The sequence below is a fragment of the Dermacentor andersoni genome, chromosome 1, assembly GCF_023375885.2.
Source record: "Dermacentor andersoni chromosome 1, qqDerAnde1_hic_scaffold, whole genome shotgun sequence".
In the NCBI taxonomy this organism is placed as follows: domain Eukaryota; kingdom Metazoa; phylum Arthropoda; class Arachnida; order Ixodida; family Ixodidae; genus Dermacentor; species Dermacentor andersoni.
The window spans coordinates 171,253,637-171,325,725 of NC_092814.1; the positions used below are offsets into that span (position 1 = coordinate 171,253,637).

The 72,089-nt window shown below is 45.9% G+C and overlaps 1 protein-coding gene across 1 annotated transcript; it reads left to right on the forward strand.

Annotated features, from left to right (window-relative positions):
* Window positions 1-23,657: 23,657 nt before the first annotated feature.
* LOC129380867 (protein argonaute-2-like) lies at window positions 23,658-26,354 on the forward strand. Its single transcript, XM_055063031.1, has one exon. The coding sequence runs from the start codon at window positions 23,658-23,660 to the stop codon at window positions 26,352-26,354; it is 2,697 nt and encodes an 898-aa protein (XP_054919006.1).
* Window positions 26,355-72,089: the final 45,735 nt, after the last annotated feature.

Sequence of the window (72,089 nt, forward strand, 5' to 3'; positions counted from 1 at the left end):
TAAAAAAGAAAAAGGGCCACCTTTTTTCACTGTTTATCTAGAGGGGACATTTTTTATTTTATTTTCAATGACAACTTTCTTCGATTGCAATATCGCCAGTTTCCTTCGGTGTATATTTTTTCACATAAGGGTGCACTGGTCTTTTTCGGAGTTTATTGTTTCGGAGTTTATTGCAGAAAAATTAGCTTTTTCTTCTTTTTTTTTTCGTGAATTTCCGAGGTACAATATGTTAGGGCACTGTGTAAGGGCCGTCCTTTACAGTTTTTATCGGTGTAAGATTACCGTAGTTATAAAAAGAAAATGTCAGCATAGTGGGTTTCGTGTGGTGCTGTGATGAAGCATGTATGCAATGCGTTTTCTTTCGAGGCATGCAGAACTTTTGGCGATCGTCTTAAGTTTGCCCAAGTTATTCCTCTCAGTCGCATCAGTAAGTTATTGTCACAGGTCCTCATTCCACATGCAGTGCGCTTACTATGTCCCCGAATCCGGCCCTTTTCAGCACATTTCATATATTAGTGCCGCCTCATTTACGTTTACTAAATTTACTGTTTGAACCAGGCCACCGCTGAAGTGATCTTGACGAAATGGATGATTCGCTTGCAGTTACGCTTCTTTGAATGGTTCGGTGGTCCCGGTGCTTGCGACTACCACTTATGTCACGGCACCAATTTTCCTAGAACCTAGTCCTTGCAAGCCTACCGCTCGAAGAATTCACAGGTTTTTTTGCATGTAACAGGCAGCGCTGTAACCAACCCGTCAAATTTCGCTAACCAGACAGCGCTGTCGCATGACACCGCTAATCTTTACTTGCACAGGTCACAAGGGGGAGCCGATAGATTACTTAATTTTTATTCTTCCGGTGTTTTTTCAGGAGGCTCCACTTCGTAACCTTGAGCTCATTGTCATCATCATCGCTTGCAGGTTCTTGTCGGGCAGCTCGGTAAAAGTGCACGGTGGTACACGGTTTCAATGCAAAGAGCACAAAAAAAAAAAAAACAGCTCAACATTGGCTTCGAAGCCAGTGGTTGTCGTGAGGGAGGTAGGTGGACGGGCTCGTACGCATCGCATCGCGTCACAAGCCGCATTTTTGCTGCTGCTGTGGCAAGCGCGCCCTGAGCCGCACTTCTCAGGGTGCGCAATCACTTGCCTCTATAGCGCGGACCGCACGGCTCAGGATGGGCTGCCGATATACTAGCGTCACTCAACATCTCTGCATGCAAAGCTGCAGAGCAACATTCGCGGTGACATGGCTAAACAACGAGCATCGGAGGGCGTGCGCGTGCGCATAACATTAACGTATTAGCCACAAGGTGAATCGATGCATAATCTAGGAAGGCTATAATTAGCGTGCTTTTGCGACGCCTATTCATCGCCTAAAGCTCTTGCCGTTCTTCTCCTCCAAACGAGTGCATGCGGCTTCGTGGCGCGGCATGGCTGCCGTTCGTTCAGAGGCGAACAGCTGTAAAGCAGCAGCGTGGTTCTGCCGAGGTCCTCGAGTGCGTCTGGGTCCGGTCATGGCGGCAGCGGCCAGCAAAAACAAGCAGCGGCCGCGCCGCAAGAGAAACAAACGGCAGCGGCCCCCGCAGCTGTGCGCGCGCCGCGACGGCCAGCTGCGGCCGCATCTGTCCTCCGCGCCTTCGGTCCGCTACGAGCTGATACTGTAGCCGAAGGCTTGGCGCTGAAAAAGCAAACAACGATGCCAAAGGCGCCGAGCGGAAGACCGCAGCTGAACTGACCGTGGGACGAGAGCCGCGGCTGCAACGAGCGGCCGCACTCGCGGGGGGAGACGATTCGGGCGCCGCTTGCTTTAGGACAGGTGCGTGCGGGCCGAGCCGGTGAAAGCCGCCTGCCACCGGCATGACGTAATGTGGCGGGCTATGAGAATGACGAGACGACGAGCCCTCGTTGGCATTCTAACCTCGTGCTGGCGCAGCGAGGAAAATAATTCAAAGAAAGAAAAATGCGCGAATGTAACGAGACAGAAACAGCGTCGTCAACGGCTTATTAAAGTGAACCCTTTTCAAGTGATTCCCGGGGATCTCCAAGTATGACGGTCGATTCATGCAGATTCATGTGATCCAGATAATGTTTTTTGGAGGTCTTACTCGCCTCCTTTCGCAAGCCAATTGTGCCAGTCGTGAATAGCTGTCGTTAGGAGCGAAATGGCGGTGGTATCTCTTCGCCCGCTGTTGACACAGCATTGACAGTATTCTCATCGGTGATGCCCAAGTGATGAGCGTGAGGTGTGCCCCACTGCCGCTTACGGCCACTGTTTGGCGACACTATTCCGTTTCGGCTTCTCCGCCTCGATCTAAAGGTCACAAATGGGTGGCTCTTTCGTGCACGCTGAAGTGAACGCTAAGTGCGCTTCAGGTGCGAGTCTCCTATATACAGGCGCGAGAACCAATTTAAGAGGAACCTCAATGGCACATCTTAAATGCGCCCAGATTTAAGAAAAAGAATAAAAATAGAAGATTGTGTAGAATCCGTGGCGTGGAATGAAAATTAAAAGAAAACAATCACAAGACGGTTGTGCGCAACACGGTTCTCTGTTGTACGTAATATGAATGTTTAAGCGTAAGCTTTGCTGGTGGAGACTACACTCTAAAATATTCCACCCTTAATCTCACGCTAAACTTCAAGTTTAAGCGTGACGCGCATGTAAATGAGGCGCCGATGACGTTTCAAGCAGCACGTGACCGAAAATAAGCGTGACATTCCTTCATGTAAGCGTGAGGACAAGACTGCCTGCCATGGTTCTGTCTTGTGCGAGCATGAGCGATCTGTGTATGCGTGAAAAACGCAAATCACATGCTTAACCTCCCGCGGAGCGCTCGCGCGGGAACTTTCCATCACGCTTATAGATATCCAAATACGGGATCCGTGATATATCACGTGATCTGCGCGGTGTGTGGGTGAGGGAGAATGACGCTCTGCGTCTTCTCACTGCCCTGCGGGGAAGGCGAAACTTTTCTTGAGGAGGCTGAAGGAGACCGCGGTGTTTTCAAGACTGCGCTCGGCCATTTTTGGTGTTGATTTTTCGGCCCACTGCCCCGATCGACTCTCGTTCACTGCAGCACAGAGCTTCCGGTCTAATTGTCAGAGTTGGCGTGTATCGACATGTTCACTTCTACAGACATTCATGGCGTACAACGCGGGTGGTGTATGCATATATTGTGCACTGTGCAAAGTTTACGAGAGAGAATCCACCGCGTGCTGACGGCTCCAGAGCAGCATTTTCATATGGATAAAGGATATGTCGCGGTCCCTCGCCTGCTATTCATGGACGATTGAAATATAGAGGAAAGAACATTAGTTATGGCTCGTGTTTTTTTAAATAGCGGCTAACTGCCAATTTGTCATGATTTCGGGCATGTGCTTGTACGGTGTGTGGTGCAAAATTTGCCATAATGGTAGATTTATTGGAAAGCGAGAACCTTTTACGCGAGCAGTAGTGTTGATCGAAATGGAGAGCAGTCAGCCTCGTGCTTTTTTAACAAGCTTTAACACCGGGCTATGGAATTACTCTGACTTGTTCAGTTTATTGTGCTGAAGTACAAAGCTCCTACTATTTCTGTTGTTCTTATTTTATATTCGCCAGCTTACCGTTCTCTCTGTGCCCGCTGCGATTTCGCCTCGGGCAAGGGTGCTGAGGTGGGAGTTGCAACTCTGCATTTTGCACCGTGCTTCTTCTCATGATTTAGAACTCTGTTAGTGGCGCATCAATGTGGTATGCCGTGTAGTTGCCACGTATGCCGCTCATATTATACCATTACCTATGAAGTGAAAATTCATAATTCTGTTAGCTATTTGTCGACTGACAGTAATCTGCATCTCCGAAGCGCTGCACGCGAGGTTGCAACCACAGGTGATACTCAATTTGCAACCTCAATTGCACTCTGAATTAGGATATCTATGTAGTGTAGCTCCGCATATTTTACATTTTATTCCTTGAAAGAGAGGAAGTGTGACTGTTCAATGAAATGAATATACTCTGCCCGTTGCAGCTCTTGATTTCCAGCTGCAAGCCCGTCTATGTCCGCAGGGAGAGTTCAGGTGTGATAGGTTCACGTAGAATGTCATTATTATCAAAATTTGCATCGCCATTGGGTTGGGAATTAAACTTAACTACGTTTTCTAGCTCAATTTTGCCTACGCATTAAAGGTTTTATCGAAAGCGTTGCCAGTTGTGTTCGAATTTTTAAACTTTATTTTTATGAAGAGCATGATGGAATGAAATCAGTTGCAGCTATGCGTCTTATACCTAAATGCGTTTTGGACATTGTTGTTTTTTTACGTCACATTTCAAAGCGAATAAAGGTTTAGAAGTAGGATTGATGGAAATGAACAAAAATTGAGAAATCTCCATCTGATCTCATCAAAAATAGTGAAATTTTTTGAGACTTCATACGTCGCTTTAGAAGCGTGTTTGCGACCTAGACTTGCAATCCATGCTCTCATTACTGCGGTGTTTGACCCTCTTTTCCATATCGCCTACTTCTAAAAACTTCCAGACCGCAACATTTTAAGGGCAGTCAGTGGGATGAATGTCAGAAGTGCAATCAGTGTTAAAGCAGTGAAAAAGCAAGCCGTCTTCGTTACCACATTTAGTCTAAAAGAAACACGTTTTCACCTCTAAAGTGTTATACTTTGGGTATTAAGACATTTCTCTTTTTTTTTCAGATAGCGAAGTGACATTATAAGACCATACATTGTCTGGAGGAAACAAGGCTCCTTATCTGCGGCTGTGAGCAGGAATGCACTGATATCAGTGATGACACATCCCTAGAAAAGGCACTAGTGATGTTCGTATGCGTTTATTGTAGGTGATATGTGACATATCGGGCAGCATATGGCCAATTTTTGTGCAACCAAGTGAAAGTGAAGAGCAAGCAAAGAAATATCATGGGTGTAAACAAGATCAAAGGACTTGTTCACTGCGTTGCGCATTTAAATCAAACTATAAGCACTTACGCTTTCTCAGCGATCTGAAAACGCTTTAATTCTTTAAGTTTTGTTTTTAAGCCTCAACGTTTCATTGTAACATATATTCTGGGAATGAATATCATGAATAAAAAATTTGCCTCAGGAAGAAATATGTCTGTCATGCTTCTTAGCTGCCTAGAATATTCGTCTTTCTTATAGAAAGAGGTCAGTAAAAAAAAAATTGATCAGGTATTTTGGGCCAACAATCGGAGAAAGAGTACAATAGCATGTCAATTTTAATGCAGGAAATTCTATCCTGACGTTTCTATCCCACGCAAGGCTTGCTAACTTCGAACGCGCGGCGCCGCAGAGCACGGTTGAAAGGGCATTCGTTCTTTCGTGCAAGAAGATATCAAGGGGCTTGTTTACGTTTTACATTCTTTGGCGTTGTTTAAATGTGCCAAGGCTTTGTAAAGCCCCTTCTTAGTGCATTAGTTTGGGTGTCACCGGCGGGAGCATCTTGCGCAATCTCTCTGCAGCATACTCAGCTTCTACTTAGCCGGCATGCTGCCACTGCTGTCATAGCGTCTTTGTTCGTTACAGTTTGCGCCGTCGAAGCAGAAGTTAAAGAAGAGGAGTGCGAAGAGATTGGGGAGCAAAGTTCGCTTCAGAGAAGCGACCCAAGCGCCCAAGCCTACAAGGCCCGGTGCTTCTTCGTTGCTTCCAGCGCATGCATAGAAGGGGCGAGGGGGGTGGGGCATTTTCCTAACTACATTCCCTTGCCCCCTCTTGAACTCTCTCTAAGAGTGGAGATTCGTCATGCCATAATAAGCGTGGTTGCTAAACGTGCTAAGTCTGCCAAGCGTGATGAGGGGTTGCTGATCACTCCTAGCAGGCGTGATCGATAAGCGTGGAGAAATATCATGCTTACATTAAGCGTGTAAAAAAAAAAAACCTAAAACGCACGCTTGGATAAGCGTGGAGTTTTTTCGAGTGTATGCATTTTCCCTTCCGGTCTCGAGCTCACCGAATCGCTTTGAGGTCTGAAAGTCCTGTTTTCTCAATGACATTCCAGCGTAAAGGATGTTTTATAGCGTTCTGGTTTAACTACTACGTTCCTCTCGGATGCTCCAGGGGTCGACGCCTTTCTAAGCGTATACTGCCGCAGCCAGGCGTTCAGCAGCGCACCGAGTGAGCCACCGCCACCGGTGCTGCTGTCAAAAAATAAACACGAAGTCAAATGGTAAACGCGCCGTAACCATATGGTTAACGCGACGCGGCGGCTAACGTTTGCGCTACCACCGACTCAGGAAGGGAAGGGTGAGGCGTCACTGCGCCGCGGCATAACTTCCACGATACTGCGGGCGCAATCCGTGGGTTCCGCGCCTATGATGCCCAAGGGCAACACCATCTGGGGTTGCAAGGAACCGAGCTTTTGCGTTACGGGACCGAACTCTCCTCTCTCGTAGGTGGAAGCGCACGCGTCATCACTTGCGCTTGCACCAATGGAAGCAACTTCTACTCGCACAGACTTCCAATTCTCTCGGCGCGGGACCGACGTCTGCGCTGCGGACGGCAATGATGACGACGGTGCGAAACCGAGGAACGAGCTAAGAAAACCTGACGTTTGAAATATAGCAAGGCTTCGGTAACGTTTAGTTTATCCCGCAACATTTCTAACGTAACACCCTTCAAGCTTACGTTTACGCTTTCAGCCGCTGTCACAGCTATTTAACGATTTACCAAAAATAACTTCTCACCAGCCCAACTCCTACAGCCTATTATCGCATGATTTCCCGCTTTCAGAAACAGGATGTTCCGAAAAAGACAAAATACGCGCGGACGCCCATTGTCATTGCAAACACATGAAAGTATTTCTCCTGGTTACATCTGCTCGCAGCTCTTAACTTGATCAAATCGGTGGCTTTAGGACGTCTATTTTAGTCAGGCAGTAAATTCATGCAGACTTCCTGGCTCCACATCTTGAACTCACTGACCCCTAGAGCAACAGTTCCAAGGTGATGCTTCGGAAAAGTGTTTTTAGGCACTGCACTCGACATCAGGCTGAAAATTCGGACACATCAGAGGATGAGGGAGAAGATGAAGGAAAGCCATGGGTGTTTGCCAGAGGTGGATGCGCTTTGCTACCCGGCAATGTGGAAAAGGAAACGGGAATATAAAGGGAAGCAAAGGAAAAAGAGAGGAACGCAAATTGGGCACAACGAATATGTAGCTCAGGGCCTCATCGTGGACCACGGTCCAGTCGATCAAGCGCTGTACAGAAAGCCCTTCAAATGGGTAGACGCAAATAATGTTGACGCTTCTCCATCTCCTTTATGTAAAGCTGTTGGCGGAGGATAGAAAAAAGATGGTTGTCTTCCAGTCGCCTTGGTAAAAGAATGTGGTGGTGAAGGACGCGGGTAAGATGGATTTCTGCCTGTTCTATTTATTTAGCAGTGTTGACGGAGGATCCATTGTGCTTGCTACTGGAAATTTGCGTCACTGCAACAGCCTACTGATACAGGTTTTGCGTACGGTGCGGAACGACGGAGAGAGCTTGGAAATCTGGGGCCGCATCCACAAAGTTTTTTTACGTAAGCGCTTTTGTTGACCGACCTCTTTGGCTAATAATATATCCGAAAGAGCGATCGGCTGACACCTGCCCTTACGAACAGTTGTAGGCATAAAAATTCGGCAGAGACATTTAGGACTGCTTACGTGTGGGAATGCGAAAGCATTATAGTCGCTTTGGTGAAATTTCTTTTTTCTGCGCGTTACTTGTCCGCAAAAGCTCTTGCCTGCGTTTTAACAGCGCCTCGGTGGGGCCAAATGAAAACGCGCCAAGCGTCTCAACGCGCTCGCTTGCCCGCAACGGATTCATAACTCGAAGGACCGCTCAGCGGAATTCAGTGGGGCATTAGTGTTTTTTCTTAAATTTATGCACTCATTTTTTGCACTCATGACATGGCGCCACCTCCTATCCTATACCCATTGGCTGCGTCGTCACGTTCCCAACAACGCACGCTCTAGGCAAAAATTTAGTCAACCAGAACCGTGGAGCCGCCGTGGCCTTTTTTTTTTTTTAGTAGTTGTAAAAATAGTGTAGAGACTGCTATTGCAAGTACAGAAGACTTTTGTGCGGCTTCTGGTGCAAGCGTTAACTCTGAAGAAAGTTCAGGTTTTTGGTTTGGATTATGGGCCACAGTGCCATCATATTACGCAGGCATTAAATGGGAAAAAGATCTGCGTCATTTAGGCGTACCTCTCTCACAGTATCGAAATAGCAACACACATTGGTCGGGAGAAGTTAGAAAAATTCAGCGTAAAGTGAATTCATGGCGAGGGCGGAATTTGTCAATGTGCAGTCGTGCTGAAGTGTGCAACGTGTTCTTAGCTTCCCGTCTTATGTATGTGCTGCAAGGACTGCCCTGCTCACGACTTCGCTGTCAGGCACTGCATCGCGTATTTTGCAACATTCATTTGGAGTTCGAGTTGTGAATCGATGCGGTGCGACAATCTGTTCCTCCCCCTTGAACGTGGTGGTCTAGGATTGGTTCACCTCTTCGTCAGGCAAATTGTTTCTTGCCTGTTTTTCTTTTGAGACATTGACAATCCGTTTTAGCGTGAAATCTTTCAGCTCCAACTAGTTCGTTATCTTCCTAATATAGTAGTGTCACCAACTGCCAAAGATGTCCGACAGTCTCCTTGGGGCTTTCTCAAGGAGGTCGGTGACACATTTCTTTTCTTGAAATTTAGATTAAACCTGGAGTACATGTTCACTGCGAGTCGGAAAGCAATTTCTGCGGCGCCTGGTGGACTCGATTTTCTCAGATCCTTTGTGTCGTGCGCCTTACTTAAGCCGACCTTATCAGGATGTACTTAAGCGGGTCCGAAAAATGTGTGTCCCTCCTAGAGTAAAAACATTTTTCTTTAAATTAGATGCGGAAACACTCCCTGTTAAAGCTTGGTTGAATTCGAGGGGCTGCTTTGTGCCTTGGTCAACAAACTGTCGACTCTGTCCATGTGCCGAGACCGTATATCACTGTTTTATAGATTGCAGGGATGCTGCATTTTTTAGGGACATTCTCCAACATCACTCCATATTCAATTAGGTTTCTACCGTTTAAGGTTAAGGGCGGTCCTCCCTATGACAAGCTCATAGCGCTTGGTTTATACAGCCTATGGAGATGTAGACTGCGTGATCACCATTCCGAAAGCCCGCGATCTACAAAATCCTTCTTTCGCGATAGTTCTGCTCATGTGAGAAGTTGGTACGCTGCGCAGGAACTTCCGCCAGACTGGATGCACCTGTTGGACGCATGTGTGTGTTCGCGCGAGTTTTGAGCGTGTAGCTGTGTCCGCTCTGTAATATATATCCAGTTTTGTTCCCACGTAATAATAATAATAATAATAATAATAATAATAATAAAGCCCCCGTGGCATCGGGAAACGTACTCGCCTCGCATCCCGGAGACCCGGGTTCGATTCCCACCCATACCGAAATTTACCCAATATTCTTTTCAAAGGCGTTAATCTACAGGAACCTCCCTGACAAAATTTGACTTCAATTAGAGTATTTCTTTTTTTTTTTTCGCGATTTTACTCTTTGCCGTCGGCCATTTTTGTTACCATCATTCGGTCACGCCGCCGATTACAACGCCGGAGTTTCGCGTATGGGACATATAATGCTTTCGCATTAATAACTTCTTTGTGAATACAGATCCGTATACGAAATTGCCCGCATTAGCAAAAATCCATATATGCTAGGGCTGTTCGTAAGAGCAGGTTTCAGCCAGTCGCTGCGTCGGATGTTTTAATAGTGAAGGCGGCAGGCCATAGGCAAACGGTGAACAAAGACCTTTGTGTATTCGGTTCCTAGGCCCGTATTAACACAAAAGAAAGTTCTCACGATAGGAATGTTCCCCGTGCTTTAATTTTTGTTTCTGGTCGGTGGTAGTAGGTAATAAATAACTGAAGGGCCAGGCGTATTCTTGCCGGTAGCAAAGGCGATGGCACAACCGATGCCGTCGCCTCTTGACTTCTTTGTGTGCTGAGTGATCTCTGATCATTCGCTTGAGAACCATCGCGTCCCTTACGGACACACTTTACAGTGCGTGCCGTGGCGCCGTTTGCGGTGAGGGGCACAGCGTGTCTCAGGACAGTGTTCCTGCGAACGTTTGGGTCACACTGTCGAATCGCAACATATACCCACTCAGGTGCTTGAGTTTCAAGCACTTGAAGCAGTTTCAGGACGAAAGGTCATAAGGCGTATCAATAACACCCGATCTTCACATTCGACAAAATACGGTCCCCTTTACATTGAAGCTTGACAGAGGGCGACAAAGTTGACAGTCACTTAAGTATTCTTACGTGATTTGAATGCGAAAGCATAATGACTTCTTAAAGTTATCTCCTTACCTTAGAACTCTACCTTAATCCACCTTAATCCACTGGAATCTATTTTAATCGACCTTAATTCACTTTAGTCAATCTGAATCCACCTTAATCCACTTTAATCCGCTTTAATCTACTTTAATCCACCTTAATCTAATTTTGGGAGTGGGCCAGGTCGGTTTTTTGGGTGGGGGCCACTGCGTGGCTGTTGACCGTGGGATTTCACAGTGCGAGCCGCTGCAGGTCCAGCGCCGGGAACGTGACCTCATCACTTAGCCACGTGGGTTTTGGTACGATTGGATGACAATAACAGACGGCGGATACCACAACCAAGGCGACAGGCTTCCAGTATGACGTCATTCCTTGTCGATGATTCCATTAAAATAGGTGTAGGTCTCCGTCACAAGTAGACTCCTCAGCATTGTAAGTAATGTCCGCAGTAGCGTCGCTATCCGTTGGTGTGTGTCGGGGGCTACTTTTCGTAATGATCTAAGATGAAGAAAACCTAGTGAGCTTACTCTTCACTTTTCGTATCGCCACGGTCACAAAGACTCAGTCATCAGACAGTTCTTCTTCAGAAGTAGCGTACAGCATGTAAGGTTTCTTCGCCGTGCGCATCGTTTGGGAGGTAGTTGCACTCCCTCATTGTCGCCAACGTTCTAGAACCATTAGGACTTTCAGATGACTTCGCTCCCCTGGCCCTGGCGAAGACGGTTGTTCCTTCCTAAAACATGCAAAAAATGACCGGAAAATGCAAACGCCGCAAGATTGTGGGAGCGCACCATTATATTCTCCCTAAAAAGCAAATGAGCAGCTTTCATGGATAACAGGTAAGAATTTATACAACTTTAAAGAATCTCTGCCCGAATGAACGAACGAGTGAATAAACCAATTACAGCAGGATGACTTATTCGCTGATGTAGTGAATGGTGTGGCAGAGTATAAAAAAGAAAAAAAGACCGAATAAAGAGCGACATAATGGTTGCGTTCTTTTAAAGACCCTCGTCTGCAGTCGTTTTATTCTGATACGTTAGAATTACTAGATACTTTTGTTGTATCCAAAGCTTCCGGAAAGAATAACTGCTTTCTCGCGTCGTCAGAATTACGGAAACTATACACATCTAGCTTTGAGACGCTTTATTAATGAAACGAATCGTTCAGGAGACTACCTGTCAGTTATTTTCTATTTCCTGCAGGAACTCCATCAGAAACTTCAAACCTAACAAAAAAAATAACTTTTTCTTTATTTACATGTATTTTTCTCCAATGAAATCCCCAGTGCGCAGGTGTGTACCATGTGAAAAGGCGAAGAAGCATTACTTAAATGATATTGCGCGACAAAAAACGACACGGACGTGAGAGAAGACGACACACCAACGTCTCACGTCCGTGTCGTTTTTTGTCGCGCAATATCATTTAATGGATTACCAACTTGCCCGCAATGCTTCTCGCACGAAGAAGAATATCCGCCAATACTGGACGGTATGTGCCACTAACATCTAGGTTCTACATCTTCGGGTACATCTATTTTACCGCTGGATGTGACCCGCCCTGCATGGTTGTACGCCCATAGAGTTTCTCACTATAACACCTAGAGGGAAATCTGGCGCCACCGTCTATGGGGGTTTCCTTAGGGGTGCGGTGCCGTCATGGGAATGACGGTATATTTGCCTGCAAGGCTTGTGTTGGCTGGTGTTGTACAAGGCTTCGTCTAAAACGCGGACACGGCTACACAAATAACGCGTTCTTAAAGTATAATCTTCGTAACAGGTTTTCATACCCGCGTATTACACCTTCCAGTGAAGTTTACTCACCTACCGTGCATAACCAAGCGAAGAAAAGACAACAGACGACAAACTGTTCCAAAGCGAGCGCGAATCTTGTGATCTGTCCTCCAACTTTAGCAACCCACTGATACTTCTTACGTTTCATATAATTGTACGTGCAATAACAAGTTTTCATAATTAAACAAAACACGTTTTTGTGCAATAATTTGCAAATTTATTTTTGTGCAAAACAGCTTTTTACGTGCTGTTTTAGTAGAAAATGAATCATTGTGACAGACAGAACGGTGCTTGCCAGGCGCGTCTTGAAGGTATCCTGGCTCTCCGAGAACGATGCCAATCCGAAGTCGCAATATACCGGCATTCCCATGCATACCACAGCACAGGAGTGCCAGATTTCCCTCTAGGTAATATAGTGAGAAACTCTATGTGTACACCCCTTCACTTCAGTAAATGCTAATTTTAACTATGGTGTTCAAGATACGCGATGTCTGGACGTTGCTGCTGCTTGTTTTAGAAAGGATGTAATAATAGCTGGTGATTTCAAACTGATCCATGCATTGTGGGGCTTTCGAATAAGATTGGGTTACTGAAAATAATTTATTATGTTTAAATACTAAAGTCCCCGCTCATATTTATGGCCAGTATCGCTAGATCTGTTTCAGGTCTTATATTCTGCAACTCTGGGTTCTCAGCATCATCTTGGAAAATAGCAGACGCAGCAAAGGCTAGTGATGACACTCCCATTCTTTTTGACATGTTCCGTACGTTGTTTTTTTTTTTTTAATAAGTGCATATTCAACTCTGTAGACTATTCAAATTTTAAAGCCGTTTTACGATCGCCTTCGGAGTCTCAGTCACATCTACTTCTGGATATGCTGGCCATGTGACACGGCTCTATTTTGAAAGGTTCCCTGAAAAAGTCTAACTCCTGATGTCAACAAGAAAGGCTGGCTCTTTTTGCCATTGGTTAAATTTTGAGTGTACGCGTGCATGCAATCGTCGGAAGGGCGCGTGGAAAAAGCTCCAGTATAGTAAATGCAGAACTAATTGGAATGATTCGCTACCGGAACATTTAAGTAGACGATGTTTTAAGCAAAAGATGGCTATGACGAACAACATCACAACTATCTTTTAAGGAAGAAGGGAATCCCTACGAAACTTTCTTCGATCTCGTAAAATTATTTCTTTACAAAAATACATTGACTCCCTTGTTTCATCCTTACCTAAATTATTTGACTTTCTAGAGAGTATGGCTTAAAGCTTAGAAATCCGTGTCACATCATTACTGCCTTTTGCCGAAATGAAGTCTTCAGTTGGAGAAGATTTCTAAACTTAACTTGCCCAGGTCGATGCCTACCTCGGCCCCAGGTCATGACGATATTACACTGGCTAGGTTAAAAATGTTGTTTGATTTGTTTCCTCAGAATTCACATTGTGAACTTCTATCCTATGAGTTCTTGGAGCCTCACTTCAATGCGGTCAGAATGCAAAAACGCTCGGGTATCGTGCACTTGTTCCACGGTAAAGAATTCCGGGTGGTCAAAATTATTCCGGAGTGCCCCATCTTGGCGTGCCTCATAATCAGATCGTGGTTTTGGCACGTATTACCCCAGAATATTAAAAAAAGAAGTCAGCGCTTCGAATTCTGGGGAGTGGCGACTTGCAAAAAATTATCCCATTACTTTAAGAACAGGGAGCTGGTTGTCATGTGAATAACATTCGACAAATGTCGCTTACATTTAAGGAAGTTGAGTTAATAGAAAGGGTTTCGAAGATTCGTATTACGAAATTCGTTCCTGATGAGTCGGTACTGAGCCACAGTCAATTGATATTAGGCCTGCAGATGCTTAATGGGGTGCGCTCACATAGATCTAGAGAGCCGCATTCTATACTTGCTCGGTGCAAACGACAGTAGGCTACCTTTGTAACTTTAGACATTGCGAAGGCATATGACAGTGTTGAACATACAATCTTTCTCTATGCAGTACGAGGTAACGGGTTCTCAGGATACATCACTGACTGGATTTGAAATTTCCGAGAGCTCCGGACTTTCACTGCCTTCCAATTGGTTTTCAACGTGAAAGTATAAGCAGGAGCGAAGTGTTCCTCCAGAAGCAATTCTTTCCCCTTTATTGTTCAGTATCTTGATCGACTCTGTCCCGTTAGATCAAGATGTTCGTGTATATGTGTGCGCAGATGACACTGAGGTTTTTGCGTCACTGAGCGATATATATTCTCTCTATCAAATTCTACAAACGTACCTGTGTTCACTTTTTCATGGCTTGATGAACTTCACATGTCTTTGAATGTTAACAAATGTGCTCTCCTTACATTTATTTAACTGTTCCTAGACAAACTTTCCTTCTGTATCGACAAACATTCCTTCCTTGTGCGGACTGCTCAAGATATCTATGAGTCATACACGATGGAAATCTCAATTGGCGCTCTTCACATGGAATATGTAGCGTTAACAGCAGTGCGTGCATTAGCCATATGATTTGCAAGCGTAGCGACCGATGCTGTTGTTTGCGTAGGAACACTAATGAGTGTTCCATATGAATATTACAGTTTACAGTAAACTACAGTGAATGAAAATTACAGTTTGGTCGTGTACTCTTGTCTGATTGCCTAGCGTACAAAAGTGTTCTCCTTGCAGTAATAGAACGAGATGCTCTGCGTGATTGCCTCGATCTTCCTCATTTGTAGCAGATAATGTGCTTTATCAGGAAGCGTGTGTGCCTACTTGCTTTCCGTTGAAACTCCTTAAAAAATTTTTGAGTTTCCTCAGAGAACATTGAAATTGTGTTTACAAGTGAATCGAATTGATCTTGTGACACCTCAGTCGTCCTGATAACACACCCCACAGTTTAAGCGCGTTTAAGAACATTAGACATATATCTTTAGTGTCTTTCCTGAAGTTACCCCTTCGCCAGCTCTCACCATTCATTTCCACAATATCTTATTCTACAAATAACTTGCCCAGGACTTATTTGTGCGACCTTTTGGAAGACCACACAAAGCATCGGCAGCCTAAATATGTAATTGCGACAGATGCTGCCCTGCGCGACAAGATAGCAGCAGTGAGCGTATTCTTTCCGAAAATTTTCTGGTCTTCCACTCTCCGCCTTCCTGATTTCGGGCCTATATTTTAGGCCGAATTAATGCCAATCGGCCGAGCCCTACACAAACTGCGTCATTTTTTTTTCGTCATTTTCAAACGTCATTTTTAAAACAAATTTTTAAAACAAAACGACATTTTTAAACAAAGCGCCATGTTTAAAACAAAACAAATCAGTGTGCGAAGCGCTTACTGGCATAACAGACTCGGTTGATTGTATTGCGGATATTTCATTCGTTGGTCCCTCTAAATTTACAGGTAGTCTATTTAATTTGAATGCCGGGTCACTGTGGTCTATATTTAAATGGAGTGGACGACTCGCTTGCCAAAGCGTCCTCTGAATGGCCCTGTAGTTTTCGTTTCGGCGGTTACGGCATACGTCGTCTCACCAAGGAACAGTAAGCTCTGCCTATATCAAGGTTCTACAAAGCAAGCTCGCATTATGACTTCCAGTACCTGAATTTTCCATGGAATTATCAGTGGTGTCCATCACGTAAGTATGAAGTTATGTTCACACGATTAAAATACCGCATTTCACTGTTTAATATTTATTTGCACAGGACTGGTCTGACGCAGTCCTCTCTCTGTCATTTTTGTAATGAATTGGAGACAATTAATCATTTCTTTCTTTGTTCTATTGTCGGATCTCGATATCTAAAAGAAAAAAAAAGACATATCGAAGCTCTCTTGCGCTATCTTGATCTTTCCTTGACTTTCCCAATGATTCTATTTATCGGGGACTTGGCTTTGGGGTTCAGTCACAGGATTTTCTTGCCTTACGCTGTGCAATTAAAGTTGCAGCACAAAGAGATTGTTGCGCTAATTTCGCATCAGTCTTTCTTTTCATTCTTTGCAAAATCATGCTAACTCATGCAAATTCCGAGTTTTATTCCATGCATTCGAGTAACCCTGCATGATTTCTCTTTTTTCTTTATACCTTTTTTTTCTTTTCACCTTCGAGTTCCCTCTGTTTTTCCATATAGTAGGCTGACTGCTAAACGCTACGTTAATTTACGGATTCCTCTATCCTTAAGTAAGTATTGAGGTAAAATTTAAATATTACAAATATTTGTTTAGATTTATTATTTTCATTAAAATATTGCTGCTCGCCTGTTCATTCGTCGACACTTTCTCAAGCAGCACCCAGACCGGTGTGTTACAAAAGGATCCTTTCGTGCCCGTGTTCGTGTCGAGGCTTGCCTCGTTGTGCTAGTACTCGGCTGCTCCAGTTAAGGGCTGGCTCTGTCCTGGTGTCTGAACGTTTATACCGGCAAGGGCGTGTAGACAGTCCGCCGTGTGCTTCTTGTGGTTCCTGCGAGACACTTGAGCACCTTATGCACAGCGGACGTCGCTACTAAGGGACTATAACCTACTGGACCGGCAGTGTACGACCCTTGATCGTTGCCTGGACTGGCTGCGCTTCTCGACGCGACCACGCTCATCGCACCCTGCTTACTTTTCTACAAGAAACAGGCTCCGCTTCCCCTTTATGACAGACTTTGCGAGGGAGGAATTTTTTTTGCTAGTTTAGTTCTTGTATTTTTTGCATTCTCTTGTATTAGTGCGACCTACGTGCTTTTTTTCTGTTCCTGCGTGTATGTTTTGTTGCTACTTGCGCACTTTATGGCCTTGTCGTTTAGTCCTCGTGGCCTGTCATCTTGGCTGTTTATGATGATGATGATGATGATGAAGCCTCAATTAATGGCACCAACCCACTATGGGGGATAGGCTATGAATCGTGTGGTAATATGAATGAAAAATGAAATCAATTAGTTAATAAATAAATAACACAAAAAAGGAAAATAAATGTATAATCCAAGATGAAAAATAAGCTGTTAATACATGAGATAAAGTGATCAATACGATATTCAGCCTTGTATTGATAGGAATACTAACAAAAACTTGTTACTGAAATACATAAAGTAAAGATATACTTAAACATGAGCAAGTTAAATTAAATTTTGATTAATAATATTAATAAAAAATTGAGCTTTTACTTTTTGAATCTTCTAAATTGAAGTAGAAGTAAATCGATTGTGAAAACTACGAAATATTAGTAAGGCAGTCTTTTTGTGTCACATAGGAAATTATAAATGGCTAGGCAAACGTTCCTGTGGCTGTATCCTAATACCGTTGCTCCAAGGGAGAGTATAACAGTGCTGCTTAAAGCAATCCTAGATTTTGAAGCTCTTTATTTCCCTTCTCCTTATCTTCAACCCCCTTTCCTATCCCCTCCTTCCTAAAGAGTAGGCAGGCGTTGTGCCCCTCTCGTTAACAGTTGCCAGCCTTCTCTTTCTCTATTTCCCTCTCTGTGCATTGCGTGTGTTTTCATATCAAATAATAATAATAATAATAATAATAATAATAATAATAATAATAATAATAATAATAATAATAATAATAATAATAATAATAATAATAATAAATCAGCCATTTATTTACCGTGCCCAGAAAGAACCATGAGGTATAAATGCTGGCTTACGTATGTATCAAAACAGACGGAAAAAAACAACAGCAGGGGAATATAAGTAAAAAAAAAACAATGAATAAAAAGAAGAACATTGAAAAGAAAAGTGTACATAAAGCAATGCGCAAGGTGAATACAAAATAAAAGTCAGGAGAAGAGCGGCTGTACGATATGTGAAACTATGACACAACAACGCAAAGCTCGGAAAAGAAAAATGACAGTTATGAAAAATATAAAGATCATGAAAATAAGCGTTATAAGGACTCTGTATTCCGTGGACGGTTCAGTGTTGGTGATTACAGGCAGGAACATGGAAATGTCTGTGTTCTCTGCTGATCTTGCGCGGAATACGAAACATGATACAACTGAGGAGTTCGTGGCAGGTGAGGATACCGTGAATGAGTTTGAAAAGAAACATAAAGTCAGCGCGATTACGTCGGCAGAGAAGTAAGGGCAAGGACAATAGCCCAAAAGTGCTAGAAGAAGGCTCAGTATCGGTGTTAGTAATGCGGAGCTTAGAAATTTTTTCTGGAACCGATCTATAGTGCCAATGTCGGATCTAGATATGCTATCCCAGACGACCGACGCGTATTCGAGTTGAGGAAGACAGATTGTGGTGTACCACTTCCGGAATGGTGTAGGAGAATTAAATTCTCTGGATGCTCTGCTTACGGAGCCAAGAGTGCGCATAAAGCGTTTGCGCAAGAGTGCAAGACGCATAATGCAAGAGCGCATAACGCATAACGCAAGAGTGCGCACGACGCAACGCATTTAGTGTGAGCTGAAAAGTGTATGGTTGTATCAGAAAGTACACCGAGATCATTTATCTCACAGACCTTACACAATGGTACAGAAACTACAGAATAAGAAAAAGAAATGCTCGCTCTTTTGCATGTGAAAGTCATGACCTTGGTCTTAGCAGCATTTATGGTGAGGTTATTATTTCTGCACCATTTAGAAAAAGAAAATAGGTCAGACGGCGGGATGCGGTTCTCATCAACAGAATGAATTTCCTTAAAAAGCTTGATGTCATCGGCATATAGAAGGAATGAAGAAATCCGAATAGCCGAAAAAACGTCATTAATAAAAAATAAAGAAAAAGAGTGGTCCTAATACTCATCCTTGAGGGACGCCGCTAGTTGCTATGTAAAAAGAAGACATTCGGCCACTAACGTTAGCATAACATGATCTATCAAGATAACTGCGCAAGAGATTGAGAATTGACGAGTCAACACCAAAGTGCGTAAGTTTGATCAGAAGCAGTGAGCGGCTGAGTACGTCAAAAGATTTTCTGAGGTCACAGTAAATGGTGTCAATTTGCCCCCTTTGAAGTACCGGCGCGGAGATCTGTGTCATGAACCTTACGAGATTTGTGATGCGGGAGCGAAAGGTGAGAAATCCAGGATGATTCGAAATCAATGATTTCTTCACAGTAAAAAAACCGTACATTGTGAAGAGCGAGCTCAAATATCTTAGACGTGGCACATAGAAGAGAAATCGGGCGATAATTCCATACATTGGTTTTACAGCGAGACTTAAATACAGGAAAAAGAGGAGCAGTTCTCCACATGTGAGGGAAAGTGGAAGTGTTCGAAGTATTCAAAAGTATTGGTACGAAAGCATCAAATGGCCCATTGAGTGAAAAAGCCGGCCTCTGTAGCATCTAAACTGCACCTAAATTCCTGTTGGCTGCGACGTCACGTCACGTGCGCGCCTCCACGGAGCAGAGCGGGCGAAACGGTCCTGCGTAAAGGGAGAGGCCATCGTCGCGACGCCACGTCATCAGCGCGCGTTCACGGAGAAGATACGGCGATGCGACACCACGGGGCGATACGTGTTGTCGTCGGCGATGCAGTCGCGTAACTCGCGCGTGCAGGTGCCGCTGTCTCGCTCTCAGAGGCTGGCGCGCGCTCCCCGTATCTCTCTCCGTCTCTCACCCTACTGGACTTAGCTGCTGCGCCTGCCTGCCGGCTTTGGTGGCCGCTGCTGCTTCCTCAGTCTCTCGTCGTGCTGTAAGTCGGTGGCATGCGGCGTCCTTGATTTCTCAGCAATATTCCGGTCTGCAGCCAATATGCTTACGTAGAAACGGCAAAAAAAAAAATAATAACCCACACCAATTTAATGGCGAAACTCGATAACATACCCCGCAACCACACTCGAAAACATTATTGGCAGCGCAAAACTCGAAGGATCGCTCAGCGGCGTTCAATTGGACTTTAATGGTTTCGCATTCACAACTCATAAGAAGTGCTTAGGTGTCCTCAGATTAAAGAAAAAATACACATAGATGGCAATACGGGGCAAATATACTGCCATAAGCTTTTAAAATTGCGGAGGGATGCCGTCAAGGCCGCAGGATAGGGAAGGCTTCAAGTGCTTAAGGCATTCGCTGATGAGCTTTTCATCAAACAACACAGCACTAGATGTAGGAACCGTCGTGTGCTGTTGACTATATAAAACCAGGGTTGAGACCTGAAGTTTTATATAAGGATGAGAAATGGGCAGCAAAACAATACGCGACTGCTTGTACTTCTACTTCTCTAGAATCGAGCAGGCGAAAACACTCGCCACATTTACTAGAGTGCTTGCGGATGTGTACTTCCAAAGTTCCGCCGGCCGGTCGGAGGAGTTCTTTTCCAAGAATGCAAAATCTGAGTCGCTATTCCGCTTATAGAGGCGTTTGCAGAGAGTCAGAAAATAAGAGGAATTCTAACGAACGCAATGATTCGCAATCTAAGTGACGACACGCTAAAGAGCTTGACCAAATTCTTTAACGACACGGTCTGGACAGAGGACGGCGTCCTTCCAAAAGAATGGAAGGAAGCAAAAATTATTCTTATTCCAAAACCAGGTAAGCCTCGTAACATCAACAACCTTCGACCCATCTCCCTAACGTCGTGCGCGGGGAAACTCTTTGAAAAGGTTGTGCAGGTCCGGCTCTCGAACCACATAGAGCTAAACAACATGTTCCCCTCCAACATGTTCGGTTTCCGACCCCACGTGTCAGCGCAGGACATTTTTCTACTACTAAAGCACGAGGTCCTGCACCCCAACAGAGGGTCGGAAGATAAATTTGTACTGGCATTGGACATCAAAAAGGCCTTCGACAGCATCTCCCACCACGCTATTCTGGAGGGACTGGAAGCGGTGAACTGCGGATCGCGAATTTATAACTACGTGCGCTCGTTCCTCAGCCACCGCACGGCCACAATCGGATTAGGCTCCACGAGGTCCGACACCTTCAACTGTCCGGACAGAGGTACCCCTCAGGGAGCTATACTCTTTCCACTGCTATTCAATGTAGGGATGAGAAAGCTAGCCCTGGAGGTAGATAAACACCCGAATCTCGGTTGTGCGATATATGCCGATGATATCACGTTCTGGGCTCACCAGGGGTCCTACGGGGACAAGCAAGAAACCCTTCAAAAGGCCATAGACGCAGTCGTGGAATACGCGAGGGCGGCGGACATGGCATGCGCACCCGAAAAATCGGAATTCATTCGAGTGCGTGCGAAGTACGCAAGAAAGAAGGACTGGGTGCCGCTCACTCTGACTCTCGACGGGGTGCCAATTCATGAAGTGGAGACACTCAGAATATTGGGATGTGGATACAGCAGAATGCTGGAACATCTCACACCCTACAAAAACTAAAGGCGGTCACAGGAAACGTGGCCAGAATGATAAGGAGAGTGGCAAGAAGCAGAGACGGCCTAACTGAGGGAGAGACCATCAGCCTGGTTCACGCATTCGTAATTAGCCGACTCACATACGCCCTTCCGTATCAGGCCTTGACAAACCAAGAGATTAAACAGACAAACGCAATAATAAGAAAAGCCTTCAAAGCCGCCCTTGGTCTTCCCGAATGCACTAGCACGGAGAGATTCGAGGGACTGGGCCTGCACAATACTTTTGACGAGTACGCAGTCGCGACGTTATATGCCCAGAAAGAAAGACTCTGTTCTTCAACTCAGGGCAGGGAAGTACTGGCGAGGTTAGGCTTTCCCCTGAGACCCCAGTATTGCGGAGAGGAAACGGCACAGATAGACGGCAATGTTCGATCGCACATCGCGGTGGCCCCAATTCCCAAAAACATGCACCCCAAGTACCATCCCGGACGACGCAGAGCAAGGGCAAAGACCCTTCACAAACGTTTCGGCATGGGACCGGGGGTGTATTATACGGATGCCAGTCGAGCCAGCTCAGACACTTTCAGCATAGTCTCTACATGCAACAACAACATAACAACGGCATCCTTCAAAACCTCCTCGGCATGCGTGGCAGAGGCTGCAGCCATCGCCTTTGCCATTCAGGACGCCGAGCGCCAAACCAATTCGGCTGTCATATTATCCGACTCACAAGCGGCTTGCCGCCTGTTTTTACAAGGAACGGCACCCAAATCAATAATCAAAATTTTAGGCACTCAACTAGAGGGGCACCGCACTATCGTCTGGTGTCCGGCACACGAGCGACTGGCAGGAAACGCTAGGGCAGACCGTATTGCTCGAGGTTTGAACGTCCGAGCAACGGCATGGCCTAGCGACGTCCTTCCACCGAATTCTCGTGACATCCTCCTACAGCAAAGGCAGGAGCGGAGACGTTTTGGACATCCTCACTCCGATTTAAACAGCTAACAGGAGAGGGACTGGCGTCGTATTCAGACGAATACATACCCAAACCTGCACCACCTACACAGAATACACCCCACGAGGTTCACTGACGAGTGCCCGTGGTGCACAGACACACCCACACTAAAACACATCACATGGGAGCGCCCCAGGAGGCCTCCGCACATAGACAGTCCCATATTACACCAACATCCACTAATGAGGAATAGGCAGTGGGAGGCATGGCTTGCGGACGAGGGTCGGGAGAGCCAGTTGGCTCTTCTGGACCAAGCCCAGCGAGCCGCTCGTGCCAGTGGGGCCCTGGAATAGGGGCTCCAACCATCGTGCCTTATTTTATTTACATTGAATAAAGTTTTTTACTCTCTCTCTCTTCTCTCCTCTCATTAGGCACAGGACTTCTGAATCTTTATACTTCAGGGCAATTATGAGTTACTCAGTTAGCAAGAAGCGTATGTTTCCAAGTTGATATGGCCGATAAAAGTGCTATCCTTAATTCGTATGGTTGTCTGCTAATTTGCTATCGCAGTCGATGCTTCGCATTTCTAGCGAAACTGCGACTTCTTTTTTTAAGTAAGAATCGGTTTCGTTTGTGATTTTGAGTAGAAGTAGTTATGATTGTAACACAGATGCAAATTTTACTGCATCATTTATTAAAAAAGGTGCGCGTTAGAATCGTGCAAAAAGGGTAGTTTTTTTTTCCCCGATCTATCGAAATGTGGAGCCAGCTTCCGTCTAACATTCGAAATGAAATTTGCCATATGATACATTTGTTAAGGCAATTACCGGTTGCATACCTTGTGCTTCTTAGCACCACGTATTGTATACTATGTATATATGCATATATGTATATATTGAGAACGTGTTTCTTTTTCTTTTACGTATTCTTTGCACTTATGCTTTGCTGTGTGCGTGGCAGCTTTCTTCTTTTATTTTTTACCCCACTCCTGCGATAACCCCCTCCTGGTTGCAGTATAAACAAATAAATAAATAAATAAATAAAATGCTGCTGAAGGAAACAGCAGGACAGAAAGTCCAACAGCAGGCTGCATTTGTTCTCTATGTAATGGTTTTAATGTGAATATCTAAGTGTTCCAATCGGTGTATTAAATCACCAAGAACAATTACTACTACTACTACTACTACTACTACTACTACTACTACTACTACTACTACTACTACTACTACTACTAGTACTACTACTATTACTACTACTAATAGTAATAGTAATAATAACAATAATAATAAGATCTTCCCGTCTTCTTTCTCATTGTTCGATCGCGCGCTTCTTGTGGGTATGAGCCATTGTCAGGGATCATCATCACTAGGTGCCTCGCCGGCTGATGGCCTCCGGTTTACTTTGCTCTTCAAGAAGGCGAAATGTCCAATATGAATGGGTTTCAGCGCCCCTCGCAGCCCACGGTAAGCAGCCAAACGGTACCACCAACTCCTCGGCTGCGCACCAGCGCAATGACTACCACCATTACCACATTTACTGCTACCACTACGAGCAGCTGCCTGCCGGTCCGTGCTCCCATCGCCCGTGGCTGCGATGCGACCACCCAGGAGACCGCAGTGCGGCGCCGTTCACCGAAGACATGCTGCAAATAACCGCGCACCTCCCCAAAGTAACATCATTTCGGGCCCCCGCCCAAGTCACTGGTTGTAAAACATGGCCGAAGGACAAACTCAAGATCGAGGAGATTCAACAGATCCTTTTGTCTCACTCCCAGTGGCTAGAGTATGGTAGGCTGGACCATGCCATCCAACTTGCCACAAACCACTCTTCCGATGATGTTCCCGCGGCTAACAAGTACAACTATGACGATAAAATCTTCTTGCAAACGCACAAGCGTACCAGTGTGCCCGAGAATCGAAAGTGTCACTGCGTCAGCAAGAACGCCCACAGGTTCTGTGACCTACTCACCAGGAAATATTGGCTCGACCTCAACAACTGCGTACTGGCCTTCGAAGGTCGCTACACGAGCCAGGAGCTTAATTCGGCCATGGCTACCTTCCATAACGACAACGAAAAAGGCCCTAAGGACCAGAAGGTCAAGGTAGATCACGTGGCCACTACCACTCTTGTCAGGCTGCACACCATCTTTGTGCGGCGTGTCAGTGTTATTTTTCAAGATATACTTCAAGCAGCGGGCATCGTACTTTGGCGTGAACCCTCCATGGATCGCATACCTGTGGGACTGTCCTCCCTCAATCATCTGTCGTCGTGTGACAACTCCACGGAAGACAGTCGGGAATTCTGGTTCGTTTACTACACTGTAGTATATCCCGTTAAGTTTGTACAAAATCTGAAAGCAGACTTGTCTACAAAAACCTTCTACGGACTGCTGCCCATTTTCACTTTCATGTTCAAGTTTTTCAGGAATAACCAGCGTGATCTTAATGACGGATATTTTTTGCCCATTACCAGAAGTGTGCAGAATTGTCCGGTTGTACTTGGCGAGAAGTTCTCGAAAGAATTCCAACAACTATGCATAAGAGTGACCAACCTTCTTTGCCCGCACATGCACAAGGACATATGCGTCGTCATAAGACCTACTAGGAAGTTCTGCTTTAGTAGTGAAGACATGTCCCGTTGTTCGGTGGTCGGCCAACTTCACACTTGCTGTACTCACTTCTCCTACCCGTGCGTGCCACATGCACGGTTAGTGTATCGTCTGCAAAAGATGTGCAATACGGACGAACGGCAGTGCTGGAAGAAGCCGGGTAAAAAGCCGACATCCATGATCAAGAGCCCCAGCGAGCCACCGACAGAGAGCTTCCACAAGATCTATCACCTCGACCAGGATGCTGCTGGAAGCATTGGGCAGCGGGAATTCGCCATCATGATCACAACCGAGACTGCACATCTGGTACTTGGTTGGCCTTTACTTGTTTTCCAGAACAGTTTCGTGAGCGAGACGCCCGAAGGTACCTGGGAGCTTTGGACGTGCCTCACGTGTAAACTCACGACTCTGAACTGGCAATCACAGCTAAAGCTGGGGCAATTCGGCCTGAATAATTGCCAAGACTGCTTCGTTGTAATGCTGACCTGCGTTGTCATTACTCTGCACACGTGTATCGAACTACTACATATCGGGACAGTGAGTACAAACCGGAAGTTCGTGCTCTCCGTCCTGCTCGAGGCACAGCACAAACAGGCCGACTTGTGGATCCTGGTGACCGTTCTGTCCACAGACACTGACTGTAATCAGACTGAGCAGATTATGGAGTCTGGCATTTTCTGGCACACTCTCTGCAACATGAGAAACAACATGGTAAAAATGTCTAACGCTGCACACGTCCGCAATCTCTGCCGAACCCTAAACGACAAAACAAGCACCGCCTACGACACCGTGATGTCCAGAAAAAATCCTGACAGTTTCCTCAATGTGTTTTTTGTCACATGCACGGAAGAAATGATGCTTGCGAAGGAAGAGAAGCTCAGTCTGTTGATTGCGGCTTGTGCTTGGAGCCTCTTCACGCGATCAAAGCTCTGCGCCTCACCTGAAGACTCCGTCGTCATAGTGAACGTGGAGCTCAAGGATATCAAGGACGTGATGGAAGACACGATGAAATGTTTCTACAGCACCCTCGAGCATAATTTCGAACGAAAAATTAACTATCAAGCCGATGTGCGGGAAAATCATTTCATGGAAGGCTGCAATTGCGAGGTGAGCGTTTTCAGGCTAGCGCACCAAAAGCTCTTCCTGAAGCACACCTACGAACCCGGGACGAAATTTATTATGGTTGACAAGCAGCATCGCGCACTGGCTAGTGACCACGGCGCTATTGACCAATGCAGTAACATGCGTCAAAAAACACCAGCGGGCTCAGCTGTAATGCACCCTCTGGACTTTGGCTTCTTTCTTTGCCGAGTTTTGTCAAGACATGATGGGTCATATCCAGTCCGGTGCATACGACACGCTTTCTACATGGAAGGCAGCGGAAAACAGTACTGCCAGTATGGGCTGCCTCAAAAACAGCCACTGGTGGCTGCATCGTCTAGGCAAGCTCAACCGTCTGCTCCAGCGCACTAATGCTAGCGTCTACCGCTTTCATGCAACCAGTAGCAAAGTTCTCCGAAGTGAAGTCCTTGCCGCAGTCGAGGCTTCTCCACTGATCGCTGTGGAGGAGTCTTTTCTTTGTTCCACGCAGTAAAACACTTCGCTGCCTGAGCCTGGAGGAAGGGGTCAAGATTTTTTGGATTATCCATCGACTTTCCGTAGCTACCCTGCAATTCTTTTACATATTTAGCAGCCTGATGATCCTCGTTTTCCTTGACCTGTGTGGTGTGAACAGAGACTTCATGCTTCCGATCTGCGCCATGAAGTTCCCCGCATCCTGAAGGTTTTGCGTGCGTTGTCGTAATCCCATTTCCCGCTGAGCGGCCTTACTCCAGCAGCATGCTCAACAGCCCACCGGAGAATTCTACAGGATGTGTGTGTGAGCTTGGAGCTATTGTGACTGTGACCAGTTTTCGCATTGGACGTCTATGCAGTTGGTGGTGTACTTTGTTCCTTCACTCAGATGGGCACTTTCTGTTTCTGCAAATGGCTTTCAGGCACTTCTAGCTTGCCAAGTTGGCGCAACTCATTGGACGCGGCATCCTTACCTTCAGAGACTGTCTTGGTGACGTAAGCTAGAATAGCGCATGACCACGACGATCCGGTGTCAACTCAATAGCTTGTCCTTAACAGCATCTGTGACACGCTGTGTTTGATTCTTGGTGCCCTTAGTTAGGTTAGAAAGCTCCAGCGAGGCACGCTTCACCATGACTTTACGAATGTGGAACTTGGCGAGGATTATCTTGGCTGTGTCGTCCAATGCAACGAACGGTGAGACGTATAAAGTGGCAGCAGGCCACTTATATTGTTGAAGATGTCTACGCCGCCCGTGGTGCCCTGTGGCCTTCATAGCGCAGCTAGTCAACATGACGGTCGAGCTATTTGATGAACTAATGGCCGTAATAAGCTACAACACTTTTGTATCCGTAAGAGCCCGGCATGCCTAACGCCTTGCTTTCCCCAACTGCTCGCATAAAATCACCATGCAGTCTCTGATTATATGTTGGCGCTTCTCTTTTCAGTATGCAGATTTCTGCCAAAAATATATTGAAATGAATCCTGATACAGTTATATCAACATATTCGGTTTTAAATTTGGTACGGATTTGCTATTCAGAATGTTATGAAGTCCCCTTCGCACTTATAGATTTGTTTGTGTGTGTACACCCGGTCGCAAAAGTTTACGGACCACGGGATCTCAGAAAACGTTCAATTCCAGAGCAGTCTGTGGCAGTAGCGAGTAAAAGTGTATCCGACAATGTTGTTAGCATATTCTAGGCGACGCCCGAAATGCAAATACCAGGCTGCGTTGTGAAGTTGCGGATATGTTCAGCTTTTTCTCAGATTTCATGGTCCGTAATATTTTGTGGCCGGGTGTACATATCGCCATTATGGTCACTGACCAGTACACCTCTTAATTTCAAAAGATAGAACTGTAAAACATTCTCTAGTGGCTACAGCACGATGATAAATGTGCAAAGTAGAGGGAGAAGGCACGTTATCGGCAGAAAAAATGGGCGTGATGTCGGGGCCCCTCCATTACAGCATCCTTCGGGACGCCACTGATGAAGACAGCAATGTACATCCTTGAGCAAAAGTATACGGACCAAGGGTTGCGCGATAAAGTAGTTTTTTTTCCTCTGCCTGTGAACGCAACTTGAAATTGAGGACTGCAGTCCAAAATTGGCATTGCGAACTTTTCAGTGTACTCATAAATTGCGGTTTATGTTTGGTAATTACAAAGAAATTCATTTTCTTCGGTGACCTTGTGGTTTGTATACTTTTGCTCACGGATGTACCTTTGGTCTTTGTGTAACACAACTATCGTCAGCCACTCCGCTGGGGATCTTGAACTGAGAGATACAGTAACACCCTCCTGGTGTGCGCATGTCATAGTAGAATGGTACGATTTACCTTCACATGATAATAACATGCTAGTAAACTGGTCTGTGAGAAAGACAACAGCCTGGCAGCTAGACGAAGATTAGTTTTAAGCAAGCCATCAGATACTCACTCACATAAATATCCATCCATGTAGAATCGCGGGCCGATGCTTCGGTAATTACTTGTGCAGCTCAAACATGTGAAAGTCACAACTTGGTTAAGAGGAGAGAGGCTTCAGTGAAAAATTTCAGTATATTTTCGAAAACGGGGGCCCTCACGTGTGCCGAGATTGCTGCATATGGGTGGTCTTACGCTGGTGCCACTACCGAGACTCGAAATGACTAACTCGTACTCCTTGGTTGAATTCCCCCAAAATTGGAAATTCCTTGTCTTAATTTTCTTCCAAAGTTCTTGAACGTAAATAGTCTACAGATGGGTCTCATATACACGATTTATTCAGAGAGGTGGTAGATATGTGGAGTCAAAGGGTTAAGATGTAGAAAACCGTGTTCTCTATACCACGCCACTCGCTTTTAAAGTTTGCAACGTTTTGGGCTGGATAACGAGACTTCTGCACCTTGTCTCACTTAAGATTTATTGTGTGCAAAAAAAAAGTGCATTGTAAAAGTAGTCGTAGTTCCGCATTGTGGAAGGGTTTTTGTGCTTAATATAAAAATTTAAGTGAAAAATGAAAATATGCGGGACACGTCTTGCGATTGTTCTCATCTGAACATAGCCAGCTGACCCATTCACTGCAGTGCCGTCATTGCGCTTTGCCACTAGGCTGGTGCATCGTTCAAGTACAAGGGGAGCATTTCGGATAGCAGATGTAATTAAGGACCAATGCTAGAGATAGCTTCCCCCGACTAGTTTTAAAGAAACACTTGCTACAAGCGCTCTTGCATGCTTACTACATCATCATCATCATCATCATCATCATCATCATCATCATCATCATCTGTCCACTGCAGGACGAAGGCCCCCCGATCTCCAATTACCCCTGCCCTGCGCCAATCGATCCTAACTAGCACCTGCGAATTTCCTAATTTCGTCGCACCGCCTAGACTTCTGCCGTCCTCTACTGCGCTTCCCTTCTCTTGGTACCCATTCTGTCACCCTAATGGTCCAACGGTTATCTAATCTGCGCATTACATGACCTGCCCAGCACCATTTCTTTCTCTTAATGTCAATTAGAATATCGTCTATACACGTTTGCTCTCTGATCCACACCGCTCTCTTTCTGTCTCTTAAAGTTATGCCTAGCATTCTACGTTCCATCGCTCTTTGCGCGATCCTTAGCTTGTTATCAAGCTTCTTTATCAGTCTCCAAGTGTCTGCCCCATATGTCAGCACAGGTAAAATGCACTGATTGTATACCTTCCTTTTCAATGATAGCGGTAAGCTTCCAGTCAGAAGCTCACGATGTCTGCTGCATGCGATACAACCCTTTTTTGTTCTTCTGTGAATTTTCTTCTCGTGCTCAGGGTTCCCTGTGATTAGTTGACCTAGGTAAACGTACTCCTTCCGAGGCTCTAGAGGCTGACTTGCGATCCTATAAAGAAAGGGGTCAGATAAGGAGACACAATCTCAACATATCGTACTACGAATACGGATGCAGAAGCCTTGAAAGCTCAAGCGCAACTCATTTCATGGCTAAAAAGAGGCAAGAAAGACACACTCTGGGTCACTCGTCTTTACTACAAGAAGCATGAGTTTACTATTTAGTATGAGCGTAATTTTTATTTTATTATTATAACGAGACACATCGCTTTAATCACCATACATCATCATCATCATCATCAGCCTAGTTACGCCCACTGCAGGGCAAAGGCCTCTCCCATACTTCTCCAACTACCCCGGTCATGTACTAATTGTGGCCATGTTGTCCCTGCAAACGTCTTAATGTCATCTGCCCACCTAACTTTCTGCCGCCCCCTGCTACGCTTCCCTTCCCTTGGAATCCAGTCCGTAGCTCTTAGTGACCATCGGTTATCTTCCCTCCTCATTACATGTCCGGCCCATGCCCATTTCTTTTTCTTGATTTCAACTAAGATGTCGTTTACCCGCGTTTGTTGCCTCACCCAATCTGCTCTTTTCTTATCTCTTAGCGTTACACCCATCATTCTTCTTTCCATAGCTCGTTGCGTCGTGCTCAATTTCAGCAGAACCCTTTTCGTAAGCCTCCAGGTTTCTGCCCCATATGTGAGTACTGGTAACACACAGCTGTTGTACACTTTCCTTTTGAGGGATAGTGGAAACCTACTGTTCATGATTTGAGAATGCCTGCCAAACGCACCCCAACCCATTCTTATTCTTCTGGTTATTTCAGTCTCATGATCCGGATCCGTGGTCACTACCTGCCCTAAGTAGATGTATTCCCTTACCACTTCCAGTGTTTCGCTACCTATCGTAAACTGCTGTTCTCTTCCGAGACTGTTAAACAGTACTTTAGTTTTCTGCAGATTAATTTTCAGACCCACCCTTCTGCTTTGCCTCTCCAGGTCAGTGAGCATGCATTGCAATTGGTCTCCTGAGTTACTAAGCAAGGCAATATCATCAGCGAATCGCAAGTTGCTAAGGTATTCTCCATCAACTTTTATCCCCAATTCTTCCCACTCCAGGCCTCTGAATACCTCCTGTAAACATGCTGTGAATAGCATTGGAGATATCGTATCTCCCTGTCTGACGCCTTTCTTTATAGGGATTTTGTTGCTTTCTTTGTGGAGGACTACGGTGGCTGTGGAGCCGCTATAGATATCTTCCAGTATTTTTACATATGGCTCATCTACACCCTGATTCCGTAATGCCTCCATGACTGCTGAGGTTTCGACTGAATCAAACGCTTTCTCGTAATCAATGAAAGCTATATATAAGGGTTGGCTATATTCTGCACATTTCTCTATCACTTGATTGATAGTGTGAATATGGTCTATTGTTGAGTAGCCTTTACGGAATCCTGCCTGGTCCTTTGGTTGACAGAAGTCTAAGGTGTTCCTGATTCTATTTGCGATTACCTTAGTAAATACTTTGTAGGCAACGGATAGTAAGCTGATCGGTCTATAATTTTTCAAGTCTTTGGCGTCCCCTTTCTTATGGATTAGGATTATGTTAGCGTTCATCCAAGATTCCGGTACGCTCGAGGTTATGAGGCATTGCGTATACAGGGTGGCCAGTTTCTCTAGAACAATCTAACCACCATCCTTCAACAAATCTGCTGTTACCTGATCCTCCCCAGCTGCCTTCCCCCTTTGCATAGCTCCTAAGGCTTTCTTTACTTCTTCTGGCGTTACCTGTGGGATTTCGAATTCCTCTAGGCTATTCTCTCTTCCACTATCGTCGTGGGTGCCACTGGTACTGTATAAATCTCTATAGAACTCCTCAGCCACTTGAACTATCTCATCCATATTAGTAACGATATTGCCGGCTTTGTCTCTTAACGCACACATCTGATTCTTGCCTATTCCTAGTTTCTTCTTCACTGTTTTTAGGCTTCCTCCGTTCCTGAGAGCCTGTTCAATTCTATCCATATTATAGTTCCTGATGTCCGCTGTCTTACGCTTGTTGATTAACTTCGAAAGTTCTGCCAGTTCTATTCTAGCTGTAGGGTTAGAGGCTTTCATGCGTTGGTGTTTCTTGATCAGATCTTTCGTCTCCTGCGATAGCTTACTGGCATCCTGTCTAACGGAGTTACCACCGACTTCTATTGCACACTCCTTAATGATGTCCATAAGATTGTCGTTCATATCTTCAACGCTAAGGTCCTCTTCCTGAGTTAAAGCCGAATACTTGTTCTGTAACTTGATCTCCAGCCTGCTTCTTGCCTACCCTGGCATTGAAGTCGCCCATCAGTATAGTGTATTTTGTTTTGACTTTACTCATCGCCGATTCTACGTCTTCATAAAAGCTTTCGACTTCCTGGTCATCATGACTAGATGTAGGAGCGTAGACCTGTACAACCTTCATTTTGTACCTCTTATTAAGTTTCACAACAAGACATGCCACCCTCTCGTTAATGCTATAGAATTCCTGTATGTTACCAGCTATTTCCTTATTAATCAGGAATCCGACTCCTAGTTCTCGTCTCTCCGCTAAGCCCCGGTAACACAGTACATGCCCGCTTTTTAGCACTGTATATGCTTCTTTTGTCCTCCTAACCTCACTGAGCCCTATTATATCCCATTTACTACCCTCTAATTCCTCCAATAACACTGCTAGACTCGCCTCACTAGATAGCGTTCTAACGTTAAACGTTGCCAGGTTCAGATTCCAATGGCGGCCTGTCCGGAGCCAGGTATTCTTAGCACCCTCTGCAGCGTCACAGATCTGACCGCCGCCGTGGTCAGTTGCTTCGCGGCTGCTGGGGACTGAGGGCCGGGGTTCGATTGTTGTATTCATATAGGAGGTTGTGGCCAAGTACTACACCAGGGTGGCCAATCCTGCTCTGGTGAGAGAGTGCGTTACCGGTTCTGGTCACCGGGATCAGGCCGCACTCCAGGCCTGTTTGTGCAATTTTCTCAACACACGGTTTTTTTTTTTGTATTTTCCGGTGGAGAATAGCGCGGCACCGGGATTTGAATCACGGTCCTCTTGCACTGGAGACGGATACTCTACCGTCCCCGTAGGAGTTAAATTAAAAATAAATTTATGGGGTTGTACGTGACAAAACCACTTTCTGATTATGCACGCCGTAGTGGAGGACTCCGAAAATTTCGACCACCTGGGGTTCTTTAACGTGCACCTAATTCTAAGTACACGGGTGTTTTCGCATTTCGCCCCCATCGAAATGCGGCCGCCGTGGTCGGGGTCCGATCCCGCGACCTCGTGCTCAGCAGTCTAACACCATAACCACTGAGCAACCACGGCGGGTCCCGCAGGAGTTGTACGCCTCATTTAACCTACAGTGGTGCCCTATTTGGTCAGTCAAGGTGGACCAATCTGAGCTCGGTTATACCGCATGGATGGCACTCGGCTAGAGAACCTGGTATTTATGACCTGCACATGTGAGTGTGAGGCCATACATATTTGAAGATATATATCTTTCTTTTTTTTCTTTTTCTTTTTTTTTTTTGTTTTTTTTTTAGGAGGGTTCCCGTACAGTGATAAAATAAAGGAAAAGACATTAAAAGAAAGAAAAAAGAAAGAAAAAGGGGCGAAAAAAAAAAAAGGAACATAACAGGTGATTTGAACTCGCGACCCTTCGATGTTGCCCGGAAAGATAGCTCAGTCGGTTGGTTCGTCAGGCCCCAGGCTACTTTCAAGTGCCACAGCTCCTGCTCCGAGCCTCACACTTACGTGGAAAGAGACTCATGTTGTCCGCGATAGTATACTTTCTAGGAAAAAAGCACGCGATCACCATACATGGGTATTTAGATAGTCTGAATTTTATCACTTAATATAAACTAATAAACATGTTATTGCACCAATAAATTTACCAGTCCTGGGAAGGTATTCTATAAAATTTTCATAGAAATCGGCGACGATTGTTTCTTTAAAACGTCTTTAACTTTCGCTATTTTTGCCATTTTGGGGATATTATAACGATATAAATGCGCATTGTAGTTGCGCATTTATATATATATTTTTTTAGTTTGCGCGAAAGCGCTTGAAGATTTGTTAGTAATATTTTTTAGCTTGATCGCCTTAGCTAAAGTGGCAGGAAAAAATCCTTGATTTAGGAATCTGTCAGAGGCAGTTGCGAAAAAACCAAGGTTTGGCAATTTTTCAAAAACGTACTGTGGGTGACAAATTTACCTTCCCCTGGGCGAATGGCACTAGTAATGTAGATTTACCGAAAACGTTTGGCGGAGTACAATACGTTAATTTCAGTGTGATAGACCGTCGAATTTGTAAAATCTCCAAGTTGTTAAAACGCTCTTTTCCACCTCTAGAGAAATAAGCGTGTTCTTTTTTTTTTTCACGAAATGCGTGCTAAGTTTCGCAAAACGAAGGTTGGTTCCTTTCTACAGAGACATTTTCTCACCTCATATAAAATACGCCCGCCGTGGTTGTTTACTGGCTATGGTGTTGGGCTGCTAAGCACGAGGTCACGGGATCGAATCCCGGCCACGTCAGCCGCATTTCGATGGGGACGAAACACGAAAACACCCATGTACTTAGATTTAGGTGCGCGTTAAAGAACCCCAGGTGGTCCGTATTATTCCGGAGTGCCCCACTTCGGCTCAGATCGATAATAATATCGTGGTTTTGGCACGTGAAACTCCGTAATGTTTTTAACCTCATTTAAAATTTCGCTGGAAAGTAAATGTAGTCGGAACCCCCCTTAGTCTGTCCTTATCTGAACGCACCTTTTAGTTATTTTTTTCACGTTTCAAAGTTATGGCGCAAAATGAGAAAAGTAATTCAAAGTGAAGGCGGGCTGGCACGTTTCGTGCGCACGAGAGCAGCGTTCTCGAAAGGGGTTTCAGAGAACTAGCACATCTCAATGGCTGACTTCGCGACATTACTGAAGGTGAAAAGTCAGCATGGTAGCTGCTTGGGCTGCTGTATCAGCAAGCAACCGTATGACGCTGTATGCTAGAGCAGTGCCCACCGGCTTAGGCCAGTGATAATAAATACGACTGAAACGAAGGGAAAAAAAATTATTTTGCATAAGACTAAGGCGTGGAAAATTAAGAGAGGAGGAAAGCGATAGACACAGAAGCCGTTGACTGCTACAAGATATAGGGTTTGCGTGGCTACAACGCATAATCAAACAGATCGCCGTCGTTAGCTACACTGTAAAAACTGTTGCACCCTTTGGGGTGTATATTTGCTACACAACAATACGCTCTCCGAAAATTTTACACCGTTTGAGTCGTATCTTGCCACAAAACAATAAACGTCATCTGTCTTGTCCCCATTTCCTTTCTTTAACGCTGCGAGCCCGGTACTTCCCAGTAACGAACGGCATGCGCGTTATCCGCATGACAGAGCCTTGTGGACAGGAAAGTAATGAGCGCAGCGTTTTCAAGAAAGGAAATGCGGGCAAGACAGATGACGATTATTGTTGTGTGGCAAATATACACCCCAAAGCGTGTAAACTTTTTTTAGAGTGTACACAGCTTTTACACCTTGCTTTTACGCATTCTCTCGCTTTCCGGATCATTTCTTCTGAAGTTCAGCTGCAGGGGAGCTATATGTTTTCTTTGAAGTCGTACAGCGCTTTTGACGGCGTCTTGTGAACTTTGCCTGTGACTCCAAAGGAAAAGAAATCCAGTGGGGTCAAATCTGGCTACAGGATTTGCCAATAAATGAGCCCATGTCTCCTTATCCACTGTTGTGGAAATGGAGCATCGATCCGTCATATTTATTACTCTGTGGAGCCATCCTCAAGCTTGGCTGGTGCTGTGTGCTGGGGCAACATCATGCTGGTAACAAACCTGAGGAAGATTGGCTAGCGGAACATCGCTGAGGAAGTGTCAAGTGGTACGCGCAATATTTCTACCACATATCGCGACCCGGTCAGTGTTCCATAAAAAAAATTTAGCCCTAGAATGGCTCCATCGTAAACAGCGCACCAAACTTCAAATGACCATATGTACTGGTGGTTCGTTCTAGCAACCCAATAGGAGTCTGCGGCGCCCTAGTAGTGAGCACTGTGCGAATTTACATGGCTGTCCCGCGAAAAGCTTGCCTTATCTGCCCAATCTATGTTTCTCAATAAATCTGGGTCTTCGTTCATTCTGATCAACAAATTATCAAGGTCTATCTGGGATTGGAAATCTCGGGCATCAAGCACTTGATGAAGATAAATACGATAAGGATGAAGGTTGCTGCTTTTCTAGATTCTCCATACTGCAGACTTGAAGACCGCAGTATCAGCACTCACATTTCTCACACTGGCATGCAGATTTGCGGATAACAAAGACAAAATACTTGGTCTAACGTCCTCGCCGATGAACACAGACATTTACCGTTCAATTGTAAAGCTTCCATGCTGCCGTAAATTCCAGTATTTGCGAACGAGGGTCGTTGGGCTTTCTGACGTTCCAGGTCACTGAGTGTGAAACAATGCCGCTGTGTTCCTTCTGTGGCCGTTCCTAAGGCAACAATCACGTTGACTTTTCCTGCGTGGACGACATGTTCGTTCACCAGTTGTAGTCTCCAAAGGCTTCCAAACGCAAGCGCCGCCGTTCTAACTTGTGCATACCAACGGTCGTCAGCGAATGTTTGAGTCAATGGCGACGGATGAATTAGCATAAGCACAAGTTAATGGTACCATGCCTTGCTTGCAATCATTTGCTTGGGAATGTCTTGTGGCTAATGCAATGGTTGGTGTACTTGCAACTTGGTCTTGCAACGCCACTTGAACAGTGCCTCTCGACAGCTATTCTTTCCCGACTCATTCACTTTGTTGTTTAGCCAATGCCATGCAGCAATCAATAAATTTTTTTTTTTGCTTCTCTTCACCCGTAAGTGGTACTTTTTATCAGCGCCTAAGCCGGTGCGCGCTGCTCTAGCAAATAAGGTCACAAGGCAACATGACTGCTTGATCGCAGCAGCAGCCAATAGGTACGCCGCCGCCTCGTCACTTTTTCATGGTCGCCATGTCGGCCATTGAGTAGTGTTAGTTCTTTGAAACGCCTTTCAAAGCATTGCTATAGCGTCTGCGATACACGCGGGCGCGCCTTCATATCGCACTTTTTTTTTAAGCACGGAAACATTGAAACGCGGAAAAAATAACTAATTGGAAATGTAGCTAGGTGGAAGCTGTTCAAGCCACTGATCTCCACTAGAGGGCGCCAGCCATTTAAATGGCAATTTTAGAACATGTCAGCGGTTCAAGCTAATAAATGATAGCAGCACCAGCTTGCGTAAGGCTGGTGCCCCCATCATCGTATATCTTAGCCTTTCTTTTTTTTTTTTTTTAACAGCTTGGCTCGCGTTAGCAGGGGCACCCTGTATATCCGCAATCTTTTGCTGATGTCGAGAGACACACGTTCTTGCAATGACTCTGAACTGTTGCTTTATTACTAAGGTGCTTCCTATCTTGAGCTAGGCGAAAGCGAAATTTTGGTTGCCACGACATCATGCATTATGAAGCCGAATATAATAAGATTTCGGATGTAAGATGTCTGCTTCATGAGAGTGGCCCAAAAATCTTGTAACTATTATTGCTAAATACAATTCATGCTGCTAGCTGCGATCTAGAAGTAATTTGGAAAACATGATAGTTGCATGTAACCACAATGGTCAGCTCTTATAGTTGTGTGAGATAGCATTCGCTGGCGACCGTGGCGCGCGCAGTTGCAAACAACTTCGCGCGTATACCTGGCTTAGCACGAAAGGATCTCCTCAGACGTTCTTCAGTGCTTGCTATGCTCACGGGACTGTGCCATAGCGTCATTCTCGAAGCGTGCTTTTAGTGTTACGTGTTATTTATGTAGAAGGATTGCTCAAACCCGCTCACCGGTAATTGTGACGGTGACAACCCAACGCTGAAGAAAGCTTATTTACATGCGTTTGTTGATTGGCTCAAAGAAAGGGCGCTTTTTTTCATGCCATAGAAAAGAAAATATAGAAAGAGCCCACTACCAACCCTACCCCTCTACGCTAGCGCCAGACCTCGAAGGAAAAGAAAATAGTGTAAGTAAGGAGATGACACGGTATTCCGACAAAATGGTGTTTTTGGCAAATGGCATGATTGTTAGATTGCTCTTACAACAACCACTTGACAATTAACGCGAAGAAAACTCGGACTATATTTTATCGTTTGAAACACACATCTGTGAAGGAAACGCGTACATTTCCCTACGGAAATGACGTGATCAATACTGTTCGCGAGGTTAAGACACTCGGTGTTCGTTACCTCTTCAGAGACGTCATGGAGCCAGCACGATGTTAAAGTCTGTGACAACTTCAATCATGTCGCTGGACTGCTTAATAGGTACCGTTACATTTTATACTAACCGGCTCGAAGCGTGTCATATACTATAATGCTTCTTGTATTCACGGGCACTATATCAAAAGAAAATATACAGAGATTGTTCGCAAGACAAAGGCGCGCTATTCGTGTGGTATAGCAAAAAGAATGCGTTCATAAGCGCTGAGTCGTGCTCCCTGTAGGAAAGTAGAAATAGCGCCTCTTTCCTCTATGACATCTCTCTCTCTCTCCCTCTCTCTCTGTTCGTGCCATGGCAAATATTCCCTAACTGGGGCCATACGTCTCCCTACATTTCTATTTTTTCCCGTCGATGTGGCATAGCGACTATGGCATCGTGTAGCTGAGCTCGAGATCGTAGGCTCTATCCCGGCGGGGGAAGCCGCATTCGTATGGGGGCGGATTGCGAAACTTCTCATGTACCGTGCTTTTGGTGCACGTTAAAGAACACCAGACGGTCAACATTAATCTGAAGCCCTCCTCTATGGCATCCCTCTAACCCACTGGGAAGTTTCGGGACATTAAACACCCCAACTACTTTTTTTTCCTAAATACTAAATGTAGAGGCTATTTACACTCTCCATCTATCCCTGCCCCGCGCATATCGCTTAAACAAAAAGATACACGCACAAACAGACCCCCGAAAAACACAATAATCATTATATTAGCTTGTTTAATTGAGCACGTAGACACTTGAAGCAGAAAATGGGATCCCTGGAATGTACGATGACCGCTCACGTAAAACCCGGAATTTAGTTCGAAGTATTACATAGACCTTTTACAGCGCCATACCCAAAGGCGATGTCATACTTGGTCACGTGACAGTGTCCACCATTGAGCGCCTTCTGATCGGCGTTTGCTCGCTTGCTTATAATGACGGCTGTCCACGGCTCAGACAGCCGGTATTCCGACCACTAAAGTGAGCCAGTGAATGGGCAGATGACACAAAAATTTAAGTAGAAGTATACCTTGCATTTATGCGTTTCGTCTGCATTGCAATACTTTTCTGTGCAAGCTTACCGGCTGAAGGCGACGAATGTATCAGCCTGAAGTCTGATTTTACCCTCTATATTTTAGTCCTTACAGCGGTAGCTTTGTACGGCTGTTACAGTTGCGCACCTGTTGTTGGCGTTGACGGTATTTGCAACAACTTCGTTCGCGAATAGCACGTGCGCACGCAGACAATGCCTGTTTGCTTGGAACCACGATGCTTGGTTCCGATCTGTCATCAGTGCTGATCAGGTGACAATTTGGGAAAGGTTTTATGACCATTTGGAACGCAGATTAAAACGTTTCGTGTACGCATAGACAAAAAGTTTGCAAATGGCTGAGCGATCGTTCGCATGCTGTCTGATTCATGGCGCAGAAAGAAAACTTGCGGTGCCGACCTATTATTCCATGTTTGACTTCTATGGTATGGAATGTAAATTTGCTCGAGTAAGTCAGTCGCGCATGCTTGGGGAAAAGGATGTAGCGCTGACTTGCATGCTTATCGAAGTTAAAGATTCGGTGATAGTTTGTGCCAGGTGCGGTGGCGGTAACGCTGTGTTGTAGCTACAGGCTGTGTTAGCTCGATAGGCATAGCCGGTCATTTCTGGCACTTGGCTGTTTAGCGCTGGCGGTTTATTGCACTGTGTTCGCCTTGCGGAAAGGTGTGCATGATGAACGGTGGTAAATACCGGCACTTCTTCTACAGCCTGAGGCAGATGATGCTCGCACACAGTTTCATCCCACACCTTCTAGTCTCTGACGAAGTGTTTGGCCTTCACGACATAGCACGTCTTCCTTCTGCTTTTACGCATTTTAAATAGTATCATTGTACTAAGCGACTCCCGCCTGTCTGGGTAACGTTACTGCGGAGGCCGGCGGCTGCTGATGCATGCTTGCTCTCGATTCAGAAGGGATTAAAAGGCGGGGACCTGAATGAATGAATTATGGGGTTTTACGTGTCAAAACCACGATTCGATTATGAGGCACGTCATAGTGGGGGACTCTGGATTAATTTTTGCCCCCCAGGGGATCTTTAACGTGCCCCCAATGCACAAGACACGGGCGTTCTTGCATTTCGCCCCCATCTAAATGCGGCCGTCGCGGCCGGGATTCGATCCCATGACCTCGTGCTTAGCAGCGCAACACCATAGCCACTAAGCCACCGCGGTGGGTGGTGGGGCACCTGTGGCGCCCCCTGGTGGCGCAGACTTCTTGCTGCAGAAGGTGGATAGGAAGCTCTCAGCAAGGTCACGCAAGGCCACTTTCAATTGTTCGAATAACCATAAAAAAAGTTTTATACCTACAAATCCGGCAAAATAATGCTAAAATATTAAACTAGACCTAATAATTCTATAATGCCGAAAGATCATGAGGATGCATGCTGTAGTTAATCAATTAAATTGAAAAGAAAACTCAATATCTTGATTTTGTGAGGAGTATGAAGTGATAAGCTAACGTAGGAGTTTTAGAATAGTCAATCTCTATTATCAACCACTATATTCGTTTCGCCTTTTTCCATTGATATAGAGGACTTGTTTTATTATATTCGAACCGCGAATTGTTTGCTCCTCTAAAGTTACGTATTCATGACATAGGTGAATCTGAGTTCCAGAATGCTGTTGGTCTGAGCGCTGACAATTTCTTCACTTTACTTGACCCCTATCTGAGTAGCACTTTTATCTTTTTTGACACCCAACTGTTCGTGAAAAATAAGGACATTTGTATCGGTTCCTGCGTAGCTCCTTTATTGTGTGACCTGTTTCTTTCTGAAGTAGATAGAACCCTTGACTACGTAGACGACGTTTGAATTATGACGGACCAACAGTATTCTTTAACTTTCCATGACGAAATTGACTAAATTTTGAATCTTTTTATACTCCACGGCAATGGCCTATCTTTTACGCAGAATGAGTCACATTTTTTTTATTTAAACATCGTTTTTTTTTTTTTTTTTTAACGAACATGCCTGCTGGAGCTATCCACTGCGAGCCAGATAACAACTGTTGCCCTACGACTCTTCCCACTCAAAAAATGTTAAAAGAGGTATCACGACGCTCTGCCTAGGCTCCGCGCTTAGAAGGTCCTGTGTTCACCAGTTCGAGTCTTGTTTCGAACATCAGCTCCAGCGGCTTTTACCTGCCGGATTCCCTCGTTCGGTTATCACCTCGGTGGCAAAACATTGCTGCAGAAGCTCACACGTAGCAATAATCCCAAGGTGGGCGAAAGAGGTGAACAGGATTCCCGAAGAAAGGCACAGGTTGTGCCTTATTTCCACAGGGTGAGCCACAACCTCAAGAAGGTGGCGAACAGGTATGGGGTACCTGTTGTGCTTTCCGCCCCGAACAATATGACCCGCCTATGCCACCGAATCGCGAGATGTGCGGTGCAAACGTCCAAAGTCAAGTGCGCAAAGCGCTACGTCCAGTGTTCCACTGCAGTGCACGGTCTACCAGGTACCGCTATGTTGCGGAAAATCCTTGCGGGCAGACCAGCCGTTGTGTGAACGACCGAATTAGGGAACATGCAAGCTATTCATAAAAAAAAAGGGTATGATCGCGCATCTTTCTGTACATTGCAGATCGTGCTGCTGTGAGCAACGTTTTTGTCAGGTGAGGATCCTGGGCAGAAGTAGATATAAAACTGCGCGGGAACTGCTAGAGGCATATCGTATTCATATCAGTGGTCAAGCTTACGTTAGTCAAACAACTGCTTCGGTATATGATGCGGAAATGAAATTATTAGGTTTGTCGCAGTCTATTGCTCTTTGCCGCCCCCTGGTGTCGAGAGTGTGTGCCCGATATATATGCAGCAAGCTTTGTGCCTAATAAACAGTTGTGAGTGTAGCGCCGTCTTTCTTTCTGCTCTGTCTGTCGCTGTTAATCTTTCTTTTCGATATTCTTGCGCTACAATATCATGTCGTTCAGCAAGCACCAACTCACCCAAGAAAAAAGTCATAAGTGCGTCAGTTTCGAGGAGGATTACCTCGAGAAATGAATCAATTCCAAGCGTCTATGCTAGTGTAGTGATCCTGAAAAATGAAAAGTCCCAGTTTAACTTGAACATCACGCGTATGATTATGCCGTAATAATCAGCGTTCTTTGTATACAAAATTCAGTGATCAGTCGTTATCAATCCAGATAGCAACACAACTTAAATCGTCCTGCCGAACTTAGCACAAATGTCAAATCTGCGTCCCTGCGCACACTTGTCCCATGTTCCTTATGCGTCCACTTTTTCTTGTGCGCTTGTTGCGCGATGTTCGTATTCCCTGCTGATTTCTTTTGGCCCTTATGTACCGTATCTTCCTATTTTTTTCGTGCTAATTTCATTTCAATGTCGTGTGGGCGACCTGTTTGTTTCGATGTCATGCATTGATGCCGTTTTTGAATGGCGTTGTCGTAGTAAACTGCCCTGTAACTGTTTTCTTTTTTTTGCGTTGTTACACTCTGTGTGTAACATTTAGAATTGCTATGTTCTAGTTCCCAGAGTGAATGCCTTATTTTATGCTTGCGATGTTTGTCTTCTTTCTTCAGACACATGTTGCTCTTGCTTGCATGTGCAAGCGCCAAGCTGCATGGGGGCGGGAGATCTGCCAAGATCCTACGCCTAGTTTCTGCTTGTTAATCCCTAGTTTCTCTTTTAGAAATAACAAACCAACAAACAAACCCTTCGTTTGTTCGTTTTTTCTTCCCTTGCTTCCAATTTCCTTCATTCGAGAACACAAAGTATACCAAACCGAAAGACGGGTGAGGCCTGACTGTTCGAGTCTCGTGATTTTGTATTTCTCTATGAATCTAGTCTCGTTTCTTTGTATGTTATGTACGTTCTTAAAGTCGGCGTGGTGTCTGTACAAACTCGATGATAGGAAATAGACGCCCACTGCTTTCTTTCGTGCTGCTTTGCTGCAATGAGGCTGTTAAGACAGTGAGCCCGCGTTGGGTTTGGCGTTTCTATAGCTCTTCGCAACTCGACCTCCCCACCTCCCTATACACGAGCAGTCTGCGCCCCTCGGCATCCCTCAATATGGGAGCCGTGCGTGGTTTAAAAGCAAAAACAAAAATGAAGCTCATCCGCCGTGCTTCACCGTAGATGCCCGGCGCCGCCGCAGCTGCGCGAAGCCGCGTGCACGAGCATGGGATGGCGCGTTGCGCGAGTTTTAAAGTGCAGAGCACACGAGACGACGCTTCGCCCGCCGAACAGACGACGCTTCGCTGGCGCCGGCCGTGAAGAACGGGAACAGGAAGTTTCCTTCGAGGGCGAGGGAAGAGGCGGCATTGGGGAAGAGGAGGAAGAGCAGCAGGGAAGCGCGGCGAGGAAGCGGCGCTCGAGGCAGGTGCTCACTCTTTGCGCGCTCGATTCCACAATGGGGCGCAGGTGTGGTGGCGGCCGGCACGCTTCTTCTTTTGCTCGCTCGGGCCCGCGCGTGCTGACAGGCTTGGCCGCTGGCGCTGAATGGCCTCAAGGGCTGCAAGGAGCTGGAAGGAGAAGAGCAGCGCGCTGGAGAACTCTGTGACAAGGCCCCAAGCTTTCTTTCTCACGCCCAATGTGAGAAAGAAAGAAAAAAAAGGGGGGGGGGGGAGGGGCGTGCACGCGAGAGAAAGAAAAAAAAAAGGAGCCACCCAGCATGTGGGATGAATTAAGACAAGGAAAAAAAAAAACGTTGACAAGAACGGATGGACAGTAAGACATCTGAGACGAGAAAACTTGAAAAAAAATAAACGAGGTGCGGTTATAATTTGAGCATCGTTGTGCAACTCCATACTACCAGACGGGTTGTATGCCATATCAAGCGATAAAGAAGAGAAATATATAGCCTACTAGTAAGCGAGGACCGAAGAAGACAAAGCTTTGGCGCAGTGCGTTTTCCGCCTGTGGGATTAATAAGTTTGTGCGCCAGACGAATGCGGCGTATAATAGCTCACAGCCATTGGCTTTTCAGTGTGCAGACAGTTAGGAGAGTGTCCATAAAAGGGTTGTAACGTTCAAAGTTTCCGTTCGATGGGCCCGAAAAGGACATGTGGAGTAAATTCGCAAGAAGAACCAGCTGAAATGTGTAGTTTTGTTTTAATATATGAGGAGTTAAGACACACCTTCGCACTGTATTAGATAGGCACTATACTTCAGTATGTGTTTACTGCCGAGCGTGGCAGAAGTTGTTAGCACCGCCTCGGCTCTCTCTACTTATCTCGCTGTGACAAATTTTTTCGTGCTCGGACATTTGATGTCTGCACCGACATTCGTGCGTGTGGGCTCTTTATGCGAGTATACATGTTTTATGGTTGTATTGGTGCACTGCTGTTGAATACACACGTGAACTTGCAGTTGCGCAATGTAAAAAAAATTACATTATGGGGTTTTACCGCACTCCAAACTCGAACGCGCGCAGGCGGCCGCGTTTCGAATGCTACAAACGGACTCGTATCCGTCACGAAGCCTACTTAGTCACTATAACTCATACATCCCGGCAAATTGCCCAGACTGCCAAGAACTCTACTGCTCACTCTCGCACATGCTATGGCAATGTACCTCGTTACCAAAGGAGCCTCTCTCCAGTGAGCCCGAACGGGAAGAAGCCCTCAAAAGCCCGGACTTCAAACTCCAGCTCAAGGCCGTCCAGAGGGCCCAAGAACTGGCGGAGCGTCACCACGCTCCCGTCCCGACTTGGGCGTCGCCTACGGTTTCGGCCCGAGGAGCTCCCCGCATGGGATCTCTGACGGCTTAAAACTCCTCAGGACCTCACTGAAGTTCTTGACTCACTGATGGGGTTTTAAGTGCCAAAACCACTTTCTGATTGTGAGGCACGCCGTAGTGGAGGACTCGGGACATTTCGACCACCTGGGGTTCTTTAACGTGCACCGAAATCTAAGTACACGGGTGTTTTCGCATTTCGCCCCCATCGACATGCGGCCGCCGTGGCCGGGATTCGATCCCGCGACCTCGTGCTCAGCAGCCCAACACCATAGCCACTGAGCAACCACGGCGGGTGTTGCGCAATGTAGCGAATCACTAATAATACAAAAAGAAACGCGCTGCTCTGCAGCTTCTTCTTTTTTTTTTTGCTGGGGTAATTGTTAGTCTCTAATTAGGCTCGATTTTAGAGTGTTCCCGTATACTTACCGGTAGAGTGCACTTCTGCCGAGTCGGAGCAAAGAACTGCACTTGGGAGTACGGAAACTCTAAAAATAGACTGCATATGGAACTTTCACTTTCTGCCAAAAAAAAAAAAAAGGAAAAACGAGAGAGTGTAAGAAAGAAAAGAAAGCGAAAGAGAGAGAGCTCCCAGCGATGCACTTGCTCTGAGAATACAACGTAATGGCTATCTCTTGAGAGATTTCACCCGGATACGCTGCTTCTCGCCGCCATATACTCTGGCGGAAGCCCCCTCTGCTGAGAACATAAAGAAAACGTAATATTACAGAAGCGCGGGAACCACATTTCACCGTAATTCACCGCCTGGAAACATGCCGGCATCTCTTCAGAATTTCTACCCAGCATCCTGCTCGCCCAGTTCTTTCAATGATAGAGAACCATCCGGGTGCACAGATACACGCCATGTTTCAAGAGCACAAATCACGACTTCCACGATCGGTTTTTTGGCACTCGGACCTCTGCTACCCACCTTGGCTTCTACAGGCACCGAAAATATAAACGGCAATCGAAGGTCTTAAAAATAAAGGCGATGCTTCCACATTAGCAGCGAAACAATTAGCCTTTCATCAGCTATTTGACAAGTACCGGCAGTCTATTCCCGTGTACACGGACGGTTCTGTAATCAGAGAAAGTGCAACTGCAGCTTTTGTTCTACCATCCTTACAGGTAGAATAGGCGTGTCGGCTAGGACGTACAGTCGCGGTCAAAAATACGCGGCCCACGGCTCCAGTCGGCGGAGCGGCCGCGAGCCGCACCGCGGCGCTCGCGTCGGCGCTGCGAGAGTTTGCGCTCTGACGACAGGTATCTCCCTACGTATCGTCCGTATCCGTTACGTATCCGCCCGTTACGTATCGTCCGTTACGTATCCGCCCGAGAGCGAGGGAGATACCTGTCGTCAGAGCGCAAACTCTCGCAGCGCCGACGCGAGCGCCGCGGTGCGGCTCGCGGCCGCTCCGCCGACTGGAGCCGTGGGCCGCGTATTTTTGACCGCGACTGTACGTCGTCACCAAGAATAGCGGGATTAGTGGCAAATCTCCAAGCCACTTGTTTTATCAAGGCACATGATACACCAAAAAAGTGGGAAATCTATACGGACTCCTCATCGGCTTTAGCATGCCTTGAAGATGTTGATGATAACCAACCATACGCACGAGCAACATACGCACTGCTAAAGTGTTCAACTCGGGCTATGAAAGAAAACATGAAGTGATATTACAGTGGGTCCCAGGACATGCTGGTATAGCAGGCAACGAATTAGCTGACTCATTGGCAAAATCGGTCCATAAAGATGCAGGAATTCAACTGATCCCTTTATCACCAATGGACGCGCAATGCATTTTGAAAGAACTAAAGAAGACTTGTGTATGTCAACCTGGTTCAATCAAACTACTAAGGAATCGATTCTTTACGAAATGGACCCTCAACTCAAATACCGGCTGAATGTAGAACTTTCGAAAAGTACCGAGAGACACTAATTCATCGACTGCGCCGTGGGACAGCATACACGAAACATTTTCTATATCGAATAAAGCGGGCTTCTTTCCCGGCTTGCTCCTGGCAACGTCGATGAGGATGTTCGCCATCTCCACCTCGAATTTCCCAGACACGCGACGCAATTGAAAGACGGCAGCTAGAACAAGCACTACACTCCATTGATCCTCACCGACCTTTCGCACTCACAAAATTGATGGGCCCATGGCCATCAAAAATAACACAGCGAAAATCATTGAATGCGCTCGAACATTTTTACGAAGATACAGGTATCCTTAACAAGTACTAGATATCGCACTGAACACACACACATTGTTACTATAACTTGCTTCTGTTACTTGTAATTATTAGCGCTTGTATATTACGTGTCATACGCTTTTGTATTCTGTGCTGAAACTCACTCTTGACTGTCATATTCTGTGCGTGAATTATTTTTAACTTTGTAATTCCTCATCTGTTCACAGACTCATCGCAGTCTACATCGTGGCCGCTTGTCTGATTTTGTTTGTGACTTTGTTTCAAACCTCATTGTGGTGCGACTTGCCTTTACCTTTCATATTTATATGTTCGTGGATGTATAGGATTGTGTGCTGTGGGTTTCTGGCCCCGTGACGTCGTTTCTTTTCATTTTCCTACTACATATTTTTTATGCATCGTTACTTCTGCTATGAGAAAAGGAGTAGCCGTCGCCATTATAGGGTGATTGCATCTGTTCGTTTTATTTTCATTTTAATAAAAAAAAATGTGACATTTTAAATGAAGCAAGCCAGAGGGCGTCGACCGACATGCATCTGAACGGCCGACACCAAAGCACTCTCGATATCGGTTTCGTTCACCAAGTCGGCCGGAACGCTTCGTGCCGGCGTCTTTCAAATAAGGTTTTTTTTTATGTGTTTCAAAAGCTGTATTGTTATGAGCTATTATTTTATGAACGAACCTCCAGTTGGCATCGGCCGCGTAATGTCGGCAAGTGAAATGTTGATTAATGAACCATAGTTAATTAGGCTGCGAAGTTATCCGTGTTTCTTTTGTCCTCCCCCGGTATGAACCTTTGCCGGCAAAAAGACAATTTCTGTGTCCCAAATTCGCAATTTTTTTCTTGCATTTAGAGATAGTTGCTGCTATACACAGAAATGTACGTGCGTGTCCGGTACACACTGCACGCGATGTAGTGTGAAGGAATGCTACGCGTCATCCGATCCCGAAGGTGCTTTGGGCCGGTATCAAAGGCAGGCCTGCTCTCGATGGCGCTGCACTAAATATGTGCCAGACAGCGCATGCGCAATGTGGCTGATTGAGTAAAGAATACTTGCATTAAAACCGTTAAAACTGTTAAGGTCAACACGTCAAGTGAGACCACAGGATAGCTACCCTGCGGCATCATGTCTCAAGAAACTTTCATATTGTCGCTAACACCGGTTGTACACAGATGTGACAGCAAGCGACATGAAAGCAGGTATAAGAACAGGATGACACCTGCGAGTGAAGCCAGGTGCACCGGTGGCGGCAGGAAGATGAGATCATCCAATGGGCAGCGTACTCGACCTGGCGGTGGCCGCCTGTGCAGCTGCCTACAGTTCTTGGTATTCCAGACCGGTGCGCTCTCCTTTCTCCCAACAGTAACGGATATCTGAGGTTTCCCTGAAATCTTTGGGTGTGTCGTTTGTATCGCTGTGAATGTGCAATTAGCCGAGTCAGGTATACAAATACGCATGTAGCCACTGGTGTGTAGTTAGCGCAAGTAGGCCCGTGCCTTCGCACGGCCTGAAACTTGTGCTGTGGACAGCTGCGCTGTCGATAAACGCACAGTGTGTATCATCACTCTTGCAAGTCGTCCAGTGACATCACGATCTGTGTTTAGTTTTTTTTTTTTTTTTTGCTACAGATAGTGGTACTTGCTCTTGGGAAGATTGGTTCATGTAGGAGATCATTAAGATTTAGGGGAAACACCGCGTTATATTTCAAGCGCTCATAGCAGCTTAAGTTTCTCATGAAATACCCGCCGTGGTGGCGTAGTGGCTGTGGCATTGAGCTACTAAGCCCGAAGGCGCGGGATCGAATCCCACCCGCGGAGGCCGCATATCGTAGGGGTTGAAATGCAAAAACACCCGTGCATCGTGCATTGGGTGCACGCTAAAGAACCCCAGGTGGTCAAAATTAATCCGGAGTCCCTCATTACGGCGTGCCTCATCATCAGATCGTGGTTTGGCATGTAAAACTCTAGAACTAAATTTTTTTTCCCTGAAATCTCTCCTTGTCACACTAAGGATAGATTTCAGGTGAAAAAAAAGAATGGCGACGAGTACTTCACAGTGGAATTCTTTTAGATCAAGTACAGGCCGTCCAGAAGGCCCACGATACGGCGGTAAGGTTCAACCTTACTGTCCCGACGTGGGAGCCGCATGCGTCAACCTAAGGGTTGGTCTTCAGGTCCTGAATAAAGTTCATCACACTATACCATACCTGAAATCTATCAGCATATTTTTTTCGTTATTATATATCCCCATTATACGCCATGTATGAGGCACGTTTACCCCGCGAAGATAAAATTCTGAAGTCATACTTCCCTGGGGGGGGGGGGTGAAGGAGGAGGAGGAGGTATACTACTGGGATTCACTAAGATTGCTATGTGGGCCGGTTGACCCCATTAGGACGCATAACGTTGTGCGTAATAGACACTGACCAAACCAAGGATACACGCAGAGTTTGCGCCAGTAGTACGTTATAATTGCGCCAGTAGTAAGTTATACGTGCTACTGTCTTGTTTGCCTTAATTGTGGATGACTCTGTACATTGGGCGTTTAGAAGAATCGTTAATGCCCGCCGCGGTCGCTTCGTTGCAATGGTGTTGCGCTGCTAAGCTCGAGGACGCAGGTCCAATTGCGACCGCGGCGGCCGTATTTTGATTGGGCCAAATGCAAAATCCCTTTTGTAGTTAGATTTAGGTGCTCGTTAAAGAACTCTAGGTGGCCAAAATAAACCCGGTGTCTCCCACTACGGCGTGCTTCATAATCAGATCGTGGTTTTGGCGCGTAAGATACCAGAATCTGCTTTAAGAATCATTAAACTCAAGCCACGAAATAAGTAGCGCTTGCCCGTTCAGTTTTTCTTTCCAACACTACTTTGTGCTGAAAAGTGATATTATCACTGAATAAATGTCGAATGGCGCCACTACCTCTCAAGGAGATGCGGATACACGAGGTGTCAGGCTCGAATCCCGGATCGCGACAATAGTTTCCTCAACTGCGAAGCTTTTTTCCGCAGAGAAACCCGTATTGGTTTTCTTTGTAGCTTCGTGCCTGCTTTCGAATATATGACGAATGAACGAATAAACTAGTTGTTGGTCAAGATGGCTGGTCTTCGGCTAGGCTGTTCTGCCTAGCTGAAGCAGTGAGGCGTTCAGTAAATGTTATATTTTCATACGTAAACACACCGGCTAGGGCTTACGGACTCCGTCTCGAGTTGGCATCTGGGTGGAGTAACACGGTGAAATGTCGGCCGAGCTGTTTCAAGGTCACACATATATCATCTGGAAAAGCCGAAGCGACAGGGCGAAGTAATATGATAGGAGGTCAGCGTTTCTCTCCCGAATACCCTTTGCTCGGTGTCTTCCGTTGGTTTCATCTGTGTTGTATGAGAGCGAAGCCGCAGCAAGCTTTCAGCAAATAAAAACGTGTTTTGAAAGTAAAACTCCAATCAGCTGCGTGACTGCGCACTCGTGGCTGTGTACCCATTTCATTTCCTTTCGCCCTGGCTGGCGATGACAGCTGGCAGGAGAGCCAATTCGCCTCGCAATAGACGCGGGCAGAAGCAGCCGAACGAAGGCGGCGGTTTAGTGCGAGGAACTCCGCGCGGCGCGTTACAGAGCGCTGAAGGTGAGGCGAAAGGCTGCGTGGCCAGCCGAATGTGTTTTTGTGCTCGTCAAAAGCGCACCCGCGAATTTGAAATGCTTAAAACATCGCACTTAGGAGGTTGAAAGACACAAAGAGAGAGAGAGGCGCATGAAATATGGAGGCTCTTGCGCGCGAGTCTAGAGGCTTGCGCGGTTCTCTACAGTGATTTTCCTCTGCGCAGATTTGCCGCGTTCTCTCTGACGGAACGCGGGGCGTAGTGCTTGCCGAAGTGCTGCCGCCTACACCAAGCGCGCCGCCGCGACGCGTGCCCTCGGCCGACGTGGCGTGCCAAGCCTCAATGAGCGGCGGCCAGCTCCGCTTGACGACCTTTCTGCGGGCACCTCTTCTACGCGGCGGGAAAGGGCGCCGAGATCACGGGAGAGCGCCGACTGTTTACGTGCGCGCACCATTACTGCGGCACGGCGCGCATGCATCGCCCACTCGCAGGCGCATGAAGCAGCGGCCTCATCGTCCTCGCCGCCGCTAATCATGCAAAGCTCTGGGAATACGTCTTTTGGTCGTTGGCGATAATAGTCGAAGAATGCTGTTTACGGAAAGTTTTCTTTTTAAATAGTGAAGGAGTGCGCGTCAAAAAACAAGTATAAAGGCGAGCGCCCGCGATCTCTTCGAAGACAATTATTGCCCTCAGAGGCGCCGAGGAATAGAGGTGAAAAGAAAATCGAACTTAACGACGCGCGGTGAATACAGGCAACGTAGTAACTAGTATAGAGGCAGTGGTTGGTCGAAAGAAAGAAGGAAAAAAATCGAGGACCGAAATCACAAAGCTTTTCTATTCTAAGTACGCTGAGTCATTGGCTTGCCGCCTTCGCTAATAATATGTCTACTATCAGGATTGTTTAGAATTCGCTCTTACGAACTATTACGAAACGTACGAGTGTTTTGTGAATACGGGCCCAGTATTTCCGCTCTTACGCACGACTGCTGAGTTATCATCTTGCACGTAATTCACTCAAGTGCATGGCTTCCATCGCTACTGAAGTAGCACTTAGGCTGTACAGCTTCATTGCTTGCCAAGCGTGCATTCTCGACAATCAGTCGTATTTGTCTTGCGCAGAAGGCACATACAAATACCCATCATGTCGGTATGTGATCCTTGGCCAGAACTGGAATTGGTCACTCTGGTGCCGCAGTTGACCAATATTTTTCCATTAATATTGTGCGGGCATCAATAGGCTGATGAAAATGATAAAAAAGAAATTCAAATGACCAAAAAACTCTGGCGAATACGTCAGCTTATAAAACTTGGAAGCAAAGCATTGCGAAAGGAAACATTGAACCTGTGCCCATATAAAGGAAGTCTCTCTTAGATGGAATTCACACCGGCAAGTGGCAGGGTCGCCTAGCCAAGTTAGCCGAAAAACAATGGTGTGAAATGGTCGATTTGGTCGAAGAGCAACCACTTTCGTGAAGTCCCTCAGTGACCAATTCCTCAGATCCGCGACTGGAGTCGCAAAGTTGTTGAACCAATCAGCGTTACAGGAGCACGACGCCGGAATACCTTGGTGGTTATATTAAGTGGCAGTAGCGATACATCATCATCATCAGCTTTGTTACGCCCACTGCAGGGCAAAGGCCTTTCCCATACTTCTCCAACTACCCCGGTCATGTACTAATTGTGGCCATGTTGTCCCTGCAAAGTTCTTAATCTCATCCGCCCACCTAACTTTCTGCCGTCCCCTGCTACGCTTTCCTTCCCTTGGAATCCAGTTCGTAACCCTTAATTACCATCGGTTATCTTCCCTCCTCATTACATGTCCTGCCCATGCCCATTTCTTTTTCTTGATTTCAACTAAGATGTCATTAACTCGCGTTTGTTCCCTCACCCAATCTGCTCTTTTCTTATGCCTTAACGTTACACCTATCATTCTTCTTACCATAGCTCGTTGTGTCGTCCTCAATTTAAGTAGAACCCTTTTCGTAAGCCTCCAGGTTTCTGCCCCGTACGTGAGCACTGGTAAGACACAGCTGTTATACACTTTTCTCTTGAGGGATAATGGCAACCTGCTGTTCATGATCTTATAATGCCTGCCAAACGCACCCCAGTCCATTCTTATTCTTCTGATTATTTCAGTCTCATGATCCGGATCCGTGGTCACTACCTGTCCTAAGTAGATGTATTCCCTTACCACTTCCAGTGCCTCGCTACCTATCGTAAACTGCTGTTCTCTTCCGAGACTGTTAAACATTACTTTAGTTTTCTGCAGATTAATTTTTAGACCCACCCTTCTGATTTGCCTCTCCAGGTCAGTGAGCATGTATTGCAGTTGGTCTCCTGAGTTACTAAGCAAGGCAATATCATCAGCGAATCGCAAGTTGCTAAGGTATTCTCCATCAACGTTTATCCCCAATTCTTCCCAATCCAGGTCTCTGAATACCTCCTGTAAACACCCTGTGAATAGCATTGGAGAGATTCTATCTCCCTGCCTGACGCCTTTCTTTATTGGGATTTTGTTGCTTTCTTTATGGAGGACCACGGTGGCTGTGGAGCCGCTATAGATATCTTTCAGTATTTTTACATACGGCTCGTCTACACCCTGATTCCCGTAATGCCTCCATGACTTCTGAGGTTGCGACTGAATCAAACGCTTTCTCGTAATCAATGAAAGCTAGATATAAGGTTTGGTTATATTCCGCACATTTCTCTAACACCTGATTTGATAGTGTGAATATGGTCTATTGTTGAATAGCCTTTACGAAATCCTGCGTGGTCCTTTGGTTGACAGAAGTCTAAGGTGTTCCTGATTCTATTTGCAATTACCTTAGTAAATACTTTGTAAGCAACGGACAGTAAGCTGATCGGTCTATAATTTTTCTAGTCTTTGGCGTCCCCTTTCTTATGGATTAGGATTATGTTAGCGTTCTTCCAAGATTCCGGTACGCTCGAAGTCATGAGGCATTGCGTATAGAGGGTGGCCAGATTTTCTAGAACAATCTGCCCACCGTCCTTCAACAAATCTGCTGTTATCTGATCCTCCCCGGCTGCCTTCCCCCTTCGCATAGCTCCCAAGGCTTTCTTTACTTCTTCCGGCGTTACTTGTTGGATGTCAAATTCCTCTAGACTATTCTCTCTTCCATTATCGTCGTGGGTGCCACTGGTACTGAAAAAATCTCTATAGAACTCCTCAGCCACATGGACAATCTCATACATATTAGTAATGATATTGCCGGTTTTGTCTCTTAACGCATACATCTGACTCTTGCCTATTCGTAGTTTCTTCACTGCTTTTAGGCTTCCTCCGTTCCTGAGAGCATGTTCAATTCTATCCGTATTATACTTCCTTATGTCAGCTGTCTTACGCTTGTTGATTAACTTCGAAAGTTCTGCCAGTTCTATTCTAGCTGTAGGGTTAGAGGCTTTCATGCGTTGGTGTTTCTTGATCAGATCTTTCGTCTCCTGCGATAGCTTACTGGCATCCTGTCTAACGGAGTTACCACCGACTTCTATTGCACACTCCTTAATGATGTCCATAAGATTGTCGTTCATATCTTCAACGCTAAGGTCCTCTTCCTGAGTTAAAGCCGAATACTTGTTCTGTAACTTGATCCGGAATTGATCTATTTTCCCTCTTACTGCTAACTCATTGATCGGCTTTTTATATACCAGTTTCTTTCGTTCCCTCCTCAAGTCTAGGCTAATTCGAGTTCTTACCATCCTAAGGTCACTGCAGCGCACTTTGCCGAGCACGTCCACATCTTGTATGATGCCAGGGTTAGCGCAGAGTATAAAATCTATTTCATTTCTAGTCTCGCCATTCGGGCTCCTCCACGTCCACTTTCGGCTATCCCGCTTGCGGAAGAACTTATTCATTATCCGCATATTATTCTGTTCGGCAAACTCTACTAATAACTCTCCCCTGCTATTCCTAGAGCCTATGCCATATTCCCCCACTGACTTGTCTCCAGCCTGCTTCTTGCCTACCCTGGCATTGAAGTCGCCCATCAGTATAGTGTATTTTGTTTTGACTTTACCCATCGCCGATTCCACGTCTTCATAAAAGCTTTCGACTTCCTGGTCATCATGACTGGATTTAGGGGCGTAAACTTGTACTACCTTCAATTTGTACCTCTTATTAAGTTTCACAACAAGACCTGCCACCCTCTCGTTAATGCTATATAATTCCTGTATGTTACCAGCTATTTCCTTATTAATCAGGAATCCGACTCCTAGTTCTCGTCTCTCCGCTAAGCCCCGGTAGCACAGTACGTGCCCGCTTTTTAGCACTGTATATGCTTCTTTCGTCCTCCTAACCTCACTGAGCCCTATTATATCCCATTTACTACCCTCTAATTCCTCCAATAACACTGCTAGACTCGCCTCACTGGATAACGTTCTAGCGTTAAACGTTGCCAGGTTCAGATTCGAATGGCGGCCTGTCCGGAACCAGGGATTCTTAGCACCCTCTGCTGCGTCGCAGGTCTGAGCGCTGACGTGGTCAGTTGCTTCGCAGTTGCTGGCGACTGAAGGCCGGGGTTTGATTGTTGTATTCATATATGAGGTTGTGGCCAAGTACTGCACCAGGGTGGCCAATCCTGCTTAGGTGAGGGAGTGCGTTACCGGTTCTGGTCACCGGGATCAGGCCGCACTCCAGGCCTGTTTATGCAATTTTATGAACACGCGCAGTTTTTTTTTAGTCCGGTGGAAAATTGCGCGGCACCGGGATTCGAACCATGGTCCTCTTGCTCGCGAGCGGATGCTCTACCTCTACGCCACCGCTGCATTGCCGATAGCGATGCCAATAGCACTGCATTGCTGATAGCATTGCCAATAGCGATGCAAGAAGACGTGAAAGGCACCGATCGCAAGATATTTCCGTGTGGCACCGGGCAGATGCCGCCCGCCAATGTGAACATCGGTCACAGTGTGTCGCTCTGTTTTTCGCCACTTGTCTTGTCCCTGTAATGCTTCCAGCTAGTGGCAGTCGGTTACGTAACATCGTTCAATCGCCGGTGTGAAAATGTTCAAAATGTTCAAGAGGTTATAACTGTTTGGCAAAATATTGTATTGAAAGGTTAAAATATTGAGGATGCTTAAAAATTTATTTTCAATACCCTCCCCCTCCCTCCCGTGCCCTTCTTAAAATTTCATTTAAGAGAAATCCCATAACCGATGCTACTACAACGTCGGCGTCGTTGTTTTCTTCTTCAATGAAGAAAATAATCGTCTTTTTCTTGCTCGCGTTGATACATATTCAAACTATCTGAGACAACGTTGCCAGAATATAAAAAGCGGCATGTAGGCGGCAATGTCTACAGCCCGGTTCACCGTTAAAGGGGACGCACGAGTTTGCGGTTGAAACTGGGCTTGTAGTCCATAGGCGGAGATTTTTCGTCTTTCCGGAGAGGGGGGGGGGGGGAGCGACCAGCTTTCCGTATTCCACATATATATATATATATATATATATATATATATATATATATATATCATCAGCATATTTTATGTCCATTGCAGGACGAACACCTCTCCCTGCGACCTCCAATTACCCCTGTCCTGAGCCAACCGATTCCAACTAGCACCCGCGAATTTCCTAATTTCATCGCACCGCCCAGTCTTCTGCATTCCTCTACTGCACTTCCCTTCTCTTGGTACCCATTCTGTAGCCCTAAAGGTTCAACGGTTATCTAACCTGTGCATTACATGACCTGCCCAGCGCCATTTTCCCGCTCTTATTGTCAATTAGAGTATCGGCTATACCTATTTTCTCTCTAATCCAAACCGCTCTTTCTGTCTCTCAAGGTTATGCCTAGCATTCTTCATTCCATCGCTCCGTACGCGGTCCTTAACTTGTTCTCAAGCTTCTTTGTCAGTCTCCAAATCTCTGCCCCATATGTCAGCACCGGTGAAATGCAATAATATGCGAAAAGCAATGGAACAGGCATAAGATGTTTCAAAATCCCGGCATTGCTCGCACAGCATCGAAAGAGTGCGCGCGAAGCTATATTTTGTGCCAGAAAATTGCTTCGGACCAAAGCCCAATTAAAGTGACCGTTTTATTTTTCATGAAAGTGTATACCTGCTGCAAAAACAGGTTTGTGTCAAAAAATAAAAGCGAGATAAACAGGCTGGGAAGCGACCAACGTGTAAAAGCAAAACCGATGCGTTCAAGAAAGTAAATATAGAACTTCTAAATGAGCCGAATTGGCAATCAGGATCTCTGCACAAAAAAAAGCATCAGATTTCAGTGTGTCCTTATATCTATGAATTCGTAAGCTCCGTTGAACACCAGCCTAGAGGACGTGCTCGAATAGGTCTCCTTTTGCAGCTACACAGTACTGTATCCGTTTTATCCCAGCTTCAGTGCCTTTCTTGGTGACCGACGCCGGAATTCTACGGCAGACATCTGTTATCCTTGCCTTGAGCTCATCTGACGTCATCGTCTCGATCATGTCATGTACGCACAATCTTTCACATGACCCCAAAGAAATAAATCGAGCGGAGAGAGGTCAGGTGACCTATAGCCGGCGAATTTACAGGCCCGCGCCTTCCAATCTATTGCGCATGAAAAGTCGCATTGAGCCAGTTTCGTGCTCAGCTGCAGCTGTGTGCTGGCGCCCCATCTTGCTGGTACCACAGACGTGGAAGACGTGACAGTAGGACTTCGCTGAGAAGCTCATCCACCACTCCTTCAAGGATATCGTTCACGTAACGCTGTCTAGTCAGTGTGTGATCGAACAAGATGGGGCCTATTATAGTGACGGCGTAAATTCCAAATCACACATTGAGCGACCACTGGTACTGGTGCCGATTGCGCTTTACCCAGTGTAGATTGGAGTCCATCCAACAGTGTTTATCACACAAATTTACCTAGGCGTTTCTGCGAAAATTGGCTTCATCTGTGCGCATGATTTTGCTCAAAAATTCCGGTAACTCATCGGCTTTCGTGAGGAGCCAGCTCAAAAAATCTAGACGATTCTGCAGGTCCCTATCTTTTAAGCATTGGTGCAGCGTAAGGTGGTATGGATGCAATGCCGAGTCATTTAGAATCCTCCAAACTGATGACGTGGGCGGCCACGTCCCGCACGCTAGCATGAGGGTTTGAGGCCATAAATGGTAGAACATCCGTGCGTAGGCTAGAACTCGGAGATGGAATCGTCCACCGCTGTTTCTTGAAGCTGCCGGTTTGTCTCAGGTTTTTATCATTCTGGTGATAGTCCATACGTTTGGTCTACCACCACACTTCCATGACTGATATATATTTGCGGCCTTCCTCTTGTTGTCATTTGCATCTCCTAAGGCAAGGATCATTTTTACCTTCTGCTCATTAGAGAAAAACATGGCGACAAGGACAAAACAAAGCGCACCTTTAAACATTTGCACTGACGTTGTCAATTCGCTTTTTTGGTGATAGGTTTTGGGGCAAAAAGAAAAAAATAACATCCGTGCACTTTATCTACGCTAAGACAACAGCTATCACAGCTTGTTTCTAACTCCAAACCCGACTTGTTACTTTGGCCTGAGCGCGGCAGATAAGGCACCAGCCCGATCACGATGTTTTTCTTTATTTCCTTTATTTCGTTCTGGATAACTCAGAATGAGCCTTTTCGAGGGCGCTTCTTTATGATACGGGTGGGAGCGCAGTCACGTGGTATTCTCCATATTTCGCGGGGTTTATTTATCAGTCGGAAAGAAAATTAGTACGCAATTAGTACGTCGCTGAAAATACCGCGATTAGATGTCCCTTGGCTGTGCCTTCAAAGGCCTCATTGACACTTTGATAATTCAGATAGTACGTCTCGAGTTAGATAATTACAATTACCTAATTAAATCTCAGCAACGAAAAAAAATTGCTAGCAGCTACTCCACTGTACTGTAAACAATATGCACTAGGTTTTCTTCGAGTAACTCATTGCTCTTTTTTTTAAATCTTGGTGCATGTTAGTTAATTGGGACATCCTGTATATATTTATGACTTTTGCGTGCAACTAACGATGTTTCAATCCCTTATAAATGTTGTTAATTATTAGAAATGTATTTTTCTTCATGAGTCGTTAGAATTGCTTACTGGAAAGAGAAGCAATACTGAGACACACAGCATTCACGTGCATTTCACACATTATGGCTAAAAAACTCCTGAAGTCTATAGGTTTTTTTCAGGGTCAAAAAAGCACGTAAAGGAATTTGAAGCGTAGTGAACATAAAGCAACATATTCATTCTCTAGACATAGGCTATCCATACCTTTAGAAATAACTTTTAATTTTCTACCTCGATCTCTTTAAAAAATGTAATAAACTTTATCCTGTGTGTATATGTAAATATATTGTGTGTGTGTGTGTGTACATGCTGTTTACAGTGGACATTTAAAACAATGTTGAAGTGAAAAAATGCGGATGAGGCAGCCGCCGCTAGTGCGCTTCTAATGTGCACTTCCTTCTATTGTCAGGATTTGCAGAAATAAAGCGAAAGTATAAACTAAAGGTCGTGTAAATCCGCGCCAACAATGATGCAGTAAACTAATAGCCCCAGCAAAATTTCAACTAATATAAACAGTCGAGCAAAGCCAAAATAAACCTCAAATGATTGGGGTGACAGAGCTGTGGTATACGCACTTTAGGTATGTGTGTGAGGGAGGGGGGGAGAGGGAGGTTCGGCATCGCCCGGAGGGGGCTAGGGCCCCGGAGCACCCCCCCCCCCCCCCCCCCCTTAGTCGGCGCCTATGGCTTGGACTGTTACGATTGGCGTGAAGCGCCCAGTGCAAATAGGATTATCGAAAAACCATGCCTTATCGGATAACGCACGGTATACATCCCACATTCCTATGGGTGTCTCAGGTGGTTCCCGGTCTGGCTGGCGCCCTGCAGTGAGTACAGGCCCCTGTGTGTGTGTGTGCGTGTGTGTGTGTGTGTGTGTGCATGTGTGTATATGAGTGTGTGTGCGTGTGTGTGTGCGTGTGCGTGTGTGTGTGTGTGTGTGTGTGTGTGTGTGTGTGTGTGTGTGTGTGTGTGTGTGTGTGTGTGTGTGTGTGTGTGTGTGTGTGTGTGTGTGTGTGTGTGTGTGTGTGTGTGTGCAGGAAAGAGGGGCGCCTTCCGCCCTCCTTGCTCAAACCAAACACGACCCACGGGTTACCGCTAGCAGAGGCAAGCATGTGCAACATCGCCTAGGAGAGAGAGGGAGAGAGAGAGAGAGAGAGCAGTCGCCAATAACCTCCCGTACTCAGTACAAACCATGTGACGTTGGCATGAGCAAAATCACGCCTACGATTTTAGCGAGCGTATTTAGGCAGCCCCGCAATGTATCTTTTTTCATTCTCTCCTTTCTTTCCTGCTTCGTTTTTTGACTTATTAATGAACCGATCGAATAAACAGTGATAGTTTCGCACTTGAAATCGTCTCGCCCCTGCTTGGTCCCGATAGTCTCCCGGACGCCTGCGGCCTGCCGCAACCGCCGTGCTATCCACTAGTAACATGTCGGTCAAGGTTCAAGTAACCGGCGTTGCAACAGTACCTTATCTCCGGGCTTAGCCGGAATGACAACGGCGTCTGTAGAGCTGGTAGATGAGACCGAACCATCAAGATGTTTATACGGTCAACGTATGTTCGTTCCATAGCAGTAGCGTTATCTGTTCCCATGCTATTCGTGGTTGGTAGACCTTAATTCTTCGTTACACCTGGACTGTTTAAGCGCAAGTGAGGCCGCCCGGTCGACCCGTGAATGATCCTAAACAGTGCCGATCCCCCTATTCAGAAATGACGCTGCAAGGATGCTTTACTTCCTGGCTAAATCTATGAAACAGAAATACTGGTCTTCCCATAACACCTCAATCTGTCATTTACACAGATTTGTTCCACGCCTTATGCCACAAGTGTCAGATCTGAAGCGACACTGTTGTGCCACCTCTGACTCGGGGTGGCATTTAGAAAGGCCTACTCGTTTAAGGCCTACTCATTTTATTTTAAGGCAGTTGTCGTGTGCGTATCATGGCCACGCACGCTTATATCGCCTTCCGTTTCTCTACCGCGGGTGCGCTTTAAAACCACGGCGCTGCAATTTTGCTTTCCTTTCCTTCCTTCTTCTCCGCCCTTAAACTGGCTCTCTTAACTACTACACGCAGAGACAAAGCAACAGCGCGCGCATGCGATCCCATAGATGAGACGAATATATATATATATATACATATATAGAAAACTATCAGTCATAGCTCTCGTAGTATAGCCCTCTGGGCCGTTTCCTTTTTTTTTTTCTTTCGAAAGTAGTCCTATTAGGGTTATTATAGTTACACGAAGGTATTTCGCCCTCGTCAGCAGCAGTCCTGGCGGCTATTCTGGCGGTATTCTGGCGGCTAGCTTCCCACGCTATGCGTGCGGCCATCGCACCTGGTTAAGCTTCTCCTAGACGCTAGAGTTATACTATGTCCGCGCAACCTTGAGCGATCGGAAAGCGCGTTTTCCCCTCTTGGCCGGCGGGTACGGGAGGCTTTGTTCCGGGCGCAAAGCCCTCCACGTCACAGTAAGGTGCCTGGTGGTGGTCTCGTACGGACGATGCCCTCTCGGTGAGCGCAAATTTCCCCTCATCTTTTAAGAGGTTCAATACTTAGAAGCATTTGTCTCGCAAACCATATTTATTTCAAGGGAGTTTTCCACGTCTCAATAATTTCTCTCGTCATATTCGAGTGCTGATTGCCGTGTTATAGTTTGTTAACGAAGCTTTCCCTCAAGTCTAAATATCTTAGGGCAATTTTCCCTAGTCTCTAAAGCCGCTCGAGTTCGCTCTTCTCCTCGGACGGCCATTTTTCCAAGAAAGTATGTCTTCCAACCACTCGGCTATCGCGGACAACATCAGTCCCTTTCCACGTAAGTATGAGGCTCGTAGCAGGAGCTATGGCGCTTGAAATTAACCAGGGGCCTAACGAACCAACCGACTGAGCTATCTTTCCGGGCAACATCCAAGGGTCACGAGTTCAAATCACCTCTGATGTTCCTTTTTTTCCCCCAATTTTTTTTTTCTTTTTTTTCTTTCTTTTTTAATGTCTTTTCGTTTATTTTATCACTGTACGGGAACGCTCCTTAAATATATATATAAAAATATATATATATGGTCAATTATATATGGCCACACATATGCAGGTCATAAATACCAGGTTCTCTAGCCGAGTGCCATCCGTGCGGTATAACCGAGCTTAGATTGGTCCACGTTGACTGATCAAATAGGGCACCACTGTAGGTGAAATGAGGCGTACAACTCCTGCGGGACCCGCCGTGGTTGCTCAGTGGCTATGGTGTTAGACTGCTGAGCACGAGGTCGCGGGATCGAATCCCGGCCACGGCGGCCGCATTTCGATGGGGGCGAAATGCGAAAACACCCGTGTACTTAGAATTAGGTGCACGTTAAAGAACCCCAGGTGGTCGAAATTTCCGGAGTCCTCCACTACGGCGTGCCTCATAATCAGAAAGTGGTTTTGTCACGTAAAATCCCACAATTTAATTTTTAAATTTAACTCCTGCGGGGACGGTAGAGTATCCGTCTCCCGTGCAAGAGGACCGTGATTCGAATCCCGGGCCGCACAATTCTCCACCGGAAAATACAAAAAAAAAAACCGTGTGTTGAGAAAATTGCACAAACAGGCCTGGAGTGTGGCCTGATCCCGGTGACCAGAACCGGTAACGCACTCTCTCACCCGAGCAGGATTGGCCACCCTGGTGCAGTACTTGGCCACAACCTCCTATATGAATACAACAATCAAACCCCGGCCCTCAGTCCCCAGCAGCCGCGAAGCAACTGACCACGGCGGCGGTCAGATCTGTGACGCTGCAGAGGGTGCTAAGAATACCTGGCTCCGGACAGGCCGCCATTGGAATCTGAACCTGGCAACGTTTAACGTTAGAACGTTATCTAGTGAGGCGAGTCTAGCAGTGTTATTGGAGGAATTAGAGGGTAGTAAATGGGATATAATAGGGCTCAGTGAGGTTAGGAGGATAAAAGAAGCATATACAGTGCTAAAAAGCGGGCACGTACTGTGCTACCGGGGCGTAGCGGAGAGACGAGAACTAGGAGTAGGATTCCTGATTAATAAGGAAATAGCTGGTAACATACAGGAATTCTATAGCATTAACGAGAGGGTGGCATGTCTTGTTGTGAAACTTAATAAGAGGTACAAATTGAAGGTGGTACAAGTCTATGCCCCTACATCCAGTCATGATGACCAGGAAGTGGAAAGCTTTTATGAAGACGTGGAATCGGCGATGGGTAAAGTCAAAACAAAATACACTATACTGATGGGCGACTTCAATGCCAGGGTAGGCAAGAAGCAGGCTGGAGACAAGTCAGTGGGGGAATATGGCATAGGCTCTAGGAATAGCAGAGGAGAGTTATTAGTAGAGTTTGCAGAACAGAATAATATGCGGATAATGAATACCTTTTTCCGGAAGCGGGTTAGCCGAAAGTGGACGTGGAGGAGCCCGAATGGTGAGACTAGAAATGAAATCGACTTCATACTCTGCGCGAACCCTGGCATCATACAAGATGTCGACGTGCTCGGCAAGGTACGCTGCAGTGACCATAGGATGGTAAGATCTCGAATTAGCCTAGACTTGAGGAGGGAACGGAAGAAACTGGTACACAAGAAGCCAATCAATGAGTTAGCGGTAAGAGGGAAACTAGAGGAATTCCGGATCAAGCTACAGAACAGGTATTCGTCTTTAACTCAGGAAGAGGACCTTAGTGTTGAAGCAATGAACGACAATCTCATGAGCATCATTAAGGAGTGCGCAATAGAAGTTGGTGGTAACGCCGTTAGACAGGAAACCAGTAAGCTATCGCAGGAGACGAAAGATCTGATCAAGAAACGCCAATGTATGAAAGCCTCTAATCCTACAGCTAGAATAGAACTGGCAGAACTTTCTAAGCTAATCAACAAGCGTAAGACTGCGGACATCAGGAACTATAATATGGATAGAATTGAACAGGCTCTCAGGAACGGAGGAAGCCTAAAAACAGTGAAGAAGAAACTAGGAATAGGCAAAAATCAGATGTGTGCGTTAAGAGACAAAGCCGGCAATATCGTTACTAATATGGATGAGATAGTTCAAGTGGCTGAGGAGTTATATAGAGATTTATACAGTACCAGTGGCACCCACGACGATAGTGGAAGAGAGAATAGCCTAGAGGAATTCGAAATCCCACAGGTAACGCCAGAGGAAGTAAAGAAAGCCTTAGGAGCTATGCAAAGGGGGAAGGCAGCTGGGGAAAATCTGGTAACAGCAGATTTGTTGAAGGATGGTGGTCAGATTGTTCTAGAGAAACTGGCCACCCTGTATACGCAATGCCTCATAACCTCGAGCGTACCGGAATCTTGGAAGAACGCTAACATAATCCTAATCCATAAGAAAGGGGACGCCAAAGACTTGAAAAACTATAGATCGATCAGCTTACTGTCCGTTGCCTACAAAGTATTTACTAAGGTAATCGCAAATAGAATCAGGAACACCTTAGATTTCTGTCAACCAAAAGACCAGGCAGGATTCCGTAAAGGCTACTCAACAATAGACCATATTCACACTATCAATCAAGTGATAGAGAAATGTGCAGAATATAACCAACCCTTATATATAGCTTTCATTGATTACGAGAAAGCGTTTGATTCAGTCGAAACCTCAGCAGTCATGGAGGCATTACGGAATCAGTGTGTAGATGAGCCATATGTAAAAATACTGGAAGATATCTATAGCGGCTCCACAGCCACCGTAATCCTCCACAAAGAAAGCAACAAAATCCCAATAAAGAAAGGCGTCAGACAGGGAGATACGATCTCTCCAATGCTATTCACAGCATGTTTACAGGAGGTATTCAGAGACCTGGAGTGGGAAGAATTGGGGATAAAAGTTGATGGAGAATACCTTAGCAACTTGCGATTCGCTGATGATATTGCCTTGCTTAGTAACTCAGGAGACCAATTGCAATGCATGCTCACTGACCTGTAGAGGCAAAGCAGAAGGGTGGGTCTGAAAATTAATCTGCAGAAAACTAAAGTAATGTTTAACAGTCTCGGAAGAGAACAGCAGTTTACGATAGGTAGCGAGGCACTGGAAGTGGTAAGGGAGTACATCTACTTAGGGCAGGTAGTGACCACGGATCCGGATCATGAGACTGAAATAACCAGAAGAATAAGAATGGGCTGGGGTGCGTTTGGCAGGCATTCTCAAATCATGAACAGCAGGCTGCCACTATCCCTCAAAAGGAAAGTGTATAACAGTTGTGTGTTACCAGTACTCACATATGGGGCAGAAACCTGGAGGCTTACGAAAAGGGTTCTGCTGAAATTGAGGACGACGCAACGAGCTATGGAAAGAAGAATGATGGGTGTAACGTTAAGGGATAAGAAAAGAGCAGATTGGGTGAGGCAACAAACGCGGGTAAATGACATCTTGGTTGAAATCAAGAAAAAGAAATGGGCATGGGCCGGACATGTAATGAGGAGGGAAGATAACCGATGGTCATTAAGGGTTACGGACTGGATTCCAAGGGAAGGGAAGCGTAGCAGGGGGCGGCAGAAAGTTAGGTGGGCGGATGACATTAAGACGTTTGCAGGGACAACATGGCCACAATTAGTACATGACCGGGGTAGTTGGAGAAGTATGGGAGAGGCCTTTGCCCTGCAGTGGGCGTAACTAAGCTGATGATGATGACTCGTTCCGCATCGGAATGGAGGGCACGCTCATGTGTGACTCTTGCGGATGCACAGAAACTATTGAACACGATATGGGTCCTTGGCGCCGGTCCGACGTCGGTCGAGCGTCAACCTCTCCGGACAGCATTAAACCGGCTGGACTCAAGAATAATTTCGGAAACGAAAATCCCGGGACCATGGCTGCGCGCGTCCATGGCATAGAAAGCAATCAGAGCAATACTACAGTATCTCTAGTCGACGGGTCTCTGCGACCGTTTATAGACTTGGTGCACATTTTCAAGCTTGCGCGGTACTAATTCCTTTCTCTTTTTCTCCCTATATCCCCTCTTTTCCAATGCAGGGTACCAAACCGGACGTGCGTATGGTTAACTTCCCTGCCTTTCCCCCCCTCTGTTTCTCTCTCTCTCTCTCTGTTATCTACGGGCGCCACTGAAAGAAGCTCGAGTGCACTAAGCTAGCTGCCAGGGATTGAAACCAGTTCTTCAGGTCACAGTCCGTCTGCTGCAAATCCGGGCGCATCGAACTATGCCATGGAAAGACATACATCTTTCGCAAGGTCCGCGGCTATAAACTAGCATTGCTCTTCCCCGGGTTGGGCACAGCAAGGTTTTCCGATGCTTGCCTTACGTGTCACTGTTCCTACAATCGACTTGCTTGTTTAAAGGTTCTTCGTTGTTTTCTTGTTTTCTTGGTACCAAACGGACGGACGTCATACCTACGTCCGTGCATGATTTCACCCGGCCAATAAAAATTCAGTTGAAAGTTTGCGCTTGTTACTGTCTCGTCTTTTGTGGCTGTCCTCTTCTTTGGGCGCAAAAGCCTGCCGCCACGGAATGCTATAGCAACTAGCCCAAAACATTGCTTTACTCCACTAGCTGCTACGGAAGGTGGCTTCTTGGAAAGCAGGGTTTTTCGCCGCAGATCAGTTCTGTAACAACTTGCTAAAATTCATAAGGGAAAACAGTGTCGCTGATCTAACTCACGCAGTCGATCCACCGAGAACTTTGCAGACGACACGAGGAAACCCATCGATTCTTCCTTCTTTCGTATTTAAACCTAGACCACTAATAACTTCTCGCGCGTTCATTTCCTCGTAAAAGTTATTAAAAGGTAGGGATTTGTTGAAGCTAAAGTATGCTTTAATTGCTTCGATTTCATAGCGGTGCGTGTGTTTCCTACTTTAAATGTTTTCTACTTGCATGCAGACATCTAGCAGTAAATGCTAGATGTCTGAAACCTAGCTATTATTTCTCATGTATTCTAATGCCGCGTTTGGTGGAATACAGTTAAATGCAAATAGGAAAGCTATAAAACGAAGCTTGGCAGCAAAAGAGAAACTTAAGAGTGGGATGAAGGGATGCCAACAAAATAATGAGCGATATTCTTCAGCCAAAAGCAACAGTCGACTTAGAATATGTAGCACCTGATAGGAAAAACAGCGCTGCACCATAAATTGTGGCATGTGCTTCAACGCTTATGATTAGCGAACTCGTGCGTCTCCCCGATCTACGTATCGTTCGTTATATTAGCGCTTTAGGTGCAACCAGCCAATGTGACAGCTGCTTGCGAATGGCCGTCATCAATTGAACCGGAGGGACGAGAAGAGCGTAGACAGTTAAAAAATTCCGCCGTAACGAGCGGAGAAATTTCCTTCGTCGGTGTGTGCTGCTTGCGGAATTATGCGCGCGGGCTTTGTGTAAGAGATCCAGGTGGCTGCGGCCCCAGGCCACACCGTGCAAGTGCGGTGTGAGAAATTCCTTTTCGAGGAGCGCGGTGCGCCCACGCGCGAGTGATCGATGCCGGCGGTCCTACTTCTTGTGGCCAGCGCGCCCTCGAGCGTCTCCTCGTTCTGGAGCGCTTTCTATTCGGCTGAAAAGGCCGCCGGGCACTGCTGGCCGTGTGCGCGTTGTATTCCCGCGCGCAGATCTCGCACACGGGCCTCTAATCGCCGACGACGATTGGCGCCTCTTCTTGCTGGACCCAAGAAACTTTCAGCTCGGGCTCGTTTTCTGCCCCTTTTTTATACTATGCGAAATGGGGAGAGGAGGGGAGGTGATTGGTCATGTTCGGGAGTATTTTTTTGTGTTTCGTTATTTTTTGATCGCAGAGATTATTCGTAGTGACCTCATTTTCACGATTTCTTGCGTGCTGATACTCTAGGTAAAAAGACAAGAGCTGCCTTTCTTTTTTAATTTGATGATTTCTACAAGCAGATATCGGTGTTCAGCATGTGCTTCCTTTGTGGGAAAAGCGTAATGACTTGCTGTATAGATGCAAGAAGAATGAAAAGGAAGAAAACATGGGACGACTGTACAAAACATGCATGCGAACATAGCTCTAAAATGCGAATTTCATCGCAGGATCAAGCCTCAGCTACCGGATCTAATTGAAGGGCAGCCAACATCTATAGAACATGTGCTTCGTTTTTGCTTCGCCGATTCGTTGTCGGCGCTAACGGCAAGAAAATGCGTTTGAGCGAACCAACGTCGTTTATTCTTAGTATCATATGATGCCGTTTTTGTTTTTCTTCATTTATTTTTGCGATCAGTCTTAGTCGACGTTGATTACCTTTTGCCTAATGCGCCATTTCACGATTTTTTTATGTCGCAGCTGAATCAGATGATGCGTGAACTTGCTATCGCTTGCGTATTACATCGCGTGTACTTAGATTTAGGCGCACGTTAAAGAACCCCAGGTGGTCAAAATTTCCGGAGTCCCCCACTACGGCGTGCCTCATAATCAGAAAGTGGTTTTGGCACGTAAAACCCCCTAACTTAATTTTTTTTTTGCGTATTACACACTGATTGCACAAAACGCGCCATTATCACTTTCAGTTAGTGGAGCTTCGGTTCTGCGTCGTCATACGTGGTGCTCGGTCGTAATCTCTTACCAAGCCAACTTCATTTTTCAGGCTAGTAGTTACGCCTTCTTCAAGCACAAGACCTGCCGGAGGTCAATGGGTCCTGGTGCAATTACGCTGATCAGGCCGACTGAGCGACAAAAGACGCTTCTTCAGCAGAACAGGAATTGACCGGCACCCCCCCCCCCCCCTGATTTTCGGGCAAAGGGCGATTCAGTTAAGAACTATTCGTCATATTGTGGGACTTGAGCTGATGATGATGAGCGTTTTCTCGGCTAACTAACTCTTTCATAGTGTTCTGCTGAACATCTTGCTGTGGTACTCATTTATGCAGTCAGATAGTGCTGCCCCCTCGTGAAAAGGACAGCTACACTAGGGAGCCTTCATACACACACGCCTCCGCCCGGTTTTAAGGAGGTTACGTCTCCATCAGTGACGCGACTAGTGGCCGCCAGATTTGGCAGGCAACCCAGTTGCCATCCCTATAGTCACCGCTAAACTTGGCGGGCCGCCATATTGATTATCACTTGCGGGTCAGTGCCCATAAGGGACTTTGTTAGCGTGCAGAGCTAGCACACTACACTCTCTAAAACATGAAAATTGATATTTTGAGTGCCGTGAGCGCAGTGTTGTAAGCCTTCGCGGCTTTTGCACCGCGGTTTTGAGCCTACGACGCCTCCCGCACATATGCGCGTTATGCAATCGCACATGACGGAGTCGTACCTCGCCCTAAGCTGCTCGCCTTTGTTTTTGTGGTCGTGCCACTGAAAATATTTTCTTTCTCGCAGCATTATGTCCGCATGCGTGCAGATACCATGCAGTACAACTTAATCTCGATGTACGTTAACGTCGCAAAACGCTTCGGTTCTTCTAGAACTTGCTACTCTTCGATAACGTTGTCGCGCAAAATACTGCTTCCGATGACGACGCAAATCACCGTTTAGAACAAAATGTTTTGTGCAAGGCTTTCTTAATAAAAACCGTCGTTTTCTTACCACGTAATCCAACTTCGCAGATGATTTCAGTGTGTCACTATTTCCGTAAACAAGGTATTATTCCCACGTGCATGGGGAACTTTTGTGCGGCCACAGCTGTATACAGCCTTGACTGTAAGGATAAATTGTTTTCAACATTACAATTAAGTGAATGACAGAACTCTGCAGCCTAAACATAATGAAGCATTTATTTAAAAGTAATAAAAGGGCGCATGAACATATACAAATGAATACATCTATTAAGGAGGTGCAGTCAACAGCCACGCCTGTAGCCTGTATTGTATTTACTACAATTTACTTATGTTACTATAAAAAGGTTGCACTTGACTAGATTCCTCCCGCCTATTGCAATGTCGTGATTATATATGCACTTTACTCAAGACTTACACCCCCACATGTTTTACTTGAGTGTCCTGCAATACTTCATGCCCTCTGTTGTCGCAGATGCATTCTTAAGCGTGAGCGCACATACTTCTCCAGGAACATCTTTCCCACCTTTTCTTGGTGTTGATCACATGCAACAAAAATGCCTCCACGTTTGTTTCAAGAAAGTTGCAAATTGATCTGTGCGGTGTTTTCAAATCTACAGTATTATCAGCTGTGACGAAACCTGCGAACCGCTCTTCGTACGCCAAAAGAACACTCATGACAACATTGCTTTGCCGAAGAAGGTTGTGAGCACCTTAAACAGACTCAGTTAGGTCAATTAGAGCGTTGTAGTCACCATCACCAGTTCCAACTAATGTTTTTCTGCAAGGCTGACAGTCTCCTGTTACCTTAAGAAGCGCTTTGACAAGAAAGCCTCCAAGGTAGGCCCGAATATCACGCTCTACATCTCTGACATATTCAAGCAAGTCCTCCAGTTTTTCGTCATCATCTGCAAACTCTGCTGGTTTGTCCTTGAGGGTAGGGCCAGGAAGGTCAGCAAGATAGAAACTGTCATCCACGTCATAGCTTGTTGACTTGGGAGTGTGAAAAAACTGTCCAACACAGGTGAGCTTCAGGGCACATTTTACACCAAATGCTGTTGGAACAGGTTTCCTTAGTAGAAAAACAGAGATATTCTCAATGCAGTCTTGAACTAAGCGGGCAGTCAGGACGTACCTGTACCTGTGCTTATCCAGAAACTCTTCAGAGAGGCTCAGCACAACCGATGTGGAAATCAGAAGGTCTGCTTGAGTGGGCTTCCAGTGTGATGTAGTTCACATCTTCATATGCCGCACTGTATCGTCAGCAAGGCCAATCACGTGTACAGCTTCTCTGTATTTGTCATTAAACCTTTTGCTAGGAGCAAGCACAGGGTGTCGGGATGACATTAGGCTGCACTATTTCCGCAACAGGTAAAAAAACCACGCAGTTGTTCCTGCCCTTTCAGGCAGGACTCCTTTTTTGATTAGACAGCGAATGGCAGGGGGTGCATCTCGAAACAGCTTCACTGCTATGCTTGCCTTCGTAGTATTAAAATTCCAACTATTCACATGAATATCGGAAAGACCACTCGCTATCTTCAAGTCACTCTTACTCTCATGTTCAAGGACGTTTTTAACATCATCAATGTCAATCTTGTTTCTAGGAAGGTTGTGCACTCTGACTGTGTCATCGCTCAAATAAAAACAAAATGATCGCAATATTTGGGCACGAAAGTTCTTCAACACATGCGCTGGGTCAGCCATAAAGTAGAGTCTGGCTCTGGCTGCTGCTCCCATATCGCTGGTGACGACTAAAGCTATGCTATAAAGCATCATTGGTCTTTCTTTTTTTGTGAGTTGTCTGTTTGGATCATCACTGAGGAATCAAACTTTCTGCATTTTCTTCTTTTCTTGTGCCCTTATTTTTACCTGCCTTTTCAGGCTCTGAATGGTGGCCTTTGCTTGCTTGTGTAATGTTTGGAGCCGCTTATATTTGCCTACAAGATCACTGTATTTCTTTCGAAGTTCAACAGCGTTGTGGCGCGTACATTGAGGCAACTTATTCTTTTTGCCTGAAGGTTGGAAAAGACTGGCTCTGAAGATGAGTGGCCAGTCTCAGATACAGCTTCTAGTACAAACAGCAGATCTGCCGCCGTCGGTGCATGCAGCACGCGTGATGGAATAATGTCTCTATGCTCTTTCCGAGCCAAATAAACCTGCTTGCTGAGTACTACGACTGTGTGAGTTCGAATAAGGCTTAAGTACAGCTCCTAGCGGGAAAATGTTTTTCGATCCTGGCGTGTCAACTGCAGGTGGACAACTAACACATTCTTCTATCTAATGCTTTAGCAAGTACACATTATCAATGATAACAGTGTGAAAAGGGCAGCACTCAGATACAGCTCCTATCTGCAAGACTATGTTCTCATTGCCTGGTGTTCCCAACACAGTTAGTGAACAAGCAGATTCACTTGCCTCTTTGTCTGACATTGCCCACGCACTGTTATAAAAACTGTGGCAGCGATACGACTCAGTTGCTTGAACACTAAAGTTGCTTGAATACTAAAGCTTGAATACTAAAGTTCTCTAACTTCTTTGTGCTCAACACAAACGCAGAACTAGCATTTTCACCCCTATTTCTGGCTGGTAAACTCTCTTCTTCACTATCAGCAGTGCAATTAACAACAACAACGACAACAACAACAACGTTCAGTGGGGGAGCATATCTCTTGCTATAGCTGGCAGGCAAAAAGTGTTCCTGCAGCTTGGAAAGACGTAGTGGCTTCCAATGTGCTCACATCCCTGGCTGATGGATCCTCCTCATTGCTGTCAGCACCGCAGCTGTCCTGGAGGCCGCTGTTGGTGCTGTTCCCACACGACGAAGTGGTCACCGCAGTGGCTCTGTCGGCAGCAAGAGGCAACGCTTTGGTGCCTTGCGATGCTTTGGAACATCTGTAAAATAGAAACCTGGCTTAAGAGCAAGAACGGATAATAGGATCTAAGACAAATCTCGCAGA

Coding starts and splice junctions, on each gene's coding strand:
- LOC129380867 (XM_055063031.1), top strand. CDS start 23,658: ATGGCCTCCGGTTTACTTTGCTCTTCAAGAAGGCGAAATGTCCAATAT.